Genomic DNA, 72,089 nt, shown 5'->3' with positions numbered 1-72,089 from the left:
ATCCATCCAATGAGCAGACACTTTAAAGGGGGTGGGGAGGGGTGGAGAAACAACCATACTGTCACTTCAAAGCCTTTGTTTTCTAAAGTAAACGCTGCATTAGAGCTAGTTAATAATCCCTGGTTGTCAGCTATTTTGACGGGGATAGTATGTGGAATGTTGCATATAATGACTTCCTTTCCAGAAAATGAGGAGGTTATTTGAAGGAACAAAAGGTATCAGGTGTAATCTTACCCAACCCAGTCAATTTTGCATATGAAAGTGGGGAGAGGCCTTTCAGGAGAAGCCAGCAGAGCCAAAGTCACTTGCCATTCAGGATACAACCTAGGAAGGAACACAGTCTCTCCTGTCACCTCTCTGATATAAACCCCAGTAATGGAACAGGAACCCTTGAAGAAGCCTTATGTGGGAAGCGCTTACATCCAATGGTGGCTGTCCTGGGCTTCATGGAATTTCCAGGTATTTTGATTTCTACATCCATATGAAATGAGATAATTCATACGAAAGCACAGTTTAAACCAGAATGTTTAAATGTAGGTGCCTATTTTCAGTCATTCATTTATTCAACATATAGGCTGTTTTTATTAAACTTTTTAGTTGAGTAAAGAAGTACAGAGCACTGTCTCGCCTCTAAGAAAGCGTGGTGCATTGGGGGAAACAAGACAAGCCACAGGACAGGAGGGCAGGAGGAAGTGAGCCTGGGGCCACTCCAGCAGCTTCATGGTGTGGCTTTTCTCGGATCCAAACTGTCTTACAAGATGACCTTGCAGTTTTATGAGAGGCGCAGTGTCTCTCTCCCTTTTCCCCAACTCCAGTCTCCAGTGTCCCCTGTCGCCAGATCCATCCTCCAGAGCAGCTAGAGTGACCACGTGTTGACGCTTCCATGCAGAATTCTGTAAAGTCTCCCCATTGCCTACAGGATGGAAGGTAAATTGCTTTGTGTGGATTTCAAAGCCTGTATGATCTGGCCCTTGGAATACCCTCCTAAGTTCTGGGCTCCTGGTAACTCTGACTCATCCTCCAAGTCTGGGATCAAGTGTGTTCTCTCCACCTTTGAGGCTGTCCCAGCCCTTCCAAGCATATCTTATTTCTCCATATCTCTCCTCTGTATTTTGTAATTTCCATACACAATGGTAAATAACCTTATTTTTGTATTAAAGGACAGCACTGTCTGAGGGATGCTATCCACTGTTTTGCTACCCAGAAAAGCAGTCTGGAGAAAGGCAGGTTAGATAAATTCCTTTAATATCAGAGTTTTATGTTTGTAGATGTGCATTGGGAATTGCAAAGAGGATATCATATGTCATGATTCTTGAATATATCTGACCAGAGAACCCCTTTTTTATTTTTCCAAGGAGCATCTCTTTTGATTCTAAAGATGCAGAGTACAATTGTTTTCATTAGGTTGTAGGCTCTTTGAGAACTGGTATGTATATTTCATCTTGGAAATCTCTAGTAGTCTCAGTCTGTATTTTTTTTTTTTTTTTTTGCGGTACGCGGGCCTCTCACTGTTGTGGCCTCTCCCGTTGCGGAGCACAGGCTCCGGACGCGCAGGCTCAACGGCCATGGCTCACGGGCCCAGCTGCTCCGCGGCATGTGGGATCTTCCCGGACCGGGGCACGAACCCGCGTCCCCTGCATCGGCAGGCGGACTCTCAACCACTGTGCCACCAGGGAAGCCCAGTCTGTATTTTTTTTTTAATTTATTTTATTGGAGTATAGTTGATTTACAATGTTGTGTTAGTTTCTGGTATACAGCAAAGTGATTCAGTTTTATATATATATATATGGTTATTCCATATGGTTTATCTTAGGTTATTGAATAGGGTTCCCTGTGCTGTATAGCAGGACCTTGTTGTTTATCCATTCTGTATATACCAATTTCCACATGCTAATCCCAAACTCCCAATCCATCCCTCCTCCACCCCCCTCCCATGGCAACGACAAGTCTGTTCTCTATGTCTGTGGTCTTAGTCTATACTGAATGAATAAATTAAAGCTACAGGTGGAAATAGATAAGCATCTCATTGTAATACTGTTATAGTAATTTGCAGAAGTGTTTGGGTTCCTGACAGGTGGCTCTGTACACAGTCATCACATATGCTCACCCCAGCTATTTAATGAACTAGTTTTACCTTCTGGTGGAGACTGAAAGACAAATGTTAGAGAAGAGGATTGAAATGCAAGTGCCCCTGAGAGAAGTAACAACACCATGACTGCAACTCACACGGAAAGAGAAATCTCTATATTCACCTCATTCTTAAACATTGATCTTTTTAAAAATCAGCTTTATTACTAGAAGCAGAAAGAGCATACCATGGGCACCACTTTAGAAAAATAAACTCTAATTATGCCGGAAAGAAAGGTGGGGCAGGAAAAGATGGTCATGTCCCAGGTCTCAGGTGAGTTCCTGGGATGCCGCCGAGTGTGGGTTCTTGGCTTCAGCAGGAAAGAATTCAAGAGCAAGCCACAGTAAAGAGAAAGAAGGTTTATTCAAGGAGATACACACTCCATAGACAGAGTGTGGGCCATCTGGGAAGAAGACAGGCCCCAAGGTATGGGGTTGTCAGTTTTTATAGGGGTGGGTCATGTCATAGGCTAATGAGTGGGAGGAGTATTCCAGCTATTTCAGGAAGGGGCGGGGATTTCCAGGAAGTGGGCCACCGCCCACTTTTTGACCTTTATGGCTGGCCTTGGAACGTGGTGCCCCTGAGTGTGTCATTTATCTGTGCTGATGTGTTACAATGAGCATATCCTAAGACTCAGGGTCTAGTGGAAGTTGACTAGTCCGCCATCTTGGACCTATTTGATTCTAATCAGTTTATGTTCTGTCCTCGGGCTAGATCATTCTTATAAACAGTTGTGCCCTGCCCCCTTCCTGTCTCAGAATGATGCAAGTGTATATTTAGGACAGGATATAAACTGGGATTGGAGCAAATGAAAAGCTTTCAAATCTGTAACAGAAGGGATTATAAAGCCCTCCCTCCATGAATAGTTCAGTATACATTTCATCTTTTAAATTAATGTAAAATTTATATAACATCTATACTTCTGACACCAACCGTAATGTGTGTTCATCAATTCAAATGCTGATGTGTGGGATTTTTTTCCCCACACCACCTAGCAATTTTCCAACTCCAGCTGCGTGTCCTACAATTTAACTCAATTCTGACACTGTCTACACAGAGAGAGCGTCAGGTCCCACAGGTTCAGGGCTCAGTCCCACAAGACTGCTCCCACTTCAGACATCAAAGTCCAGGTTATTACCTGTGCTTCATACCAACCAGCTATAAACCAGAGGTTCCCACAACTCTCTCCTTGGGTTCAATTCATTTGCTAGAGCAGCTCAAAGAACTCAGAGAAACATTTTATTTACTGGATCACCAGTTTATTATAAAAGGTTAGAACTCAGGAACAGCCAGATGGAAGAGATACGTGGGGCAAGGTATGAGGAAAGGGCGTGAAGCAACTATGCCCTCCGAGCACTACATTCTCCCTGAATCTCCATGTATTCACCAACCTGGAAGCTCACCAAACCCCCTTCTTTTGGGTTTTAATGGAGGCTTAGTTACATAGGCATCATTGACTAAATCATTGGCCATTGGTGATAGAATTCAATCTTCATCCCATCTCCCCTCCTTGGAGGCTGGGGAATGGGACTGAAAGTGCCAACCCTCTAATCATAGGACTGGCTCTACTGGCAGCCAGGCCCCATCTTAAGTACTGTCCAAAGGTAACCACCTTAAATTAACTAACGGCACCTTTATTGCTCTCATCACAGGAAAGTCCAGGGGTTTTAGGAGCTCCGTGCCAGGAACAGGGATAAAGACCACGTGTATATTTCTTTTTATAAATCACAATATTGTCAGGGAGGAGGACATTTTTCTCTATCCTTCTAGGTTCTTCTGGCTGGTCTAAGAATTAAAAGGACATGAGATAGAGTAACAGGAGAAAATCAGAGTTTAATAAATTGTATACGAGGGAGACACCCAGGAAAATTGAGTAACTCACCAAAATGGCCCAAGCCCTCATCTTAAATATCTTCAGCTAAAGATAAACGAGGGTGTTGGGGCTACTGGTTTGGGACTTCAAAGGGGATGAAGGCAATTCATATGGAGATAGAAAAGCAAATGTTTGATAAATAAATGTTTGCCGGGCCAGGCAGAGACAATGGGACACAGAGAAGATTTCAACAGACTTTACTGGGTTCTTCTCTGTTTACCACCTGGTTCATACTATAGTTATCTATGGTGATAGCTTCCTTCCTGTAACAGGTTCTCTGCATACATTCTTTTAGGCAGTTATGGGAAGGGTCAAAGGTTTATCCTGAGTCTTTTGGGCCTTGATTTTTTTCAGCCTGAAATAATCCACATGCCAAAGAGACATTTTGGGGTGATGAATTTTGTTTCTCTACACATCGCAGTCTATATATAGTCTACTATATTTTGCTTAACTTCATGTAGATTTTCTCTGTACAAAATTTTGCATAAGGTTATTGAAGTTGAACTCTTTTATTTCTTGCTTTCTCTCTCTTGTTTTTCCGATTGTTTTGCCTCAGATATACTGGGCAGATGCCCTAAACATATGAGAACTTGTCCTTTGGGTGATTCAGCACTTTTTACCTGCACAAAGAATTTCTAAAATTATTCCTGCAGCCAAATTTAAACACAAAGGCAAACAGTTAAAAACAGATTTTAAAAGATGTGAAAACTCTCAGTGATAAAGAGCTATTTGCTACTACAGTGTATTGAATTTAAAGAAAGTCTGCCTTTGTGTTGTACTGTCTTCTCAAAATGAGTTGCAGGAGGGGGACTGTTTGAACACAACTTATTGAGTATGTGATGAACTGAGTGTGAAGATTTGCAGAAGCTGCCAGTAGAGGGCAGCACTTCACCTTTCTCGGCCTCCTTTAGAAGTGGGTCCCAGCAGGCGTGATCCATTTCAATATTCATCACGGAGATGGAAAGAAATGAGTTGGAGGAGTGAGGCCAAGGGGCCCGCCAGGTCAGGAGTAGAACACATCATGTCTTTTCTTCCCTCCTCATCCTGTCCATCATCTTTGCTCTCCCTCCTAGCTGCTCCCAGGGGCTTTGGGTGGAGTGGCGGGACCCAAAGAAACAAGATTCACTGGAAGATATTTCTAGCAGTGATTTGACAACCTTACATTTCACAGCTCTGCAAACAGTCACCTGGAGTCTGGGCTAAAAGACAATGTGGATAAAATTAATGTTTGGCCATTTTCCCTTCTCCATCCCTTTCCAAGACCTCCATGCTCTAAATATCCTACTTCACACAAAATTATCCAGCCAGGGTCCCATGTCTTCTATTTAGTCTGCCATCTCTTGTACCACCAACTGAATGCTAATAACTACTGTGTATAACTGTCATTGCTGATGACTAACGTGTGTGACTGCCACTGCCACTTGGCGGCAATTAGCATTAGCACTTTACAGTTTGCAAATTGCTTTCATACATTCACTCAGCAAATGTACATTGTCCACTTGATCAGCAGCAGATGTTCTGACTGATGCTCAATAGTTGATAAGAGCTCCTTGTGTTCAAGGGAATTTCAGCCCAGTAAAGGACACGCGCACACACACACACACTTGCAATTAGTATAATTAAGAGGAGAGTGAGTGAAGATAGAGGGATTAACTCTGAGTTTTGAGGGATGTCTTTGAAGATGGTCAAGCATGATTTTACAGAAGGAGAAGTGGGTACATTTTCTTCATGTTTTAATGAAAGAGGGTGGAAAGCCTTACAGACTGGGAGAGAAGATTTGCAGAGGAGTAGGGGGTTTGAAACCACACAATTTGGACAAAAATGCAAGCAATTTTATAGCATTACAGTAGTAACAAATGTTGAGGAAAGAAAATTTGAAGGAAAAATTATAAAAGGGTGAAGAACTAATGATAAAGTTCCTGGAGAATTCAGTACCCGAAACAGGATTATTCTTATAATTCTCATTTTACAAATAGGGAAAGTTATCCACCCAGGGCAGAAATTTGCAGAGGAGCTGTTTCTTTATAATTCAAGTTTTGATACCTGAGATCATGTCACAGAAGCCTCGGATGATGGTGGACAGTATTGTAGAGGAAAGCTCTTCCCTGGACAATTACAATTACAAAGAGGAAATTGTTAACCCCGACAAATCTTCAATCGGTAGAATATCTAAGAGCATTCATTTGTTTGTTTTTACGTTTTTTAATTTTGAAAAATTTTCCAGTGACAGAAAAGTTGGAGAGCTAGCACACTTGTATACTTTTAATCACACACACACAAATATATTTTAATCATCGTACTTCCACTCCAAATATTTAAACATGTATGTCCTAAGATCAAGGACATTCTTCTAAACAATCACATGCAAGAAAGAAGTCAATAAATTAGAATAGTTCAATATTACGGTCTCAAATAAAGCCCATTTTCCAACCTCTACAAGTGCCCCAGTACTATGCCCCTCCCCAATCCTGGATCCAACTGAGGATCATATATTACATTTGGTTCTCATAGCTTTTTAAAAATCTCTTTTAATTATGAATTCTTCTCAGTCTCATTGATTCCAAGGTACTGAGGTTTTCAGACTCCAGAACAGAATTTTTTTTTTTCCTTTCAGAAAAACCCTCAGTTTTGATGTGTCTGATTGTTCCTTTGTGATTAGATTTGAGTTAAACATTTTGAGCAAGAAGATGACATGTGGAGGTCTTCTCAGAGGATAACCTGACGCGTGATGTCAGTTTATTTCCTTGCTGGGGGCACGATGCTTGATCACTCGGTAAAGGCTGTTTCTCCACTCAGTGCTCTAAGTACCAGGAGGGAGGGACCATGGAAGCTGCCCTGAGTGTCCACCACAGGATCAAATCAATCAACTAAACATATTATGTGTCTTGTATTTTCTTTAAAAATACATTTAAAAATCTAATTTTGTTTGATCGATTTCTAAATACATTTGGTATTTTCTATTGTGACCATCACAACAATTTTGCAAACCATCATCATTACTCTATGTCTGATGAGAAAACTGAAAAACACAAGGCCAAGTGAACTCTCAAGTTCATGTAGGTGTCAGTGGCAGATGTGGGACTTGAACCCTCTCCAGTCACTCTCCAAGCAGTGTTCTTTCCTGTACTATCAGCTGCAATCTCATGGGTATCCTGTCAATTTTCTATACTGCTTTTCACCACTAGAGGGGGGGAGAGGACCTTCAAAGTTAATATGACTGCATTTATCTGGATTAGAAATCTTTTGACAGTCATTAAGTTCAATGCTGGGCTACCCTTGAATGAATAAAGGAAAGAGAAAGTTGTGTTCCGATCGACTTCCCCTCTTTTTTTTCATTTGCTCATTTTAGATTAAAATAGATTGAATATACATTAACTACAGACATTATTGCATAAGATTAAAGACGAGTATGATTATCAACAAACTACAAAATGAATATATGGCCCACATATAATTTAGGAGATTTTAAGCAAAAATATGCAATTGGTTGTTCTTTTACAACATATATTATCTACCTGTCAGCATAAAACATGGTACATGCACTTATGGAATGGGTGTTAATTATACTACTTTCCATGAATCTGTCCTTTCCCTTTTAGAGATAAGATCAAAAATCATTATGAAATGTGAATTTGGCATTTATTATACTGTGTTTTTTAAAAATTAAAGGTCCCCAAATGAGTCTCGGCAAATTACATCTTCCCTTATCACACATAAGACATCATTTTTAACTCATTTTTAAAATTTTTCACTCCCCTGGAAAAATATGGGGTAAAGCTAATCTTTACACTGACTGGATTATAAAAACAAATGCTCTCTAGAGATATACACGAGAAGCCTACATTCTTAATCACCTGAGGTAACAATAATAATAAAATAGTAATTATTTAGTGGAAAAAAAAAACAGAAAAAAGAAAGTCTTCTCATGTCAACCTGAGAGCAGAATGTACTGGGCAGACATCAGCTTGGTCTATACTTCGAAAATCATTGGGAAGTGCTAAAGTGAATAACATAAAAAATCAAAAGTTTATTCACTTTTAAAGAGTTAAATGAGGAAAATGTAAAATAGCCTTCAGTTCAGTGATAGAAAAGGTATAACGCTAGACTTTAAAGAGAAAAAACAAACTTTAATTTTAGTTCTGTCCCATCATAGTCGAAGTGCAGAGAGTGAAAACATTAATAGACACTATTATTCGAAGATGCCTGATTAAAACCCGTTTTGAGTATCGCCTCAGAAGAGTCGCAGTTGGAGTGACCCTGTGCAGAGGTCAAGGGTGCAGTGATTCACATTCTATGAGGGACCCTTGAAGCAGTCTTCAGATGGAGATCTTTGCTTTGCACATTCTGGCCCGTTAAATTACACCCTCTGCTCTGAACAGTGGACCTAGTATCTGCGGGTCGTCCTCTGCACGGATGTGTAGGTGGGCCATGATGAGTTCCTCTGACCAGACCCGTTTCACACAATTTTGCTGTGGTTCCCTCTCCATGGCCCTAACGATGTACACAAAGGCCAGCAATAAAGGGTAGAGACAATCTGTTTCTCATCTCAACTAAAGAGGCAGGTTTGACTAGAGGAAATGGGTGCATGCTGTCTTGTAAAGTATTTTTATTAGACCTGAGAGTAAAATCCTGGAATGTTTTACCGGGAGAGGTCATGAAATCTTCCCTTTGGAGATTTTAAAACCACAGCCGATTCCCAAGCAGATGAGCGTCTATTGCCACCAGGGGGTACTATTGACTAGTTTATCTCTTCAGAAAAATACAGTTGTTTTTTTTTTTTTTCTCTAAAAAATTCTACTATAGGTTTTTAGCAATCATTTTGGGAGCATCAAATAATAACTCAAAATTTTTTATATGTTTTGGGATGACAGTGATTTGGATTAAAGTCAATTTTCCTAAAATGTATTTGGGCTGGTTATAACCTTTTGTTTTTTCTTTCTTTTTAAGAAAAATAAACATGATTCTTGGATTATTACTTTGAAGCAATAGCAAACTCCACTTTTTCCAGGCACTGATAGGAAATATGGGCACTTGTGAATCAAATTCATGTCATATGCTATGGTCGTGTAACGTTTTTGGTAGCAGGATTCTAGTACCGATGAGCAATTATTAGACATACAGGATAGTCAGAAAGCTCATTCTCCTTTGAGAACTGATATTCGGTGAAACAAGAACAGTTTGGGGCACCAGCAGTCTTAGCTCCTACCCATTCTTCCTTGGCAGGGAGGGTGAAAATGCCAAAGGGATCTTCAGCCATCTCTGTACTCACTACCAACTCTCCTCCTTTTCCCCTTCATCTTGGGCATAATGACAAAGCAAGGCAAGGCTGAGGGAGTCGGGCGAGGCCACAAAGTTTAGGGTCTTAATGTTCCTGAGTTGGGTGCAGTAGCGTTTCAGTAACTGGTTTTCTTGCTCTGAGAGCTGTTGGGCAGAGGGAAGAAGCAAAACTAAATGAAAAACGTCTGTTTCTCCCAGCAAGACTTTGATGAGGGAACGGGTGTCTTGAAGAGAGTGTAACTTGCAGAGAGTTTGGGGCTTTGAATATATATTAAGTTGTGGTGTGTGGATTCGGAGGTTTAAAAAGCATTCTGACATGCCATGTTAAGAAGGGCTATATTTTCTGGTGTTTGCTGATGTAACGCTTTGTGAACTTCACTTAAAAAATAGTCTGAGAGTTTATGAATCCCTCTTAGAAGAATTTATTATCTCTTTATCTAGAAGCGTTGGTGAGGAGTGGGGAAGGTTAGTGCATCTGGAATAGTTGACAAGAAATATTTGAGTCCACGTTTGCCCTTTGGGACTGTTCCAGGTGAATGTGCAGAGGGCAGCCATGAGTGATGGTGCTATAGTGATTCTTGGAGAAACCAGAGATGTGCCTAATGAATCAATGCACAGTGCAGGGTGGACAGCTGCCCTCAGTCTAGAAGCCTCGTCCTATGACCATGAACCCTGACCTGTTATGCTGTGTTGTTTTGTCTCCTTTCACTGTTTGAGACCAGGAAGCCCCTGCGTACTTGCCATTAGTCAACTGAGAAGTGGAACATGTGTTCCATCCCATATCCCGAATCTGATCTCTTTGCAGGTTCTCCCGGGAACAATCTGTTGATAGAAAACTGGAGGTTGTATTTGGTCCCAGTGGAAGTGTCCTGAAGATTAGTTGATGTTTGCCAAGTGCACAGGGGTCACTGAGGTTCAGAGAACTTGAATATGGGGTATAATCTGGAAGTTATACTTCTAATAACATACTGATTTTAGAGTAGATCATGTTTTAGCAAAGTGAGGGACAAAACTTCAGTCTTATTTGTTAATGGGAGAAACATAATGGGATTTATTAATTTCTATAGTAAAATAAATGACTAACAATTACTACCTTCTCAAATCACCCAACGAGACATTTTTTTCCCAATCTGCCTAGATTACGTTAACGTATTTCATTAGTCATTGTTTACAAATGACGAATGAGTTTTCAGTTGCTCCTCTGAAAACTTAGAACAAATTAGTAGATTCCATCTTCAGAGGTCAAGTTCTTTCAGAACTTTTTCTAAAATTTCATGGGAAAGAAGCAATATTTCCTTCAGTTTGTAGTATTTTGTGAAAGAGAGGAAAAATAAAGACCATTTTCTTCTTTCCTGAATATTATATATTTTTGAATTGCATGACAAGATGTGGGATATAAGCTTGAGAGGCTCAGAGGAATCCCAGTCAGAATATTCTAATTTATGGAATGCATCGCTCATGATATAAATGTGCAGATGTGCAGAATCTTTGAGTTTAATCCCGGCTCAGTTATCCCTTGGCAGAGTTTCATGGACAAATTATTTAACCTTTCTGACTCAGGTGCCTTATCTGGAAAATGGTAGCAATTAAGATGAGCTGTAATTATAGTTCTAAAGAATATAGGATAATGGTAATATATGATAAAGTGGACAGCATCATTGGTTTTGTTACCATTGCACAATCCTCAAAGGACAATGAATAAATTATTTTATTTCTACCCCAGCTAAGAGAAAGATATTAAATATATTGTATGAGAAACTTGGCAAGAACGTTCAGGGAAAAAAGTAGCTTAACAAGTATGGACACCATTACAGTTGCTTTCGGAGTGATGTTCTCATTTTTGAGGAATGCTTTAGAAAAACAAGTACTTTATTTCAGGAGAAAAAAAGGTAGGAAAGAAAATATTAAAAACACTGTATATGTTGAAATCCTGGTCCTAGGAAAAAATAACACTAACTAGAAGTGAGATATTTTGCATTAATTATAATATATATGATACAGAGAGAGCCTTGGTATCTTAAAACATTTTCTACAATGTTTACTTAAGTGTTTGATAATTATATTTGCAGGGGAGCAAAATTTGCCACCCCTAATTTTGTCTTTTTGGCAGAAGGATTAATTTAAGCTGATTATTTTTAAGGACCAAAAGACTCAGGATAAACCTTTGGCATTCTTAACTGCCCAAAAGAATGTAGATAGAAGACCTGTTCCACGAAGGGAACTATCACCACAGATAACCATAGTATGAAGTAGTGTGTAGACAGGGAGGAACCTAGCAAAGTCTGTTTGTTAAAATTCCTCTGGTGTCCCATTGTCTCTGCCTGGCCCAGCAAACTTTTATCTACCAAACATTTGTTTTCCATCTCCATGTGAATTGCCTTCATTCCCTTTGAAGTCCTAAATCACTACCCCCTGCATCCTCTTTTGTCTTTCAAAATGTCACCTCTTTTGACATTTAAGGTGAGGGCTTGGGCCATTTTGGTGAGTTACTCAATTTTCCTGTGTCTCTCCCATGTATGCATGTTAGTAAACTTCTGTTTGATTTTTCTCATATTAATCTGTCGCATGTCAGTTTAATTCTTAGACCAGCCAGAAGAACCTAGAGGGTAGAGGAAAATTTCTTCCTCCCTGACATATTGAATTAAGCAATTCTATTTACTATCTAGTATAACTTAAAGCAATACGTTTCAGACACATTTGGTAATACATTGTCATTTGAAGAGTGAAGTTTCTAATGGTTTTAATTTCTTTTTCAAATCTATTTTATTATTGACTTTTATCTTTCTTCTAATTTCAGAGAATGCTTTGTCATGTAGAAAGATGACAGGTTGTAGAATCAATCAACCCTGACTTAAAACTTCTATCCTTCACCACCCAGCTCTGGGACCTCGGTTTCCTCATCTGTAATATAGAGAGGGTCACAACTATTTTAGTGCATTTAAATGGAGACGTGAGATGAGATGATCTGTAAAACAGCTCACACAGTCCTTAATGTGCTGTGATGTTCAGTTTACCTCTTGGCATTTCCTCTTGTCATGTAAATCCCTCCCACACACTCAATGAGTGTTTGGATTCATCAGTACATCTGCTCACAAGTTCCAGTGTTTCAAGTTAGAATGTCATTAGAAACCTCTAAATGTTGTTTTGATGAATTTGACAAAAGAAATCTCTCTCTTTTTAACCAAAGACCTCTCTGGCAGAGAGTAAAAGTTGCTCAAATTTAGAAGTATGGAAAAGTTCTGGTTCTCTAAAGGCCTGCCTCGTAGGAATGTACCAACAGAGGACAAGGGTGTGGAGTTGATCCCGGGGCTATATTACACATAGCAAAGGGGTGCAGTTTATTTCTAAAGTAAATTCTGTACTACTATGAATGCCAAATATGGCATTGCTCCTTTCCTTATTCTATGGGCAATCATGTGCATTTTTCTACAGTTCTAGGGCTCAGTTTTCTCAGAATGTTCATTTTTGTTTTAATTCAAGGCATTGTCTGGTGAGCATACATCTTTAGATGACAGAGCTAGCATCTTACATTTATATAAGTTTATTATAAGGATATTATCTATTTCATTCATCCCACATAGTCAAATTGTAACAGAGACTAGTATTTCTATTGTATAAAATGGAAAGCCGAGACGGTTCATAACTTCCCCAACGACCCTTCCAATGCAATTCTATTTTCTGAAAACTGGAAATGGACTATTGACTGTGAAAAGGCTAGGGTTGGTTTTGTAATTCGGAACCCACACCTTCATTAAAAAAATGTATGTAAAGAAGCTGTCACTTACATTGCATGGCATTTCCATAATTAGATTTGTATCTATCCACAGGAGTCTTTTTAAAGATAGGATGTAGAATGTTGGAAAATATCATTCTAGGACATTCTACTCTAGATCCAGCTATAGCCATATTAAAAAACTAGATGGGACACAAGTTGTCCAAGAGTTGTATACTTCCTCACACTTTGTGTGGCTTTTTACATTTGTGATTGTGTATTAGTTAAGTGAGTAACAGAGCTGCTGTAACAGACACAACCAAAAATTTTAGTGTTTTTCCCTTGAAAAAATGTTTCTTAGTTGCACAGATCCAATATGGATGTTCCTGGTTGATGGCTGTTCCTGATTGTTGGACAGATCTGGGCTCCTCTGAACCCATGACTCTGTCATTCCTAAGAACCTCTGAGCCTTCTGCTGAATCCTCTGTCTCAGGCTGACAGATGGGGAAAAAGAGAGAGTGTCATGTGTGACAGATTTTCCTATGTCTGTCCTGAGAGAGACACACATTCAGAATTCAGTCACAAGGCCCTGTGTAACTTCAAGGGTTTGAATACTCAATACGTAATTATTGTACACAAAAGTGCATAAATCCTGATAGCAGTGATGGTGCAAAAGTGGAGGGGATGATCTCGGAAGTGCCTACAGTCTTCGGACTTCCTGATGACTTACTGCATTCATACAGAAGCAGTGCAACTTTGCAGATTCTGGAGTAAGACCTGGCGATTCTATTCCCAGGTGACCCATCTTGGGGCAAGTGATTTGACTCCTCTGAACCTCAGTTATTTAATCTATGAAATTGCAAGAGAAGAAAAATGAACAGCTATTGGTCACATGCTGTTTTCCTGGAACAGTGATATCTATATAATAGGAAATATTTATATATATATAACCTCATTGCATTCACACAGCCACCCCAAGAACTGAGCCACATGGTATAAGACTTAAAAATGGGGGCTGTGGAGTTAGTTTGCCTGAGTTCAGATTCTATTCCATCCACTTATTTGCTAAGTGATTGGGGCATGTTTCTTACTCTTAGAGCCTCAACTGTTCATCTGTAAAATGGGCATCATACTATCGAACTTATAGATGGATGCAAGGAGTAATTAAATTAGCATATATAGGGGCCTCCCTGGTGGTGCAGTGGTTGAGAGTCGGCCTGCCGATGCAGGGGACGTGGGTTCGTGCCCCGGTCCGGGAAGATCCCACATGCCGCGGAGCAGCTGGGCCCGTGAGCCATGGCCGCTGAGCCTGCGCGTCCGGAGCCTGTGCTCCGCAACGGGAGAGGCCACAACAGTGAGAGGCCCGCGTACCGCAAGGAAAAAAAAAAAACTAGCATATATAAAGCATCTGGAAGAGCACCAGACACATTATGTGTGCTCAGTATAAGTCAGTTGTTAATAATGTGTTTAGCACCCTAATTACCATTAGTACTGCAAAGAAGCCTCCTGCACACGTTGTTTTTTGGACACTGAAAGATGCAAACCATCCAATCAGGTACGGTTTTGAGATTGAGCACTCTTCTTTATGAATCAACTTAGAAAACCATTTATGTTACTTTCATTAGAAAAATGTTAATTAAATGTTGCCTTAAGGATGACATTCCAAGAAATTAAAATTATTAAAATATATTGGTTCTTTATTATTTAATACTAGGGTCCTAAGTATAGCCATGAGAAGTTGCAAGCTCTTTCAGGAGTAATGTGTGAATTATTCTACTAGAATGTAGCAAATGCATTTAGAATTATCTTTATGTTGGCAGGTGCGGGGAGCCATGGGAAGAGCAGTTGAAATAGGGAAGCAGAGATGAAAGTTAACAGTAGGAATTTTTTGGCCATCTCAATTCCATTTGAATCCTTCTGGTAGGAAGGATTCTACAAACTATTACAAAACACCCATATCCTTCTGCTTGTCCTTTGTCTTTCTGATTTTCATTTCCCCCCCATATTTTATTTCTGAGTGGTTTATTGGTCTAAACCAATAAGAGCTGAGAGGAAGAAAGTTTGTCATAGTTTTATGAAAGCATGGACTTGTGAAGTTGTGTCAGTTACTTCTTCAGGCTCTTAGAAACTGGGCCCAGAGCAGCATACCAAAAGGGATTCCTCATATTTTCAAAAGTAGTAGGTATGTCATCTCCTTGGACATCTAGCAGTCTTGACTGAGGGAGTCTTTTTTTCTTTTTTTTTTAAGTTTTTATTTTGTATTGGAGCACAGTTGATTAGCAATGTTGTGTTAGTATCAGGTGTACAACAAAGTGATTCAGTTATACATATACATGTATCTATTCTTTTTCAAATTCTTTTCCCAATTGAGGTTGTTACAGAAATTGAGCAGGGTTGATTTGAATCAGGAATGGTATGCACTGCCACAAGCTGGAGGGAACCAAGGGTTCTAATAAGGGAGTTGTAGGCAATGAGATCATGAAAGCAGGTGTGGCCATAAGGTCCATATGTTTACATGCACCAAGTTATGTAGACTTAATACTGCTGACAATGGAAGCCCTTTGACATTCTAGGGAGATAAATGACATGATGAAAGCAGTTCTCTAGGAACAGAAGTCTTATAGCAGCAGTAATTCCCTCTCCATTCTGCTCTTCCTTGCCACTGTCCCCAGCATATCCCTCTGTTGACTCTCTTTCCTTTCTCTGAAGCCCCCAACTGAAGGGCATTAGTAAGGCAAATGCTATAGTGACTTGTGAATGAGGGTAGCAGAATATGGCCGAGGCACAGGGACAATCCCAGAGTCATTTCCACTGTCAACTAAAAAAAGATATTCAGGGCTTCCCTGGTGGCGCAGTGGTTGAGGGTCCGCCTGCCGATGCAGGGGACGCGGGTTTGTGCCCCAGTCCGGGAAGATCCCACATGCCGCGGAGCGGCTGGGCCCGTGAGCCATGGCCGCTGAGCCTGCGCGTCCGGAGCCTGTGCTCCGCAACGGGAGAGGCCACAACAGTGAGAGGCCCCCGTACGGCAAAAAAAAAAAAGATATTCACAACCTAAGAGTTGAAAGTTATGTTTTATTTGGTGGGACTTCAAGCCCGGGAGGCAGCATCTCAAGTAACCCTGAGAGAACTGCTCCGAGGAGGAGGTGAAGGGGGAAACCAGGTTATATAGGAGTTTTGCAACCATGGGCAGGTAGTCCGAACATCAAAAGATTATTGTTAATTAAGGAAAACCAGACATCTCAAGTTAAGGAATTTAGTCCTTTTCTATGTATGGGGAGATGCAAGAATCTGGGCTCACTGAAATCATTCCTTAGATATGCACCTCAGCTATCTGGGGCCAGTATCCTGTGCTTTCACAGCCTGAGTTTCCTCAGGGCTCACCGGAGGGAGTGGCTGCCATCTGATGGCTGCTGGATGGCAGGTATTCTTTCCTTCCTGAGATCCCTTAGGGCTCACCAGCCCACCATCGGCTGTGGCTGCAATCACCGATGACTGTGACATCCTTTGTTTACCGACATGGCAGAAAATATTCCATTTCTCACCACCAAGGATTTTATTGCTTTAAGTCTTAGCTTTGATTCCACTTCTGAGCATAAGTTGGTCCTTATGTATAGTGGAGGATGATACTGCAACCCATAATTGATTCTTTGAAAGGTAGGAGCTGAGAGGGCCTGGGATGGAAGAGCCATTTTCTAGGTAATAACTTTCAGGCTGAAAGAGCATATATTTTTCACAATTAGAGAAGCTTTTTGAGTATTGATTTAGGAAAGGTATTTTTAAATGAGCTGGCATGCTCAATGGTTATAATATGAATTACCATGAAGGATGTCTTCTTGGGCAGTAAGTAAACAGCGTGGGAAGCAGGCAAGAAGAAATTGAGATGGAGAACATGAATTAGGTAGCAAGGAAGGAACCACTCTATTGAACTCTTGGCTTGGTAGATCATAAGCTACAAGGAAACTGCTTGCTCTTAAGCTGATTTGGGGTTTCTTGTACAAGATGTTCATTTTTTCCTGCCTTTCCATACTCATAACAATTTGGATGAATTTGGCTAAAAGGAAAATGGCCAACTTCTTTTGAGGAAACCCAATTATAATTGGATTAGAGTCCAATTATAAACCCTTGTAATGTTGACCATAAACTAATTAGAGTCCAATTAGTTTATGGTCAACATTACAAGGGTTATTTTGATTACTTGGGGCATAAGTGCTTATTTTGAGTTAGGATGAAAGGCCACAAACTTTAGGTCAACGTGGCTCAGACTTGAAATCACAGAATGAAAGGAAATTTATTTAGATGGTGAAGTAAGGGAGCCGCAGACCCCAACGCCTGCAGCTGCCTAGGAGGCATTGGAAATGAGTACTTTCTCACTTTGATAGAATCAACAGGGCAGAAAATATTTTTCTATCAAATGAAAAGATTTATTCCTAGTGAAATGAAAAATGGCAACTGGCACTTTGCCTCAGCAGTGAATTACATAGAACCAAGTTGAACAGGAAAGACAAGCCTATTTAAAGAGAGGAGAGAAAACTCAGACCCAGCCAACTGTTGTCATGTTTCTCTGATTTTTCAAGAGAAGCCAAATTCTAGGTGCTCTTGTCCTGGCCCTCTCCTTTCCCCCCTCTGTTTCTCTCTCTCTCTTCCTATATCATCTAATGATTTTTTTTCACATTGGTTCAAAAATTTTAAATATTGTGCATTTTAGACAACATACACCTGTGAGCCTGGTGCAACCCTGCATTTCACAGTTTGTGCCCTCTGTTCCTTTCTAACCTGAGGCCAAGAGAAGTGAAGTGATTTGCCAGAGCTAGTAAATAGCAAAGCTGGCTTCTGAAGGGAAGTATTATGATCCACAGCTTGTTTCTCATTCTATAACACAGTTAAGCTCCTATTGGGCAATGCATTCTAGTGGAGAAAAAATATATTTTATGTACTTTCTCAGCTCTATTCCAAGATCTGAAAATGATTATTAGCTCTACCAGCGATTTGTAAAGCCTTTTCCTTGAGAATTAGCTTATTCTGCTTGTCTCTGAACCTCCCTCTCTTTTGCTAGATAAAACAAATGTTTATTGAGATGTGACTCTCCCTAATTTATCTGTAGTCAAGTCCATGTGCACTATTAAAAACCAATATTTTGTAATGGAATTAAACTTGAAATTAAATTAATGCTAATGTAAGTGATTAAGAGAATATTCTTAGTGAAAAACATCAATACACTTGTTATAATTGAATTTTATCTTGTAATACCGTTTGTTCTTTGAGGGAATGTCTTTTTAAGGCATTCTACTTAGTTCTTGCACATTTAAAAACATAAATTAATTCTGAAACCTGCTCAGAGGTTTTTTTTTCTTTAATACAAACAATTAGTTTATCAATTAACGGCTGAAATTGTAGTCATTATTAGGTTTAATTGCTAAGGAATATGTTGTGCCTTCTTAATTGGGAAGAAATGTATCACAATTTTTCTGTAGTTTTTTTACTTTCCAAGAGTAAAGAATTCATAATCATAAAATAGTAAAAAGGCTAATTAAGTTATATGTATGTATATATGTATATCTATGTCTATGTCTGTATTTATATCTATAGCTATATTTGAAGATTATACATTGCCCTGCCTGAAGACATAGACATAATATTTTTGATATTTGGACGTAAATCAACTTTCCTCTGAAAAGCCTCATCTTGCATTTTGATATAGGAATGTCATGTATCATATCACATATCAGTTATGCTTATGTTAGATGTCCTTCACAACTTTATGCAGATTTTAATGCAGCAACACTTTAAGGCAATTTCAGACCCTTGAGAACTATATCATAAATCAACTCTTTCTCATGCAGTATTATCATTATTTCTCAAAGCTATTGCATTTTTCTGTATCCTTACACAGATGAATCTACTTATTATACCTGTATACATGCTCTGTATACATATATAGAGATGCACATACCATGTCACTCACACCTGGATGGATGGTGCATTATTGGATAGATAGTTTTTTCTTTGTTTTTGATCATAGTCTTTCACCAGAGAACATACGCTAAATCACATACAATTGCCAATTTGCATTTTGCGTTTGTTCACAAGAGATACCAAGTTAACATCCTATTTTAGCAACTTGCTTTGCATTTAGTTGTCATCTTGTAATATAAAAATGTGATCATTTTAAGGGTTTAAAACCTTCATTTTTCTAGAAGTTGAAATTTTATTCTCCTCTAAAATTCTGCGGCAGTGAAAATTTTATAAAATTATGGTTTGATGCAATTAGCATCTTCTTTCGTGGTGGTATGAAAGCCATCCCTGGTCTTTTTCCTTCATGCAGCCTTTCTTGGGCTTTTTATCCTAATGCCACACATTGAATCAGCCAACACTCCTGTGCAACTCAGTCAAGAGGCACTAAGATCTCACTATACTTGTGAATATACTTGAAGATGCTTAAATATGTGTAGAAGGACAATGATATTGTTTGCTGCCATGAAACTGAGGAAAAGGTGCTTATTGAAATGAACTTGAATTGAATTGTGGTTGGTGAAGTAAAATGAAAAATATCTTCAGAGGGACTCCTTTGGTGAAGGACCCAGAGCAGGTAACGTATCCTCAACACACAATTATATGGAAATAGCAATACAACCAGTGAGTAAGTAGTTTGAAAGTGAGATGAGATGGAGGTATTCTTATATAGCAAGAAAAGAACCATTGTTCTTTTTTTTTTTTTAATTTTTTGGGGCGTGCCATGCAGCTTGCAGGATCTTAGTTCCCCGACCAGGGATTGACCTGCACTCCTGACAATGAACGCGTGGAGTCCTAACCACTGGACCATCAGGGAATCCCCCCATTGTTCTTATTGTTATTGGAGTTTATATTATTCACCACTCGGACACATCTCCGATCACGATGCTCCATCCTTTAGATGTTTTAGTAATAACTTCTTTAAGAAGGAAGCCAGGAGGGAGGTAAAGTGAAGACAGAGAGCTACCTTTGCAATTTAACCGTGGGATATTAAATATAACCAAGTGAAAATACTCTGGGGACTAACGAATATATTCTTGTGGATTAGAGGCAAGGAATCTGAGCTATGGATAGAGGGTCTAACCTGGGGAAGGAGATGATCGTGTTCTGCTCTATTAATAATTCCCTTTCACACCCAGTATGGAATCAGACTCTAGAGACTGCTAAGTGATCTTTAACCTCTTCTGAACTTGATTTTTTCATCTGTAATATGGTGATCACAGGGCTATTGTGAGGCTAAAATGAAATGAAGCAGGCTGAGTGTTCACACAGTGCCTTGCCCACTGAGAGGAGATGCTATAGGGTTATCATGCCCGTGATCTTGATAATAGCAGAGTATGGTGTGATGACAATAATGACAAATATAACAAATAACAAGGTCAAAGTTTCATCCCTCCCCCAAAGTTTTGATACTTTATAAATCCTCTAATCTTTCAATCTTTCAGCAGCAAACTTTACCACCTTCATTTGACCCAGCACACTGTCCCATATTATTGGCTATGTGAAGTGAATATGTGAAAAGTACCTTAACAATTGTGTGTGTGTGTGTGTTTCCAGTGTGGGCCACTTTAATCAGAATTAGCTGTGAGACAATCCAGTGTAATGATAAGGGCACAGACTCTAGCGCTTGGTATATTTTGTCTTGAATTCCAATTCTAGTTCTGCCTTCTATTAGCAATATGATACTACACATATTAGTTAACCTTTTCAAGCCGCAATTTATCATCTAACAAATAGCAATAAGACATGCTTATATAGTTATTAAGCTCTAAAGAAATTGATACATGCTAAGTGCCAGTCGGGTGTCTGGAACATGGTTTACATATAATAAATAATGGTTGCTGTTATTATTACATTGTTGATGTTCTTATGATTATTACTTAGATCATGACAATCCTTCATTCCAAAGTCACTTGAGCAAAGGTGAATGTAGCTTGCTAACTTATTTTAGAACTTTTATAAAATCATTCAAGGGTGTTTTGAGATCATTCCTTGAGATCAATCAAGAATCTCAAGATATGAGACTTTATTAACTTTAGCCTACTATTTTTTCTTCAGTGACATTGTAGACACATATATTCTTTCCGCAAAACTCTTACAATTTTGGTTTTTGAAACCTATAGCTTTCAATAATTTAATCATACTTGTCTGATATACACATATATGCACAAATATACATACAAATACATACATATACACACAAATGTATGATCCATACTTTTTTTTTTTTTTTTTTTTTTTGCGGTTTTTGGGCCTCTCACTGTTGTGGCCTCTCCCACTGCGGAGCACAGGCTCCGGACACGCAGGCTCAGCGGCCACGGCTCACGGTTCCAGCCGCTCTGCGGCACGTGGGATCTTCCCAGACCGGGGCACGAACCGGTGTCCCCTGCATTGGCAGGCGGACTCTCAACCACTGCACCACCAGGGAAGCCCTGATCCATACTTTTATACACACATACATACATGTTTCTGACTATATATGAATTGTATGTATGTATATGTATTCATGTGCACGTGTGTATGTGCCTATGGTCAGCTCCCAGACAGCTTCAAAACAGACTTAGATTTTCTTTTAATGAAATGTAATGATTCTTTTAAACATAATTGTTAAATATTTTCCAAAATGAAACACTTTAGAAGACTTTGATATAATATATTGCAACCTGGAAAACGATATTTGTCCAATATATGCATCATTTGAAGCTGGAGAATGAAACAGTATTTTTTTTTGTAAAAGACTGTTTGTGTGTATATATATGTGTATTCATATAGATTTATGTTTCAAGAAGATAATGATTATGCCAGGGTAATCTGAAGAGGAGAAGTAAAAGTTTTTCACTTAGACATCATTTTCCTTAAGGTAGAACTGATATACATATTCTAATGATTGACAGTTTTATACCAGCTACTACCTCATAAAATGAAATTAAAGTACAGAATTACTTACAGAATTTGAAATATGGCTTAACCACTATGATTGATAAATATGTGCTTGAACAATTGATTAGATATGTGAAATAAATAAAAGTAGATTCTCACCTCATGAAAAATTAAAAAGTAAAATTTGTCCTTTTATTGTTTTACCTTTTGTCTCATTTTTCTTATTAAATATATTTTTCTCTTCCTAAGCAATGTACTTTTAGCAACAAAGAAGAGTGTAAACAAATGAAGTAAAAGGTGAATTCATGAATACAATAAAACCATAAACTCTGAAAAACATAAAGAGCTATATTTGTAGGTTACCAAAAAGTCAGGAAATTTAAAGAACAGAAAAATGGAGAAATTTTGAAAAAGTTAACTGCTTTTACTACATAAAAATTAGAAACACCTGTTAGTAATAACGTACATGACTAAAGTGTCAAACATTGGAAAGTAATAATATAAATAATGCATAAATACCCTAAATTTTAAAATATATAAATTAGTAAGTAAAACTACCCCTTTATTAGAAAAAAAGAATAAACTAAGGCTATGTGTCAACTCTTCTGTTTTTAAACATCTGTGAAATATCGAAACTCATTCGACTTTCTATTAATGAAAGTAAATTTTGAAATCAAAGGGTTCTTTTAGACATATAAAATGCAGACAAATTTCTTGCTTGTTTGTTTGCTTGTTTCTTTTGGTAACACAACTCAGTGCTAATAAAGATGTGGTGTAAGTCCCATACTGCTATGGGAATGGAAAATAGGTTAACTTTTCTGGAAGACAAATAGGCTGTGTCTGTATCAAGAGCCTTAAAATGTTTTGACCCTTTGACTTGAGAATTACTGTTTGAGTGGCTTCCTGAAGAAAAAAAAAATCATAAAATATTGAAACATTATTTACAGCATGTAAGAAATGAAAGCCAATCAAATGTGAGCAATTATAAAATGACTAAATAAAGATATTCATAATGAATAATTTGTTTTTATTATCATGTCTTGAGAAAAGTATTTAAGACTCTAATAATGAGAAAAATTTGAGGATATAATAATGCTGTATAATCCCAAGTTTAAAAAAGGGTATTTTATACATACTTAAGATATCACAGTATATATATATATGATTTATGTGAGGAATTTACTACATTTTTTGTATGGTGGTATCACAGATAATTTTTACTTATGATGTTATTACCCATATTTTGTATAATAGGTATATTTTACTTTTTTTTTTTTTTTTTTTTTTTCTGTGTGCGGGGCCCTCCCTCTTTTTGTCTCTCCCTTCGCGGAGCACAGGCTCCGGACGCGCAGGCCCAGCGGCCATGGCTCAGGGGTCCAGCCGCGAATCTTCCCGGACCGGGGCACGAACCCGCATCCCCTGCATTGGCAGGCGGACTCTCAACCACTGCGCCACCAGGGAAGCCCTATTTTACTTTTATAATCAGAAAAATGTAGTGAAAAAGTTTACCTCTCAAACTAGTCACTTTGAAATATTATTTCAATGAAGCTTTAACTATTTAAAACATTGTGGGACTTCCGTGGGAGTACTAACTCAGGATTCTAGGGCTACAAAAATGGTGTAAACAAGATCTGTGCTTTTCAGAAGTTCAGAATCTTGTGCAAAACTTGTAATAAACACATGCATTCATAGCATGGTGTAAGAGGTTGCTGATTTCAGTAATGAATGAATGAGTAGATGGTACTCCAGAAATAAGCAAGCATGGCTGTCAGAGTCATAGAGGATCTCACAATGGATTCTTGCTGCATTTAGCTCAACTTTAAAAGCGTAAGTGGGATTTCACAGAAAAGATGAGGCCACAGGGAGGAAGAGAGTTCCAGAATGAGGAAACAGCTTGAGCTAAAAATGGGAGCAAGTAGTGTGCCTGTGGTCCCAGTTGAGTTTTGAGTAGTCAGTTATGACTGGCGTATGAAGTAAACGGCTGGGTAGAAAATATTAGCCAGAAAAGACAACATTGAAGCTGACTGTGATGGGCCTGGAGCATTAACTATGTTCTTTAGGTTAAAAAGGGAACCGTTGAGTTAATACGATTTTGTGGAGGCTTCTCAGGGAGCTCTTGGGCAGAAGTGTGGATGGTGGATGAGAAGTAGCCAATAAATGGAACCTTAGAGGCAATCTTAATAGTCCAGGGACTGGACCAGGAAAATGACTCTGGAAATGTAAAAGATGGTGACAGATTTGAAAAACATTTATGGAATAGCATTAACTGCCTTTTGGGGCATTTGAATGCAGTTGCCTGAGACCCACCTTACCTGGAACCTAGACTCAGAATCTCTAAGTATAATGCCTAAGAATTGATTTTAGCAAATTCCCAAGGGGAGATGGCCACATACTCAAGTTTAGGGAGCATCAGTCTGTCACTTAACCTGAGCCAAAGAGTCAAGGATTCTGAGACCCCAGAACTCAAATCCTTGAGACCCCAAGGATTCAAACACCCTAGAGTGTTTTCAGCCGTAGAACACCCAGATTATGGCTCACATGGCAGGGAGGGCAGAGTTTAACGTTAGATGTCTTCTGTGGCTCAAAAATCCCAGGAAGGGCTTCCCTGGTGGCGCAGTGGTTGAGAGTCTGCCTGCCGATGCAGGGGACATAGGTTCGTGCCCGGGTCCGGGAAGATCCCACATGCCACGGAGCGGCTGGGCCCGTGAGCCATGGCCGCTGAGCCTGCGCGTCCGGAGCCTGTGCTCCGCAAACGGGAGAGGCCACAACAGTGAGAGGCCCATGTACCAAAAAAAAAAAAAAAAAAATCCCAGGAAATATACTCTTTAACCTTGTACAATTTGGGATATTATTGGATTCAACTGAGCCAAAGTGAAATCAAATTATTCAATAAATCAAAGATTTCCAAAGCCCCTTTCCTGAAGACACTGAGAGAGCATTGCTCTTCTAGTTATCCATTTGTTTATTCATTCGTTCCTTGCATGAGTATTTATGACACATTTCCTTGTGCTAAAGGATAAGGGTGTAAGTATTAACCATAGAGCCCCTCCTTATCTTCAAAGAACTCACAGTTTACTAGGGATAGAGGAGCCTATATTTTTATGTCCACCATGAAGTAGATGCTAAATCATTACATGCAATTCTCCCAGCAAACCTGAGGTCTTATTATTTTCATATTACAGATAAAGAACCAAGGTCTCAGGAAGATTATATGACTTGTCCCAGACCTCACAACTAATAAGTGGTAAAACCAGGCCATGATATCCATTTTATCCACCTTATTCTGTCCCCTAAGAAGGAAATCAAACGTGCACACAAAAATAGGATTATTGTTATTACAGACGGATGTGCAGTGTACTGGCAGAACTTGGAAACAGCTATAATTGCCACTGTTGAGCAGAGTAGTTCAGACCAGCCTCTGTCCTTGAAAGTGACTTGTGACCTGGGTCTTGATTATAGGACATCACTCTAAAACTGAAGAGTTAGGTGTTTTCCTCATTTTGCAGGCAGAGAAAAATGAGCAATCTATATTCACTTGAAACTCTACTTATAGCCATGCAATTGTAAGGTGTATTAACTTATAATTTTAATCTTTATGATGAGTGATTTTTACATAATTGATCATATAAACAAGCACAGATACCTAAAAACAAATATATGGCTTAAAATACCAACATGTGATGTTTCTTATAGTTGATCAGAGATTGTATACTGAGCCAGATCTTCAGATCTAGAAAAATAAGGATGAGGGCTGTATACCCATGATGTCTCATTCAAAAGCAGCTCTGAAATCAAGACGTGGTTCTCATTTTAATAATATATCTATATCTCAAAGCTAAATTTAGACCACCTGAAATAAACACTGCAGTTTCAGTACATACCTCAGGTGTATATCTGCCTAATAATTCTTTCACAAAACATAGGTTCTAAATCAACACTGCTGATAAATGAGGGGGGATTACAAAGGAATAATTAAAAAAAAACAATCAATAGATCAGAGTTAAAGATGAAAAAAACATAGGCAAAAACTATGAAAAATGCTAAAGTTATCCCAAGGATGCAATTATTTCAAATACTGTCATAAAAGTTTAAAAGCTAGGAACATTTCAGACATAATATATAATTCTCATAATATCTCAAACAAGAAAACCAGATAAGTAGCTTGTACAACATCACCAAAGTGAGATTAAAAGCCAGGATCTTTTCCAGGCCCATGGAACTGATAAGTCCCTGCTTTTTTCGTTTTGTCAACTTATGTTATCTTTTTTTAAAAAAATATTGCACATTTATATTATCTTTTTTTTGTTTTGCACACTTACATTATGTAGTTTTTAACTTTTGATATTTCACACTTTTCTGTTGAATTAGCTTCATTCCGGCCTTCATGAAAAAAGAAAACAATTCATTTAGTGTGGAAGCATCTTCCTGACCTTGAATTTGTAATTTTCAAAGTAGAATAAATGGTATTTATGTCATTGTAAAGTCACATGGATTATTTGACTGTACCTTTTAATATTTACCATAGAAAATACTGTGATGTTGGGTCACCTCTATATGCTTTCAATTATTTTACACAAATACATAGAAAGAGAGAGGTAGATGCATACATAGATACGTAGAGTATGTCTTCCTCATTCAAAGCAAAAGACATTTTTTTCTTATAATGTATAATGATCAAGGAACATGGATTTGAGCACTTGTTATTTGATAACTAAGTAAAAAAAAATTAGTGAATTTGCTGACAAGTGCAGATAATTATAACCCTTCCATCTCTGTGTTATGTCAATTTCAAAAGGTTTATTGAGGGCTTATGTCGTTGCCTATGCTATGCAAAGCTGACCTTTTCTTTCCAAAATATAGTTGGAAAAAAAGAAAAGAAATATAATTCACTAACATTATTTTTTAAAAAGTTCTCGAAGCAACTTTTATATTGAAGTTGAATCAACACTGTGACCTAGCACAGACACGCAAATAGCCACTGCAGGGTTATTAAAAGAAAAGGTTGACCTTATATTGAATCTCTTATTTAGAGGATTTAAACCAGATTATCCACTTTATTTCTTTAATTCCAACATGCCTCTTCTTTCTTATGATGATGAAATTGTAAAAATGTGCCCAAATAATTTCTCTAAACTAATTGTCAGAGCTGATTTAAAATCTAAAAGTCTCATCCTTTATGATTCATCTAATGGGCCAAACTTGATATGAAAAATATTGTAAGTATACATGAATCGATGCTCTTGATTTTGTTTTATAGCCTTTTTTTTATAGTCCTAATATTGATATTACCCTTTTGGGTCTTCTATCAGGCATTTTTTATTTTAAGGGTTAATTGCCTATTTACCTAGAAAGTTAGCAACCTTTTTCTTTAAAGGGCCAGACAATAACTAGTTTAGGCTTTACAGGCCATGTGGTATCTGTCCCAATGACTGAACTCTACTTGATAGCGTGAAAGCAGCTGTAGTTAATCCACGGACACATGGGCATGTCTGTATGCCAGGTAAAACTTTATATATGCTGACATGTGAATTTCATATAATTTTCACCTGTCATGGCATATTCTTCTTTTGTTTATTTTTCAACTATTTAAAAGCTTAAAACAAAAATTCTTGTTTATGGGCTGTACTAAAACAGGCAATGGACTTTATTTGAGAAGTGTATTATAGTTTGCCAACCCCTGTCCGTTTTCCTGAAGATATATGTAAACAAGGCATGGTGCTTACGTGTTTATTCTTTATGTACATTTTGTTAGTAAAGGATCAATCTCTTTACCCACTAAATGAGAGAGGAAGAACGTTTTCTATGAGAGCAGTAACACCTCTGTCTGACCTGTGACTCCTAAGGACAGGGACAGCAGAGGTGAAAGTGACTTGCTTCCTCCTGTAATTCCTGAAGATGTTGCTCGCCTTTCTCAAATCACACCAGCTGGCCTTCACACCTGCTCTTCCTTGATGCCCCACTAATGCTATCCGTGCTCTCCTGGAGACATTTTCTTCAGGGCAAAGGGAAAGTTCAGAGAACTTTGGTAACTCTAGCTTTCTTTTCAGCCAGACTAAAGCTTGTACTCCTCACACTGGAAATGATGATTTCTTTTTTTTTTTAATTAATTTTTATTGGAGTGTGGCTGATTTACAATGTTGTGTTACTTTCTGCTGTACAGCAAAATGATTCAGTTATACATATACATCTATCCACTCTTTTTAAGATTCTTTTCCCATGTAGGTCATTACAGAGTTGGAAATGATGATTTCTCATAAAATGGGCTACCCAGGTGGCAGAAATTGGGACAGAGAGAGCAACGTGCAACTGATAGATATTTTTTTCCCCAAAAGCTTCTGAAAATTAGTATTGGTATTGTGTCTATGGTTTAAGAAATTAAAGTTGATCCTCAAATCTTCAGGCTCACAGCTAAACTTAATTCCAAAGCCAGTATCACACCTGCTAAAAATCTTTGATGAATTTTTTTTTTACGTGCTTACTCATGAGGCATCAAAATCAAAATCAATAGGGATAGGCATGCTTGTATCAGTTTTATTCTCGTATCATTTTTAATATTGAAATTCTCCATGTGCTTATTGCAGAGTATTCTTTTCTCTTATGGTTTACATACTTTGAAAAATTGAATACTTTAAATAAACATTATGGAGATTTATTTATTATTGGACTATTCTTTTGTTTCTTGGATGAAGTGTACTCAATATCAGGAAGTACTTTGATTATTTTTTAGAGAAAGTAATTATTGAAGTGAATTATGACTCCTCATTTATGTTATTCCTGATGCATTGAAAGCTCCATAGATAAGGTCATGAACGATGTATGGGACTTTACGTTTTTTCAGTTCCAAATATGCATACTATATATAAAGTATATTCAAGTGTACATACTATGTATATATGAATTATGTACCTATATATACATATGTACTGTATATAGGAAGTACATACAAGTTCAGAGAGATACATGACTTTTCAAGGTCACACAACAATCAAGAGCCCAATCAAGTCATCTAACTCTTCCTTTATACCATGTTGCTTCCATCTAAAGAATGAAAGATACAGTTACTTATTCTTTGGAAAGAATATGGTCCCATCACGTTATTTTTAAAGATATATATATTTTTGAATTTTAGAGTAGTTTTAAATTTACAGAAAAACTGCAAAGAATACACACAGTGTTCCTGTATACCCCACACCCAGTTTCCTCTATTGTTAATATCTTACATTATAATGGTGTTTTTGTCACGACTAATGAATCACTATCGATACATTATTATTAAAACCCATACCTTATTTGAATTTCCTTAGTTTTTATCAATCAGTTTCAGGATTTCTTCCAGTGTACCACATTAATTAATTTCAGTCATCATGTCTCCTTGACCTTCTCTAGACTGTGACGGTTTCTCAGACTTTCCTTATTTTGTATGACCTTGCCAGTTTTGAGGATTACTGGACTGTTATTTGTTGTTTTTTTTTTTTTTTTTGTGGTACGCGGGCCTCTCACTGCCGTGGCCTCTCCCGTTGCGGAGCACAGGCTCCGGACGCTCAGGCTCAGCGGCCATGGCTCACGCGCCCAGCCGCTCCGCGGCACGTGGGATCCTCCCGGACCGGGGCACGAACCCGTGTCCCATGTATCGGCAGGCGGACTCTCAACCACGGTGCCACCAGGGAAGCCCTGGACTGGTATTTTGTACAATGGCTCTCAGTTTGGGTTTATCTGGTGTTTTTCTCATGGTTAGGCTAAGTTATGGTTTGGAGGAGGAAAACCACAGAGGTAAAGTGCCCTTCTTATCACATCATATCAAAGGTGCGTACTGTCAACGTCACTTATTACTGCTGATCACCAGGTGTGGCGCAGGTAGTGTCTGACAGGTTTCTTCATGTAAAGTTCCTCTCCTCCTCCTTTCTAGAGTGTACTCTTTGGAAAGAAGTCCTGTGTGTAGCCTACACTTAAGGAATGGTGATTTATGTTTCACCTCCTTGCGGAGGAGCTTCACTTCATTTTTATCTCCATGAAATTAGCCAAGAATATTGCCTCCACTGAACCTTGTTAATAGGAGAATCTTGTCCGAGATATATAAGTGTGTTCATATTAATCGAACAATTATCTTCCAATGCATACTTAACTTGCTTGTGTATTTTTTCTTTCCTTCATGGTTCATGCAATAAATGCATATGGATTAAAGATGAGAAACAGGACACTTGATTAAATAACTAAACTGGAAGAGTTTATTTACTGGGCTTAGTTTCAAATTAGTTGTAAATTGACTCACAGAGTTCTTTCAACTACAGGGTGAAGTGGAATGGAATTTTACAGCTAAATTTAAACTAGATATGAAGAATCTGATGATAAACAAAAAATGGGAAAGTCTAGATATCTTTTATGGGTAGTAGTCTTAACACACTTCCTATAATGGCTAAACATGCTGTTTGTTATGTGTGAAATAATGAATTAAAGCATAACATCTTACTATCAGAATGAAATAATTTTTGACACATTTTAGGGGGGAGGGATTTGGCTATGTCAATAGGCATGGAAGTAACACTGAGTTTATTTTGGGGAATTAAAAACAATGTGTACCCTCCAGAAAGAAATATTCAAAAACATGCGTTATTTAAAAGTAAATATGAAAAGCAGACTTATCTTCCCCAAAATGAATCTCATTCTCCCTTCATTCATATCATTGTAACATAATAATAATTTGGGGGCGGGGTATTTTAAATGAGAAGAAAAGTTTGATAGCAGATTTTACATGAGAAGATTCTACAGCAGACTTGACAGACTTGTTAAACTTTTTAAAATTAAAAAATTAATTTTCTATCTTCTAACAACCTGTATTTGAATTCTCTTAGAATACCTCACCCTCTTTCACATATTGGGCAATGCTTTCTCATGGAATTTTTACTGACTATATAATTGACCCCCAAAAGAAGATAGTTCAACATTGCAGTCAGTCTGATAAACAAGGTTGATTTTCTTCTACTAATATTTTGAACCATTATGTCTCAATCAAGGGGATATATAACTATTCTAAAATGAAAATGTAAAGACTGTGAAAAACCATATCTCTTTCTTCTTAAATTCCTATTCCTTAGATTTTTAAAGAATGTATTTTTTCTTAATAAATTGACATATATAGCATAAACTAGTAATTGACTGAAAACACATACTTATTCTAGACAATGTAATGCATTTATGAACTGTAATGACAACTATGAAATAAAATGTAATATAATGAAATATATTGGTGATACTGTTGTCAGAGTAATCCAGGAAAATTATTATTTTGCCGTTACATATACTGATTCACACCCTAAAAATATTAAAGGAAATTAAGTAATCAGTGATTTAATGTTTGTGTGGACCATGACAATATTGAAGTGATGCTGTAAATATCTTACCTTAAAGAAGACTGGAGGTTTTGCGATTTCCTTGAGATGTGTAAAATCCAGTGAGATTTTACTAAGGAGAAAATTATCGTGAGAGTTTTCTGAGATGCAACAAAAACTGTTGTTCAATGACAGTGGCTTCAATTCATTCCTAAAACATTTACTGAAAGCTAAATGACTCTGTTCTGTATGTTGGGGCTACTGTGTTGGATGCGATTTGGGGCCGGCCCTCTGGGAATTCTGTGTTATAAATTCCATTTATAACAGTTTATAGTCACTCAATAAATTTTGCTTGTCTTTCCACCAAAATAGAGTTATTGTATTTTTATTGCTTAGATTATCATGTTAGAAAATACTATAAATCTTTTGAAAAATTTTCAAGCTACTTTGGCAATCTGCTGTTAGGACAAAACTCTGTTGGTTGTTGTCCTAGAACTTCACTTAAAAAGTGAACAGCCATGGCCAGGGCCTGGGCTAGGGGCTAGAGGACACCAAAAGGTGTCAAACACAGCCCATCCTTTCAAGAAACTTTGTGTCAAGTTAAGCTCATTACATACAAGATATTTATCTAAGAGTATAATCTTCTGGAATCTAAGTCCAAGTCATTGATTTTGATTTATTTGATAAACAATTTTTATTCACTCATAAAGCTGTAAATATATTTGCATTTTTGAGTAGCATCTGGAAATGGTGGTACATACAATAATAACTCTTATTATAATTTCTATATAATATTCAGGAGATGGAGTTTGCTGTAGTAGCAAGATGATTTACTTTGGAGTCAGGCAGATCTGAGTTTGATATAGACCTGTATCACAGCCAATAACCTATGACTCTGATCTAGTTCCTTAAACTTTCTGGGACTCAGCTTTCTCACTTGTAGTGTGTAGCTAAATCCTAACTTTCAGTGTGGCTGGGAGGATTTAACATAACATATACAGAGTTCTTCGCACATGCTTGGCAAAGAGCAGGTATGGAAAACCGCTGCTGGGTATTTGTCAGTGTTAGAATAATAATTCTTGGGCAATGTTTCACTGTTTTAAAAATGACTTCACCTTCATTATCCAATCTAATTTTTATACTAACTTCTGAAATTAAGATATTATCCATTCAGTTATTCATGTAAAGAAACCAAGAAATGGAAGTGACCAGTGGAAATCTGACACATCCCGAATTTGAATCTTTGATTTCTAGCTCAAGATCCTGCCCTCTCCATAAAGAATTAAGAATTGTGAGAATTCAGTTTTGCCTTGTTCACACCAAAGCCTACCTGTTTGGTTTGGACAAGGTATGTAAATTCTTGAAGTCTTAGCTTCCTCACCTGTACATTGAAGGCATTGTACTGATATATCTTCCCAATCCTTTCCAGTTTTGCACGCACTATGAGAGTCAGTAGAGTGTAGTTGTTAAGATACAGGTGTTGGAGATAAACTCTTAGATTCAGATCCTGACTCTGCCATTTGTTGGCTCTGTAAGCTTAGGCAAATTACTAAATCTCGTCAAGTCTCATTTTACTCGTCGTTATGGGTTAATAAATAGTACTTACTTCAGGGCATCATCTTTGTGAGGAATAAACGCATTAAACTATGCAAAATACGAAGAAAGGAATCTGGTATAGAATAAGTGTTATACATATAAGGTTTTGCTGATTATTTCCTAAAATTGTGCCGTCAAATTTAGTGACTCCAAGTGAGCCATTTGAACTCTTCAAGTCAGAGTAGATTTGCTTAAACAATTAAGTGAAAACATCACCATCCTGGATTCTTGGCCCAATCACACTACTGTTCTTGTGACACTGACTCAACTCGCTAGCTCTGTTCTAAAGAACAGTTATTGGTGGACATAGCCACATACACCTGGGAGCAGTGGTTACCTGTCCAGAAATAGATGTATGTGTATCAATATATAGTCAGCACTGAATCTTCTCCTGGTACCCAACTGAACTGATGAATCTATTTCTTTGAAGTTCTGGAACTATTCGGGATCTGGGTCAGTATGATTGCAGAAGCCAACGATTCTAATTAGACATTTGCTGAAGCACCAAAAAGTATAGCAAAACTGCTTTGCAAAATAATTATTTAAGCATGTAAATTCCAAGCATTAGATGCAAATTAAAACTCATTTTGGTAGAAGAATAATTAAAAGTCTTAATTCTATATGTTATTTGTAGACAAACGCAAGTTTTATTTTACTAATAAAATTGTTCATTAAAATCTTTAAGACATATCACATTCATATTAGATCTCACTGAAAAGTAATTCTAATAATTGAACTTAGACATATTGAGATGCATACGATGATGGAGTCAACATAAAAGTAATAGCTAAATTTTTGACAAATTGCTTAAAAATTTTTTAAAAAGGTTTTATTTCCATAGTATGGACTTTTAGAACATATTGGTAAACTATTCTTCCCTAAATTATTGTTTAATAATATTACAATATTTAATAATTTAAGTACAAATTTTATTTAGTTTCCATGCTTTAATTTTGCTTTGTAAGAATTTCAAAAATATAGAAACAGCTGACATTTTTTGAAACAACTACTAGCACAGTGGAAAAAAAACCTGCTTTCATTCCATTTTTTTTTTTTTCTGTATTCACTCTTTTTTGCTAGGTGGCATGCATGCAGTGGTTTCATGGAGACCATACAATGCTTGAGATGATTGAGAAAAAACGTTGCTTGTGCAAGGAAATAAAAGCTAGACAGAAAACGGAAAAGGGCCTTTGCAAACAGGATAGCATGCCTATCCTACCCAGCTGGAAGAAGAATGCGGGTACAAAGAAGTACAGCCCTCCACCCTATTCTAAACAGCAAACGGTATTCTGGGACACTGCCATATGACTGTGTGCAGGATGGCGTGAGCTCCACATTATTTAGCACGAAGAGGGAGGTCGACTCGGTCATGTGATAAGTAACTGTTACATATCGTCTCAGTCAAAATGGAATGCCAGTGGTTCCCTGGAAAACCCATGGGAAGCTGTGCCTATTCGTGGCTAGTTCAAGATAAAATCCATATTTCCTTGCATTTAAGGCACACTTATTTATCATGGATTATTTTGAATCCAGAAGATATTAAGATGTAAATATTTTACTAGTTTATGGATGACACCTGAAATAATACACATTATACGTATATAAATGATAGAAATATCAAGAGTTTTACTATATGATACAATTTCTGTATTAACTGGTTTGTTATCTCTTTTATATGTCCCTTGATGCCTTTGATTATTAATTTTTGCATTTAAAATGTTTCTTTCTGCCCACCTTTGGTTTCTGTACACGAGCTCACAGATAGGTTATGTTCAATCACACAATATATGATCTGGTGCTAGCAATGTAGAAGTTGAATATCATATTCGTTAGGAACATCTGTTGCTTTGTACGTTTTTAAGGGTTTGACAGGAAATGAATGCCAATGTGATGCTGAATTTGGGCGTCCACATTACATCAACACCAATATTTTTGCTACATTGGCTTTATAAGAATTTCTCTCCAGTATCATCTTGTTTATACTAAGCAATGGTTAGTCAGACTCCAGAGAAAGTTAATAGGATATATTTGGACATCCCAGCAGAAAACATTTCCTTCAGAAATGACTTTAGGGACACATGTCCTTGTATCATTGATTTGATTGGAGGAGACCAGGGTTCACTGTGATAATGGAAGGAACAAGGAATCAAAGGTTAAACAGCACAACTGCTTTCAAGAGGGTGGGACCAGTGGCATTAGAGCCACTGCTACTATTTTTGAGTAACTTTTCATGTGTATGTTTGTTTCCCCTAGAAAATGACCAATATACATTCAACCAGATGAGTTTACATGTTTTAGTATACTAAAATGCCAATCTTTCTCAAAATTTAGGTTCACAAATGGAGTAGTATTTCATGTTAATTTTTCAAATTAGTTATTACCATATTTTGGGGGTGTAATCTTCTGTGCAAGTTCATCATACCCATTCTTACTGATGATGACACCATGACCAAAGAATTATGACCAATTGTTTATTTTATTTTGTTTCAAGGAAGAAACAGGAAATGCAGGGGATGGGAGATGGGGTGGATTCAATTTTATGCGGTGGTAAAATTTAAGTTAAATAAATCATATATATCTTTCAAGAGTAACTTGTTAGTTGACTATAAATATCCCCACGGATGAATAAAAAGGAAACTATCACATATATTTTGTATATTTAAATTACTATTTATGCTTCCTAAAATGGACAGTATGTGATTCTTCTTTAACAATCAATTTAGTATTATATTTCTGAGAGAAAAGGTACGTGTTTGAAGTTATTGTCATCGTGGTTTTCCTTGTAAGGGTTTTGACAGCAATAGTACAATGCTGCTCAATATAACCAAATATAACAGGAGGTAGGGAATTTTTGTAATCTATATTGCTAAGGAGCTAGTAATGCTTTAGCAGTAATAGTTTCTTTCGAGCCTTTGAAATGTTATAAAATAATTTTTTAATATTTTATAATTAATGTATATTTTGATGTCCTACTAGAATTCTGAAAGAATAAGGAAAATAAGGTAAGTGGGAGCATGTATCTCTGTTATGTGTGCCTGTGTACACGTGAATGAGTACTCAGTGGGGGAACTGTGTACACTAAATGCTTACTGAAGTTTTAGTTTTGCTTGTATCACCGAGGTGGTAAAAAAAAAAAAAAAGAGCAGAGTCACAAGTACAGGAAATCACGGAGAGATCTTAAGTAGCTTAAATAAATCCTGCTGCCATGTTTCACCAGTTATAGATTATGTTTCAAATCCAACCATCAATGGAGTACAAATCTAGGAGTGATGAAAATGTGTTAAGGTAAAATCATAATTGAAATAAAATGCGTTTATGAGCCAAGTTGTTATCCTGATTTAAGTTATTATGACCACATATGCTCAAGCCAATGAATCAGATATATATGTCATCAATTCTCAGCATCTTTATGATGATCTTGATATATATATATATATATATATATATATATATATCTCAGACTCAATATGATAATGATTAGATAATTCCCTTGAAATTTATATTTTGGTAATAAATGCAAGTGTGTTTCTCAAATGCCAATCTTTCCCATATCTATCTGAATTAGACAAAAGATATTTTTTAGTGCTGGCCACTTGTCAAGAAGGAAACAGAGTTACTAAAATGATTTGTGTTGGATTCAGCCATTTCCATTTGTTCTGCCAAACTCATACTGCTGCCAGGTTTCATACACTCCTTTTCCAAGCAAGTTATTTTCTGAGAAGGTAACCTGTTTGAAAATCTGACCTTAGGCAACCATTTCCACTTATTTTCTCCAAATCTTGCTTTCCATGGGAATTAATGGAAAGATCTGATATTTGACTCAAGAAATGATATTCTATACCTATAAGACCGTCCATTGTGGTTTAGTCTATGTGGCAATAGCCATTCTATGATTAATTTCCTTTTTGTGTAGCATTTCTTTATGTGGAGAAAAAAGAGGTCATTAGGACAGAGAGAAAAATAAAGTTACTCTCTAGTGGCAACTAATTAGGACACTTCATCCTATAAATTTGGTCAGATGATCAAAAGTTCCACCTGCACCCAGAACACTGTGGAATGATAAAGCTCATAATTTTTTAGCAGTGTCAAAGAACAAATCATATCATTGCATGGTTATCAAGTTGAAAGAGCTCAGACCTATAAAAATTATCTTTTCACAGCCAATTTTATAGAAACAGAATTTTATTGGCTGACAGCAAGATGCTTTTATATGTGAAAACTTCTTAGAAGAGACACAATTGTTTTAGAATTGATAGAAGGGAAAAAGCAAATCCTGCTTTTCTGTCTCAGAGCCAGCATCTTCTGAGGTATAACAGGAGTTCTCTATATAAATGTTGCCAAACTTTCACTTGTGTTTATGGAGTGGAAGCAAGTTTGGAGTGGAAAGTGATTGATTTGTGTAAAGGTTAATGTCACCCATAAAAAATAGTCGTGAAAGTGAAACAAAACAAAACATTAAGAGGTTAAAATGTGTAGTTAAGGATACACACACTCACATACATGGTAATTAAATGGATACAAGCAGATACAACTTCACTTTTCAAAACAGTGACATCGGGACTTCAGAGACCCCAAGGTTCCACATAGTTTTCTTTGAATGCTTCCGGAGAGTAGAGAAACATTTTTCTTACTACCTTTTCCTTAGGCCTCACCCTTATATCCAAGGTAGTTTGACTCTTAAGAGCAAGTTGGGTGATCAAATTAATAAAACTAAATGACCCTATTGTTTCATTGTTTTAATTAAATAAGACATCAGAACAATGCACATACAATGCAATTTCAATATTACTTATATGTTAAGGTGAATCGCTTGCCTCAAATACAAAAGAACTTGTAAGCTAATCATGGCTACCTATAAAATGAAGGAAAAATTCCTGTGATTTAAGTAGCAGGTAATCTGAGATGAGAGAGAATTCACCCTTGCAAAGAAGTAGAAGTAGAATAGAATAGCAATTCACAATTCATTGTGTCCCAGACTTAAACTGAAGTGAAAGAAAAATAATACCTATGTACTTAAGATTAACTGGCTAAATCTTCCTTATAAGGGAAAATAGATATCTAACTCTAGAATGTGAACAATTTGTTTTTAATCCATTATTCATTTAACAGTTCATTATTGAGCAACTTATATATCAGCTATTTTAAAACATTTCTGAAGCATTTGGCATTAAGCCTTCAAAAAGATGTGGTCCCTGCCTTCAAAGAGCTTTATTATGCAATCATTAATATTTTCAAAACAAAGCTTTTAGGCAGATATACAGTATCACATACGTTTGACATCTCTTATGTGTTTATATATGGTACTCTTTTTTTCAGATCAAGTGTATAGTCAAAATAAAATGCTAAACATATTAAAGTTGATGTCTAAGTATAAAATATGTTTATGTGTAAGCCTCTATATGTACACATAGGATATGTACTGCTGTCTATATAAATCAGTAAAAGGATAACAAGTTTTTCCATGTTGGACTTTGAACATTGTGGCTTGGGGTTTGGATTGATTTAAAACCCTTTGATATTTGGGTCAATTACACTGTAGCAAAATGTGTATAATCTGGGAAAAATGTCTCATAATATTTCCCTTTAAATGTTACAAAGGTTCAAATTTAAGGGAAAACATCTTTACAGAAGTATCGTTGGATCTATCTCAACTAAACCTGTATGAAATCCTTTTGAAGTTTTCAATTGTTCCCAAATATGACTGGGTTTGCCCACCCTCAAAGCATCTACATTTACACATGTATACACCTACATACAGTATACATACTGTATATAATATATATGAAAATGTTTAGTATGCACTTCTTTTGTTTGAAACTCCTTCAGTTAACATTTATAGTGTAGCAATTTGTGCAAAGTGCACTGTGATTATAAAAAACAAAGCACAGTAAAGTCACAGGTCTTGTTATCTTGCACTAAAAACGTGTTCACGTATTTAGCAATTGTATGTTTACTTTCTTGTTCTTTTCAAGAAATTGAAACAAATAGCTATTGAGAAAATGATATCAAATAATATGTTTTTTAGTGGTAATGGCACTACATTTTTAAAAGACAGGGTTTTTAAAAGAAACCATTTAACATCCATTCCAACATCACGTTTACTGTATTTAAAAATCTGAATGTCATATTGCATTTTTTATTACTCATTAAAAATGTCAGGTATGTGCCTGAAAAGTTGTGCAAATGAGCATTAGATAACAGATTTCTCTACTAATGTGTTGTTAGCCATTTCTATATACATAATAATATAAACACTGATGTTTTAATTTCTTTTAATTTTTGTACTTGATTTTTTCAGGTAACATGTAATTATAAATGTACTTTGATACTCCTGAAGTAACCAGATATTGTTTTAAAACAAATTGTTTTCTTTAGTGCATTGGCAATATTTTGCAATACTTTTGTGCTTATTTATTTGTGCTCCCGTGTAATTATAATAAAAGCAATAGTTTAAATTAGTTGACTTTGTCGTTGCTGGTATTTATTCATCAAGAAACAAGATGGGTAACATCTCCTTTAAAGAAAAGTGCGCACATTTTTCCACGTTTCCATTTGCCTATGAGATTGTACGTATGGTGGAAGATTGGTGGCTGTGAGTAGTTTGAAGACCTAGATTTTACAACTTAGTTATGTGACCCTCAATCGTCCTCAATCACCACTCGGCTTCTGCTTCAAATAGGTGATCCACTAAGTAAGAGGAAACTTGACATTTTTCTTTTGTATGCACCTAATTCCAATTAAATGACTCAGTGTGTATCTAAAGTGTGCTGGAGGCATTAAAGAAAAAAAAAATCCAGCAATCCTAGACTGGTGTACATAGACAAGATATTTATTATTTCTACTTCTAGAATTAATCTGGTTTAACTAGGGAGCAAGTCAGTATGCTAATGTTTACTGGGGCCTTGGTAACTAAAATGTCATTGGACACCTGAAATATACAAGACAAGGTTCTGGATCTCAGAAAGCTTAACAAAAAAAGTGCTTTTGTGGGACTTCCCTGGTGGTCCAGCCGTTAAGAATTTGCCTTCTAGTGCAGGGGTTGCGGGTTTGATCCCTGATCAGGGAGCTAAGATCCCACATGCCTTGTGGCCAAAAAACCAAAACATAAAACAGAAGCAATATTGTAACAAATTCAATAAAAACTTTAAAAATGGTCCACATCAAAAATAAAAGTGCATTTGTAATAAAGCAACCCCCTTTAATAGTTTCTAATGGCAACTTTATCAGCCACTTACATCTTCTCCCATATGTCCAGTTTCAGTGTAATTTGTTATACTTTCATAATTCCTCACAAATTCTTTTCATGTTCATTCTTTATTTTTAAGTTTTTTTTTTGATGTGGGCCATTTTTTTCAAAGTCTTTATTGAATTTTTTACAATATTGCTTCTGTTTTATGTTTTTGGCCACGAGGCACATGGGATCTTAGCTCCCTGACCAGGGATCGAACCTGCGCCCCCTGCATTGGAAGGCGAAGTCTTAACCACTGGACCACCAGGGAAGTCCCTCACGTTCATTCTTAAAAGGAATCCAATTCATTCCTACTCTTTAGTTCCACTTCTCCAGCTACTCAAATGCTGTGTGCACCCTATACCTCTTGGTTGAACAAGAAATAACTAATCATACTTTCCATTATCAACACTTTAACTTCCATACATCTCAGTTCATGACAAGAGGTGCCCCATATTCTAAAATGTCTCTTCTCTTCTCCCAGCTCTCACTAAGACGCATTGTTTCCAGTGCTCTCACAGTCTAATTAATTACGTTAATGCTAAGATGTGAATGACTGACAAAACAAAGTCCATCCTCCTATGGCTATTTGCATTGAAGAAAATTCTTAGTAACATGCACCAGGGACTATCTATTACTAGCATGTCGGGCAATGTGACAAACTGGGAGGTTAGAAGAGAAGTTTATAGAAAACTTTGCACATTATCACCTCAAATCGCATCCTCTAGAGCAGTGGTTCTCAAACTTTGTTGCACAGAAGAATCATGTGGGCTATTTCTAAAAACTCCCACTGTCCATAAAGCATCTGGGGGTAGTACACAGGTTTCAGTAGTTTCTAAAACGCCCCAATCATTCCAATACGTGGCCAAAACTGAGAATTAGAGCAGTGCTTCTTAAACTTTAATGTGTGTGCTTATCACCTGGGGATCTTGTGAACCTTTAGTAGAGTCTGAGATTGGCATCTCCAGCAGGATCCCAGGAAATGCTGATGCTGCCTGCCTGTAGACCATCCATTGAGAAACAACTACTAGGCAACTTCCTTCTCTGCCTATTTTTAGGGAGCCTTTGATACCATACGCTAGAGCACTGCTGCTCACAGTGTGCTTCACAGATAGACAGCACCATGCTGGGACTTGTTAGAAATGCAAAATCTTGGGCTCCATCCGAGATGTATCTTTGGAGCTGAGACTCATGAATCTCGGTTCTGAGACTCATAGATCTGCTTTAGCAAGCTATCCAGATGATTCTTATGCCCAGTGAAGTTTCAGAAGCATTGCCCTGGACCAGTGTGGTTTCAACAATGGCAGCACATTACATTCATCTCAGGAGATTTTTGTTTACTACTGATACCTGGGCTTTACTCCCACAGATTCTGGTTTTATCAGCCTGGGGTCAGGCTGGACAACTTTTCCTTCTCTTCCTCCCCTTTATCCTTTCTTCTTCCTTTCCCAGAACTTCCCAGGTGATTAGAATAGGAAGCCGGTACTGAGAAAGCTATATTAAAGAATCAACTCTGTCCCACACACTGGAAATTTTGTCACATTTCCCAGAAACAGCATTTTATCCACAGGACCAAATACAAAGTTTGGTCATGTCATACCTCTCCTCATCAAAGTTAGTTATAAGTACCTTATGGCAAAGAGTGCTGCAGGAAGAAAGTTCCAGTTTGGGGTTCAATCATTTCCCTATGACTGGGTGCCTATCTGCCATCTGAGGAAATCAATGGTCTATGAGGTCACGGTTACATTATTTTAAAAAACTATTCTGAATATTGCCTAGAAATTAGTGTCCAGGTGCTACTCAGAATCTTCATTTTTGATAATAGTTTCGGAGTCTATCAGATTTCCTCCCAGTTGGCAGTGGTGCACACCCCTCAAGCATCCACTCCCACCCCCCAACACACACACAAACACACGTGCTTGAGTCTCCATTACAATGTCATTTGACTTATAACAGTTATTTCTTTGGGAGTTTGTCTTCTATACTATATGGCAAGTTCCAGAAAGGGGAGCTAGGTTTGCTTGTTGTAAATCTTTATTCCCCAGAGTGCTTGGCCCATTGCTCTGCACATGAAAGTACTGAATAATATGCATTGAGTCCATTTATGTGTTTATTTAACCAATATTCATTAAAGTCCTCCTATATACCAAGCGCTGTTCTAGACAGTAACAGGACAAAGTCCGTGCACTTGTAAAGTTTAAATTCTAGTCGATTTATGTTTTCCTTTGATGTTGTATCCTCTACTTCCTCTCTTTCATTAGATAAAATAAAAATTGTATGAGATATTGTGAAATTTTGTAATTTCTGGCCCAAGATTGCTCTAGATACATGTGAGTATTATTTATATAGCTATATATTTATATCTATCCACCTACACATTTATTTAAACCCCACCTTGTTATAAAACAAATTAAAGCAGTTTATAGTAATGCATAAAATACAGAAAGATATATATTAGAAATGTATGACAACTGTAAGAGGAAAAACAACAGATTAGGGTATGATATTAAAACCAGCCATAAATGATTTTAGTTCACAAAATGCATACAATGATACCGCATGTAATTACGAGCTATAAGTTCATAATTCATCATAAGAGCAACACCAATAATAATATAATAATAATAATGACTATTACAATTATTGCTTACTCTGTGCCAGATACTGAACTCTTTTTTAATCTATTTTACTTAATTTCTACCTTAACTCTACTATTATCTTCATTTTCTAGATAAAGCTGTTGAAGTTTATAGAACTTGCACAAAATTATACAGATGGTATTTATAGATTCTGGAAATTGAGGCTAAGCTTATCTGATTCTAAAACAAAACCAATGCAACACAGTCTTTCATTTAAATTAGTGTCAGTTTGCTATTCACCATTTACAGAGATTTAAACACGTTTTGAACACTACACTATACACTATTTATGTAGCCTAAATGGAACTAATCCATCTAACTTCGATTTACTTATTTAACACCAAAGAGGCAGTATTTTCCCCTACAGCAGAACAAAGTTCACAGTTACAGCTCAGTGAAGAGGACTACAGGTTTTCTTTGCCATCACTGATCATTTCTTATCAATCTTTTAACTGGTTGCAAGGAAGGTCAAATGAGTTCACTAAGGTCAAACAGTAAATTGGCTTTTAAATGGATTTTGCCTGTCCATTTTCCTTAGGGTAACTACTGCCGCACTATGTTAAATTTTTTGATATTTTTCAGCTATGTTAAGTTTTTGATATGTTTCAAAGTGTCTTCTCTGCTACGTTCAACAAAAGGCTTATTGGCTTAAGGAGGTACTTTGTTTTAGGGAATGCATCCATCCAAATTTTGTTACTTTTTCTTCAGGGAAGACACTGGATGATATTTAAAATGGAGGGGATGGTAAGAAAGAATAATAGGGTCATACCTGGTATTAAATTAAAATCTACCATCACACTGGACACTGACACATGAATACTCTATTCTTCAGCAACATTTCCTCACAAAGACCCTTGAAATGTGCTAGGATAGAAAAAATGACACTGGGATAGAAAAAAGAAAAATGTTTGTTATTATTGTAGTTATATAGCTAAGAAGCTTTTGTACATTTAAAGTGTAAAACTAACATATTAAAGTACTTGACTTCTTTCACTGAATAAGTAATTCCTTCTTTTTTTTGGCCCTGCTGCACGGCATGCGAGATCTTAGTTCCCCCGACCAGGAATTGAACCCGTGACCGCTGCAGTGGAAGTGCTGAGTCTTAACCACTGGACTGCCAGGGAAGTCCTGAATAAATAACTTTTGAATGCTTCGGTGCCAGTCATTATTACCAATGAAGGGAATATGGTCCTGAATAAAAGACAACTTTACTCCTCTTAGAGTTTACACGATGGATATGATTACTAGTCTTATGAAGTTGACAGCACCAAGTTGGCCCCCTTGTTCGGACCTCAAGGATTACAAGGTGTGGTGTGGAGTGATATTCAGATGTGGCAAAATTCAGAGCGGCTGAAAGGCGGCTGCTCTGAGACGGTAGGATTATACTGTCTCTACTGGAGGAGGCTTTCTTGCCTCACTCTCCTCCTTCCCTTGGGGTTTGAGACCTCTGTGTCAGAGATCACACATATAGGCATATTGATTCCTTGTTAAACATACATTTAACAAGACAAACCACTGAGACCACCTTGGAGATGACTAGACACCTCTGCTTATAATTATGTCAAAGTGGGTTGCTTGCTTGAGGATCCTCTAGACTTTATCTGAGCCTAGCATCCAAATGTGTCTCCCACCCTAGAAGAGTCTTGATTTCTCATAGCTTACAATGTTAATTACCATTGTCTAGTTTCCAAACTGTTCCACTTGGTTGCAGAAATCCACCAGCCTCAGTATCAACCTACAAGTCCCTGCCCCCTCCCAGACCCCAGCGTCATACATCAACAGTCTCAAATTCGAATGACTCTATTCCTTGTGTAAGAGAGACAAGCCTCTATCTTCAAGTATTGAATCAGTCAATCATTAAGGTAGGGCTTGAAAAAAATGGAGGATGAAGGGGATGGTAGACTTCAACATAAACTTGGACATGAGGATAAGGAGTTTGCCAGGGAAAAACACAAGAGTAGGGATATAATAAATTTTAAAAATAAGATTAGTAGTGTTATTCAGTTTTGGAAAAAGTGCAATTCATCCCAAACATGGCTAGGTAGGAATTTTTAAGAAGTTTACCTCATTTTTACTTGAATGTGTGGCTTTCTTTCACATTTATATCAGGATTATGCAGAAGACACCATTGGGAAACTCGATCAGAGCTGTTTAGAAAGGCAAACAAGAAAGTCAGTCAAGGCATAAAAATGAATAAAGTCAGTACAGAGAAGCTAGGAAAGGGTAAGGCCAAAAATTATTGACCTCAATATTTTCTGATGACTCCTCATAACTTTTGCTTTCTGCTTTATAGATGTATTGTTTATTAAATCTAAAGATGTGAGGTGAGATTTAAACAGTGTATTCTTAGTTATGCAAAGACCTGGAGGAGTGTTTCAGGTCATTGTAAAGACTCTGAGATAGAATGATTTTGAGGTTTTGAGGAACCCTACTGGCCACAATTATAGTAATGAGGGAGAGGTTGGGGCCAGATATGTAGGTGCTGTGGCGTTTATACACCAGGCAAAGTATCAAGCATATCACTTGCATTATCTAAGAATCGAAGGCATAAGTGCAGGTTAAGAAGGATAGAAAAGGATATTCATGACCCCTCCCTGAATTCATCAGCCCACCTCTCATTAATAAATGTGTGCAGAAAACCAAGAATCATCAAACATTTGATGAAAACAAGCAACAAATAAGAGAAAATCCAACAGAAGAGGTAAGTAAAGTACAAATAGATTATTAACAAATTATATTTAGATTGATCACCAGAGGTAGGTTTAATGTGAAACTAATGACATAAATTTTATGGCCACACCCACATATAAAAGCCACTCTAAAATGCTGGGAGAAGCCCTAGCAATGTGTTCACATGGTCATATGACTGTGTAAAATTTGCAAAAGTGGATTTTTTGACTATGATCAATCAGTTTTCTACTTTAATTTACCTTCCATCCTACTTCTTGATTTCGGGGTCACTGGAATGGCTGTGGGAATTTTTGAGATCTGGCCAAGAAGAGGTTGGGTTGGATATACAATGACTTTAGGCTTAGTGGGACATTTCCACGTAAATCACAGAATTCATAATTTTGTAAATTTTTTTCTTAAAGAACATCCTTCCCCAATTCATATAAGCTTCAGTTCTTACAAAATTTGGAACTGCACTGATTTTCACAGATATTTATAGACATTGAAAGGAATATCTTTTCCATAAAACTAAAACAGCTATGATAATAATCTAGAAATCAGAAAAAAATAACAATCACAAAGTATGAAGTACTTCAGCTCCCTGACCTCCCCTCACCTTTTCAAACCAAAAAATAAATAAAATATATAATAAACAATAAACAGTATATAGTTAAGAGCTTAGAGACACTTGATCAACCATTTCAGAGAATTATGATTGAGATTTCTAGGAAGATCTTAGATCTAAAGGCTACATGTTATATTTACCACCAAAATGGTCTCATATCCTGGATATGCTCATATCCTTTAGAATACGATTATTGTAATATTTATGAGAACTGATAAGGTTAAACTATTTAGATATTTTTTTTAATTCAGGTATAGTTGATTTACAATGTTGTGTTACTTTCAGGGGTACAGCAAAGTGATTGTTATATATAATATATATTTATATATATAATATAATCTATAATGGAAAAGAATCTGAAAAATAATATATATAATATCTACTTTCTCAGATTCTTTTCTATTATAGGTTATAACAAGATATTGAATATGTCAAAAGTTCTCTGTGCTATACATTAGGTCTTTGTGTTTTTTTTTAACATCTTTATTGGAATATAATTGCTTTACATTGTTGTGTTAGTTGCTGATGTATAACAAAGTGAAACAGCTATACATATACATATATCCCCATATCACCTCCCAATTGCATCTCCCTCCCACCCTCCTTATCCCACCCCTCTAGGTGGTCAAAAAGCACCGAGCTGATCTCCCTGGGCTGTGTAGCTGCTTCCCATTAGCTATCTATTTTAATTTGGTAGTGTATATATTTCAATACCACTCCCTCACTTTGTCCCATCTTACACTACCCCCTCCCCATGTCCTTAAGTCCACTCTCTACATCTGCGTCTTTATTCCTGTCCTGCCCCTAGGTTCTTCAGAACCATTTTTTTTTTTATAATCCATATATATGTGTTAGCATATGGTATTTGTTTTTCTTTTTCTGACTTACTTCACACTGTATGACAGATTCTAGGTCCATCCACCGCACTACAAATAACTCAATTTCATTTCTTTTTATGGCTGAGTAATATTCCAGTTATATAAGTGCCACATCTTCTTTATCTATTCATCTGTCAATGGACACTTAGGTTGCTTCCATGTCCTGGCTATTGTAAATAGTGCTACAATGAACATTGTGGTACATGACTCTTTTTGAATTATGGTCTTCTTAGGATATATGCCCAGTAGTGGGAAGGCTGGGTCATATGGTAGTTGTATTTTAGGTTTTTAAGGAACCTCCAAACTGTTCTCCATAGTGGCTGTATCAATTTACATTCCCACCAATAGTGCAAGAGGCTTCCCTTTTCTCCACACCCTTTCCAGCATTTATTGTTTGTAGATTTTTTGATAATGGCCATTCTGACTGGTGTGAGGTGATACCTCATTGTAGTTTTGATTTGCACTTCTCTAATGATTAGTGATGTTGAGCATCCTTTCATGTGTTTGTTGGCCATCTGTATATCTTCTTTGGAGAAATGCCTATTTAGGTCTTCTGCCCATTTTTGGATTGGGTTGTTTGTTTTTCTGATACTGAATTGCATGAGCTGCTTGTATATTTTGGAGACTAATGCGTTGTCAGTTGCTTCACTTGCAAATATTTTCTCCCATTCTGAGGGCTGTCTTTTTGTCTTGTTTATGGTTTCGTTTTCTATGCAAAAGCTTTTAAGTTTCATTAGGTCCCATGTGTTTATTTTTGTTTTTATTTCCATTTCTCTAGGAGACAGTTCAAAAAGGATCTTGCTGTGATTTTATGTCATAGAGTGTTCTGCTTATGTTTTCCTCTAAGAGTTTGATAGTGTCTGGCCTTACATTTAGGTCTTTAATCCATTTTGAGTTTATTTTTGTGTATTGTGCTAGGGAGTGTTCTAATTTCATTCTTTTACATGTAGCTGTCCAGTTTTCCCAGCACCACTTATTGAAGAGGCTGTCTTTTCTCCATTGTATATTCTTGCCTCCTTTAATCAAAGAAAAGGTGACCATATGTGCATGCCTTTATCTCTGGGCTGTCTATACTGTTCCATTGATCTATCTTTCTCTTTTTGTGCCAGTACCATGCTGTCTTGATTACTGTAGCTTTATAGTATAGTCTGAAGTCCGGGAGCCTGATTCCTCCAGCTCCGTTTTTCTTTCCCAAGATTGCTTTGGTTATCCCGGGTCTTTTGTGTTTCCATAAAAATTGTGAAATTTTTTGTTCTAGTTCTGTGAAAAATGCCACTGGTAGTTTGATAAGGATTACATTGAATCTGTTGATTGCTTTGGGTAGTAGAGTCATTTTCACAATGTTGATTCCTCCAATCCAAGAACATGGTATATCTCTCCATCTGTTTGTATCACCTTTAATTTCTTTCATCAGTGTCTTATAGTTTTCTACATACAGGTCCTTTGTCTCCTTAGGTAGGCTTGTTGCTGGTATTTTATTCTTTTTGTTGCAGTGGTAAATGGGAGTGTTTCCTTAATTTCTCTCTCAGATTTTTCATTATTATCGTATAAAAATGCAAGAGATTTCTGTGCATTAATTTTGTATCCTTCTACTTTACCAAATTCATTGATTAGCTCTAGTAGTTTTCTGGTTGCATCTTTAGGATTCTTTCTGTATAGTATCATGTCACCTGCAAACAGTGACAGTTTTACTTCTTCTTTTCAATTTGGATTCCTTTTATTTCTTCTTCATTGCTGATTGCTGTGGCTAAAACTTCCAAAAATATGTTGAATAATAGTGGTGAGAGTGGGCAACCTTGTCTTGTTCCTGAACTTAGAGGAAATGTTTTCAGTTTTTCACCATAAAGAACGATGTTTGCTGTGGGTTTGTCATATATGGCCTTTATTATGTTGAGGTATGTTCCCTCTATGCCTACTTTCTGGAGGGTTTTTATCATAAATCGGTGTTGAATTTTGTTGAAAGCTTTTTCTGTATCCATTGAGATGATCATATGGTTTTTCTCCTTCTATTTGTTAATATGATGTATCACATTGATTGATTTGCATATAGTGAAGAATCCTTGCATTCCTGGGATAAATCTCACTTGATCATGGTGTATGATCCTTCTAATGTGCTGTTGGATTCTGTTTCCTAGTATTTTGTTGAGGATTTTTGCATCTATGTTCATCAGTGATATTGGCCTGGAGTTTTCTTTTTTTGTAACATCTTTGTCTGCTTTTGGTATCAGAGTGATGGTGGCCTCGTAGAATGAGTTTGGGAGTGTTCCTCTCTCTACTATATTTTGGAAGAGTTTGAGACAGATAGGTGTTAGCTCTTCTCTAAATGTTTGATAGAATTCGCCTATGAAGCTATCTGGTTCTGGACTTTTGTTTGTTGGAAGATTTGTAATCACAGCTTCAGTTTCAGTGCTTGTGATTGGTCTGTTTATATTTTCTATTTCTTTCTGGTTCAGTCTTGGAAGGTTATGCTCTTCTAAGAATTGGTCCATGTCTTCAAGGTTGTCCATTTTATTGGCATATAGTTGCTTGTAGTAATCGCACATGATCCTTTGTATTTGTGCAGTGTCAGCTGTTACTTCTCCTTTTTCATTTCTTATTCTGTTGATCTGAGTCTTCTCCCTTTTTTACCTTGATGAGTCTGGCTAATGGTTTATCAATTTTGTTTATGTTCTCAAAGAATCAGCTTTTAGTGTTATTGATCTTTGCTATTGTTTCCTTCATTTCTTTTTCATTTATTTCTGATCCAATCTTTATGATTTCTTTCCTTCTGCTAACTTTGGTTTTTTTTGTTCTTCTTTCTCTAATTGCTTTAGGTGTAAGGTTAAGTTGTTTATTTGAGATTTTTCTTGTGTCTTGAGTTAGGATTGTATTGCTGTAAATTTCCCTTTTAGAACTGCTTTTGCTGCATCCCATAGGTTTTGGGTTGTCGTGTTTTCATTGTGATTTGTTTCTAGGTATTTTTTGATTTCCTCTTTGATTTCTTCAGTGATCTCTCAGATATTTACTAGTGTATTGTTTAGCTTCCATGTGTTTGTATTTTTTACAGTTTTATTCATGTAATTGATATCTAGTCTTATAGTATTATGGTTGGAAAAGATACTTGATACGATTTCAATTTTCTTAAATTTACCAAGGCTTGATTTGTGACCCAAGATATGATCTATCCTGGAGGATGTTCCATGAGCACTTGAGAAGAAAGTGTATTCTGTTGTTTTTGGATGGAATGTCCTATAAATACCAATCAAGTCCATCTTGTTTAATGTGTCATGTAAAACTCATGTTTCCTTGTTTATTTTCATTTTGGATGATCTGATCATTGGTAAAAGTGGGGTGTTAAAGTCCCCTATTATGATTGTTACTGTCAATTTCCCCTTTTATGGCTGTTAGCTTTTGCCTCATGTATTGAGGTGCTTCTATGATGGGTGCATAAATATTTACAATGTTATATCTTCTTCTTGGATTGATCCCTTGATCATTTTGTAGTGTCCTTCTTTGTCTCTTGTAATAGTCTTATTTTAAAGTCTATTTTGTCTAATATTAGAACTGTTACTCAAGATATCTTTTGATCGCCATTTTCATGGAATATATTTTTCCATCTCCTTACTTTCATTTTGTATGCATCCCTAGGTCTGAAGTGGGTCTCCTGTATCTAGCGTGTATATGGGTCTTGTTTTTGTATCCATTCAGCCAGTCTATGTCTTTTGGTTGGTGCCTTTAATCCATTTACATTTAAGGTAATTATTGATATGTAAGTTCCTATTAGCATTTTCTTACATGTTTTGTGTTTGTTTTTGTAAATCTTTTCTTTCTCTTGTGTTTCCTGCCTAGAGAAGTTCCTTTAGCATTTGTTGTGATGCTGGTTTGGTGGTGTTGAATTTTCTTAACTTTTGCTCATCTATAAAGCTTTTAATTTCTCCATCAAATCTGAATGAGATACTTGCTGGGTAGAGTAATCTTGGTTGTAGGTGTTTCGCTTTCATTACTTTAAATATGTCCTGCCACTCCCTTCTTGCTTGCAGCGTTTCTGCTGAACGATCAGCTGTTAACCTTATGGGGATTCCCTTGTATGTCATTTGTTACTTTTCCTTTGCTGCTTTTAATATTTTTTCTTTGTATGTAATTTTTGATAGTTTGATTAATATGTATCTTGGTGTGTTTCTCCTTGGATTTATCCTGTATGGGACTCTCTGCACTTCCTGAACTTAATTGACTATTTCCTTCCTGTGTTAGGGAAGTTTTCAACTATAATCTCTTCAAATATTTTCTCAGACCCTTTCTTTTTCTCTTCTTCTGGGACCCCTATAATTTGAATGTTGGTGCGTTTAATGTTGTCCTAGAGGTCTCTGAGACTGTCTTTAATTCTTTTCATTCTTTTTTTTTTATTCTGCTTTGTGGTAGTTTTTTCTACTCTTTTATCTTCCAGGTCACTTCTCTGTTCTTCTGCTTCAGTTATTCTGCTTTTGATTCCTTCTAGAGAATTTTTTATTTCATTTACTGTGTTGTTCATCATTGTTTGTTTGCTCTTTAGTTCCTCTAGGTCCTTGTTAAATGTTTCTTGTATTTTCTCCACTCTATTTCCAAGATTTTGGATCATTTTTACTATCATTACTCTGAATTCTTTTTCAGGTAGACTGCCTATTTCCTCTTCATTTGTTTGGTCTGGTGGGTTTTTACCTTGCTCCTTCATCTGCTGCATATTTCTCTGTCTTCCCATTTTGCTGAACTTACTGTGTTTGGGGTCTCCTTTTCTCAGGGTGCAGGTGTGTAGTTCCTGTTGTTTTTGGTGCCTGCCCCCAGTGGGCAAGGTTGATTCAGTGAGTTGTGTAGGCCTCCTGGTAGAGGGGACTCATGCCTGTGTTCTGGTGGGTGGGTCTGAATCTTGTCTTTCTGATGGGCAGGGCTGTGTCTGGTGGTGTGTTTTGGTGTGTCTGTGAACTTGTGTCTGTGAACTTGGTGTGTCTGTGAAGTATGATTTGGGGCAGCCTCTCTGCTAATGGGTTGGGTTGTGTTCCTGTCTTGCTAGTTGTTTGGTATGGGATGTCCAGCACTGGAGCTTGCTGGATGTTGAATGGAGCTGGGTTTTAGTGTTGAGACAGAGATCTCTGGGAGACCTCTTGCTGATTGATATTACGTGGGGCTGGGCGGTCTCTGATGGTCCAATGTCGTAAACTTGGCTCTCCCACCTGAGAAGCTCAGACCTGACCCCAAGCCAGAGCACTAAGACCCTGTCAGCCACATGGCTCCGAAGAAAAGGCAGAAAAAAAAGAAAGAAAAAATAAATAAATTAAAAAATTAGTAAAATTTAAAAAATTTAAATTATTAAAATAAAAAAAAATTAAAAGTAATGATTTAGAAAAAAGGAAGAGAGCAACCAAACCAATAAACAAATCCACCAATGATAACAAGTGCTAAAAACTATACTAAGAGAAACATTAAAATCAGAAATAAATCAGTTGCAGACCACAATCCCCAGTTCTACATTTGCTCCCAACATCCACTGCCTCAATTTGGGAATGATTCGTTGTCTCTTCAGGTATTCCACAGACGCAGGGTACATCAAATTGACTATGGGGATTTAATCCGCTGCTCCTGAGGCTGCTGGGAGAAACTGCATCGGCAGGAGGACTCTCAACCACCGCGCCAGCAGGGAAGCCCTAGCAGTCTTTTAATATTGATGACAACAAAACATTTGAAACTGGTGATAGACTTTTTCAGCCAAAATTAAATTGGTCAATTTTGGTGCCACTTATTTGTTATAAATAGCTTAATAAATTCTGAATATATTTTATGAGAATACTCAATCTCTTACTGTTAAAAGAAAACACTTATTTGAAATTCATTAATCTCTCTGATTTCATTCCTCCCAGTTTTATTATTGCTTGTTAATATTAGCTGAAATTAAATTGAATATATTTGATGTTTTAAAAAATTGAACACATGTGGAAGAGTTGGTCTTGAGGTAGGATAATATTCAGTTCATAGCAACCATTCTAACCTGCTCTAACAAACATAACTGGTTTGGGAATTAAAGACTTCCATAGGACAATGAAATGATGAAGGGACTGCATATGTATTGTCTCCGTTATTTTACAGAAAAATAAAGCTGGTTTCTTTCATTATACATTGTAAATTGTTACAAAAGATCAAAATGAACAAATAAATATATAATAAATTCTAGTAGAGCTTGTATCCTGGAGAAAATGAAGCTCTGTGATGGTACAAAGAACTGTATGATTATTGCTTATTCTTACAAAATAACTGAATGTACATACTTTATTATTTATAACTTTTAAATACAGAAGGTGAAAATTCCTTTTCTTTGAGGCATATTATGATTTTCTGAACTATCAGCCAGTATAATGATACTAATGTAAAACATAAAGCTTATTCCCTGTTGTAATGTTTCCCTCCTTTTGAGGGATATCCAATAGCTTCTTGGCCTCTCTCTCATTTGCCTTACTTACTCCCCCCCAGAGAAGGAGAAATGACGTATGATTTTTAGTTTGGGACTAAAACCTGACTCACATGCCTTTCACGTCGAGGCATGCATTCTGATCTGCTACTACTTGAAGCTCATTGAATGTGGCAGCAGATGTTTGGCTTTAATGATATATTGTCATTTCGTGTCTCACGACTTTGAAAACAGGCATATCATTAAAGGTAAATTAAAGTTTAATTCATATTTGATGTAGTAAATCTTTTCTTCTCTGCTTCACAAACCTTATTTCTTCTTAAAAAAGATAATTGATTGGAAACACACTTGTGTGTATTCTAGATCAGGTAGCAGGGAATTGTACGTAAATATGTGGATCTAAGAGTTCTATTGGAAAAAATAACACTGAAAAAGGGGGCACATTGGGTCCATGTGTCTACAGAGCAGGGATGGGCTGGTGCTGGGTAGGCTGTTTGCACACAAAGCTGATCCTTTCCCATATATTCCTCTCTCTTCCCCTCCCTCTTGTCTTTCTCTAGCCCCATTTTATTCAGTGGGGTTAATAGCCTGATGCCTGTTTGAACTTTCTGTTTCAGACACTTTGTTGGTTTTCCTTCATGATGATGTGCATTCTTAGGGTGAATAAACACCATCACCACTGACTCATTTCATGGAACTTGTTTTTATAATGACCGACCATTCTCAAGAACAGAATTCACTCATTAGCAAGCTGAGTGCCAATAACGTAAATATATCACTTCTTTCCAAATGTTCATAGGTTCAGGTCCTCCAGAAGCAGATGCTGAGATACATCTGCTTGGGGTGCAAGGTGTTTGTTAGAGATCCACAAATGTGAAGGGAAGAGGAAAGAGGCAGAATTGGGTGGAGAACAAAACTGAACACTGATGGCCAACCTGGCAAGGCAACCTGGAGGGAGCCCTGGAGCCTGGATGATCCCATGTTGGGACAAAATGGCCTGACCTTTACTCCCACCAGTTCACTCAGCAGTAGCAGTGGAGGCAGGTCCTCAGAGGGTAACTAGATGGAGATGTCTGCTCCCCACACCCCCTGCAATAAGGCTGAAGTCCTTCATTATGGAGGCCGGGCAGTGTATCATTGGCTCTACCACACAAATTAATCTAAAATTCAATACCCTTGGGACTTCCCTGGTGGTCCACTGGGTAAGACTCCGTGATTCCACTGCAGGGGGCATAAGTTCAATCCCTGATCGGGGAGCTAAGATCCCGCATGCTGTGCAGCCAAATAAATAAATAAATAATAAAATAAAATTCAATACCCAACCAAATTTTGTATCCAACTTGAAGAGCTGACTCTAAGTTCATCTGGGGTAAAGGAAAATGTGTGAGAATAGGCAGTAAGATTTTGAAAATGAACAATAGGGGAGAATTTGCCCTACCGGATTTCAAAATATAGTGTGAAAGCACAGTAATGAAAATAGTGTCAATTGGAGGAAAGGATATAAGAGAGGAGAGCAAAATGACAGAATAGTGGCCAGGAATAGAGTCAAGTGTGTATGGGGAATAAACCTACAATGAATGTGGCGTGTGGAGACAAAAACAAGGTTATCCAACAAATCACGTGGGCAGACTTGTTCATTCCTTTGAACAAAAGATATATTTCAGTCACTATACCATTCACAGAAATAAATTCTAGTTGGATTTACAAGTTAAAAGTAAAACAACCCCCAAAACTGTAATGACATTTTGTAAATTTTATGTTATAATACAACATAATTCATTTTGTAATGCTTTGCTGAGTAGAGAAAAGCTTCTTAAGACCAACTTCTATATCTACCAAGAAGACAAAATTTGCTCTATGAAAGTGAAAGCTCTATGTAATAAGAGACACCAAAAATAAAATTAAGGCCAAAGATAGACTAGCAGAAAACATTTGCAACACATACAGCATACTCAGCGTAAGGATGTCTAACACATAAGAGGCCCTAAAAATCTGTATGAAAAAGCAAAGGAACAGAAACATGGATGAAGGTTATTGACAGGCAATCAGAGTAGAAACAAATCGCTAATATACATAAAATATAGTCAAATCAATAATCAGAAAATGCAAATTAAACAACACTGGTAGATATTTTTAACTCATCAGAGCCTTCACAAATTAAATGATTGATAAGTCATATCCAATATTGACTACAGTATGAGCCAATGTGTTCTCATGAGTAATTCTAATAGTATATATTGTGACTGCTTTTTTTTTATAGGACAATTTTGGCAATATCTATCAAAACTGACTCCACATAAAATCTGCCCTGGGTACCAAAATGTAAGATACAAATGTAAGAGTGTCTATTGCCATTATTTTATATACACGAACAGTTGGAAGCCACAATACCAATTCCATTATTAGGGAGATGATTGAATTAGAAATCGTACATGGATAATATTTGTATGAGTCAAGAAAGGCTGGAGTCTGCGGGAGTAACACGCCATTCCAGAATCTCATTAGCTTAAAACACAAGGGCATTTCTTGCCCACACATGGCCCTCTCAGGTCAGCTGGGGGCTCTGTCCTGTTTTCTCCTCACCCAGGATCCAGCCAGATGGTTTGGATACCAATCTGGAGTGTTATACTGTGACCTAGCTTTCTCCTAAAAATGATCCACGTCTCTCCCACTCACATTTTATTCACAGGGTGGCACCCAACCTCAAGGACACTGCAAACTATATTGTGCCTATAAAGAATATTAGAGGGCTTCCCTGGTGGCGCAGTGGTTGAGAGTCCACCTGCCGATGCAGGGGACACGGGTTCGTGCCCCGGTCCGGGAAGATCCCACATGCCGCGGAGCGGCTGGGCCCGTGAGCCATGGCCGCTGAGCCTGCGCATCCGGAGCCTGTGCTCTGCAACGGGAGAGGCCACAACAGTGAGAGGCCCGTGTACCGCAAAAAAAAAAAAAAAAAAAAAGAAAGAATATTAGAAACTACTGAGCTACCACAAAATGGAATAAAATATAATACAACTAGAAAGAATGAGGCAGATAAGTATATTCATATGCTAATTCAAAAGCCATCCACCTCTGCAGTATATTTAAATGCAATTGCCATTTTGAAAACATATATTTGTATATGTGCATATGTATTCATGGAAATAGACAAAGTTTTGAAATTACAAACCACTGAAAAGAGGAAATGGCACATTTGTTGGTCAAGAACAGTGAAAGGTACTTTTATTTTTACTTTATATACTGCAATATATTTTTCAAAATGTAATTGTAGGAATGAACCAATACATTATTTGCTTGATTTAAAAATAAAAGTGCCACAAGTTCTTGAACGTTCTCCCACTTTTTCAGATGCGAAAAAAAAATCAAGATGTGAACTGGAATAATAAACAATTACTGTCTACGTCTTGTATGTCCCAAGAAATATTTGTGTGGGTTGGTGAAGATGCCGAGGTTTTATTAGCTGTTCCCAGATGAAAGAGTCATTTATGTTTTGTTTTATCAGACCAAACTATATTTGACTAGCAAACTTTAGTCTCTTCCTTGTGGCCCACCTCTTCTTAAGACAAAAGAGTTATTTAGGGAAAAAAGTTGTGTCTGATTTCCCTTAATAATCATCATTTTCTACACACACACACACACACACACACACAGCCACACACACACACACACAAAGTTGTTAACTGTCCTGAGCTAATTTGGTGGCCTTTCTCAATTATTAGGTTGTTTCAACAGGCATTAGTAACTTCCTCTATTTAGAGGCAAGTGAAAGCCCCTTGCCCACAGGTTGCTGTTAGGTGACCTGTTAAGTCTCTAGAATTTGCCACACTTGGTAAGTGGACCCAAATACAGTTGTGTAATCGACTTGTATTCAGTTCCACAAGCTCACTGAAGGCTCGGCTCTGAAGAGCAGCTTGCAGGAAAGGTTGGCAAGAGTGAAGTGACACAATATTCAAGGCCAGGTGTCAGCTACTCGCAATCAGCTCGGATGACACAATCCTGTAAAAATGATTAGACATAAGGCTACACACAAAAGTGTTTCCTAAGCTTAGGGCTTCCTGGAAAGCTTGGTCTCCTGGGCTTGCTGGATTCTGAGACCAAGGTCCTGCAAGGGTGGAGTTGCTGGGTAATGATCACACCTTAAACGTGACTCTCTTCACCAATGAAAGAATGTTTCTAAAATCCATTCTGCTAAACTAACAGCCTTCTCATGGGATTAGAGATAAAGCTGGTTGATGTACTGTCATGGCCACCTTTGTAATGCGGGCTTCAGCTTAGAGTCTGTGTCATCACCTTGTTGTGGACTGTGCACACTTTACTGAGGAAAATCAAGTATTTACTAATCATTATGGGGATGCAGATTTAAACAAACACAAACAAAGATACAACTGCCTGTGCCAAAGTGTTTGAAAGTAAATTACCTACAGTACAACCACTGGCATGTCCAGGGTGTGGTGGCAGAGATGACATAAGCAAGCAATAAGAAAGGTGTGTGTATTACCTGTAGCTAATTTATAAATAACAATTTAATCAACTAATCGACCTACTTTTTATTATCACCATGTGTTTGGGGTGGTGGGAGCTGATGATGTCTGTGATAAACTATTTGTTTCCTGAGAAAGTATTTTGTTGTTCTAAGTTCTAAACCATCCATGTAGTTATTTTTGATTATTAGCAGTATATACGTAAACATCAAATTAGCCACTATTGTTACTTTTAATAAACACTATATTTTACATGGGAGTTAATTCCGAGAGCCTCTGATTATACAGCTCCCAACCCACATAGACACAGCTACAGATGATTCTCTTGAGAATAAATTTATAGTGGTTCAGTATTGTTGGAGTTTTCTTTGGGCACAGTTTGTATCTTCAGCCCTATGTTACTACCTACTCCTGCATTTAAATGGTTGATCCAACATAAATAATTCTTGCACAGTGATTGTAAAGATGCAGAAATAGAAGTTACTTCAGTTTGTCATCCAAGGCCAAATGGCAAATGGAATTTATATTGTATTTGGAAGGTAACACAGTAAAACAGCCTGGACTGTAAGGACACATATTTTGTACAATATTTGGTTTAATAAGGACAAATTTTAATTAGCACATAAAATGTTTTACTGAATGTAAATAATCTATTACGTTCCTAGGAATAAAATTTATATGACTTTTACATACATTAACATCAAATTAATCTTGTAATAACCTATAATGAGAAAGAATAAAAAAAGAAAATAGATACATACATATATATGTATAACTGAATCACTTTTCTGTATACCTGAAACTAACACAATATTGTAAATCAACTATACTTCAATAAACATATATATATAATTAAAAATTTACTCTTCTTTAATAGTTAGGTCTTTTTGTTCCTAAAGACAAATAAAATGTTACAACAGTAGTATGATTTAGTAATTGCCCAAACTGTACTTTTTTGCTTACATAAGGAAAAATTTAGCCTACCTTTCATTATAAATACAGTAAGTCCCCTACATACGAACCTTCAAGTTGAGAACTTTCAAAGATGGGAATGTGCCTTTGCATGTCCAATCACATAAGTTAGTTCATGTGTCTGGTGCACATTGTCACATGCATGTATCCTCTACAAGTGATTGTGCTTTTGTGTACTGTACTGTACAGTACTATACAGAGTACAGTATCTTTATTTTAAGCCTAGGATGTCAGGAAGCAAGCGTAAAACCAGTGGTGATGTAGCTGGTACTACTGTACTTTTCAAGGTACTATACTGTAAGATTAAAAATGTTTTCTTTATTTTTTGTGTTTGTTTGTTTATGTATTATTTGTGTGACAAGTATTATAAACCTATCACAGGTTTATAATAACTACCTAGCCGATTGTGTTAGTTGGGTACCTAGGCTAAATTTGTTGGACTTACAAACAGCAACTGGACTTATGAACGCACTCTCAGAATGGAACTTGTTCGTATGAAGGGGACTTACTGTAGAGTATATTTCATTAATATTAACTAATAAAGTTAATGAAAAACTATTTATACAGCTTACATAGAAGAGTCCCCTGAAGATCAATGTTCAAACTGCTAGTTAGATATAAAAACTACTGAATAAATAGTTGTGCTTTTTTGCTTTATACTGAAAAATCACTTTATTTTGTTTTACATTACTTTTACTAACATAATTATGCGTGCAAATTTCAATAAGAGAGACATTTTATTGTCTACACTACTTCTCTGGATATTATTTTTATTAGTTTAATTTCATAATTATTACTGAAAGCAATGTTTTCCTATAGAGGAAGGGGTATTAAAAAGGAAGATGCTGGTGTTCTAGTTGGAAAGCTGTCAGCACAAGGAATTCTCTCTTATTTATGGGGATGGATGGGGGTCAGACTTTTTGCTTGATTCAGAACTTCAACAGATCGGATGAGATCCACCAACTTGGGGAGGGCAATCTGCTTTACTCAGTCTACTTTTTCAGATGTTAATGACATGCAGAAACACCTTCACAGATAGACATACTCAGAACAATGTTTGATCAAATATCTATCTGGGCATCCCATGGCCCAGTCAAGTTGACACATAAAATTAACCATCATAGTAACCTCATAATACAACAAACTTGCTTCTGGAAGATTTTCTAGATGTTAACCTTCTGAAAACTATATTGTGGAACTTTATAAATAAGCCAGTCTTACCTTCTCAAAAATGTACTTCAAATGTATTTTTAGGAAATATATTTTTATGTTATGACAAATCTGTAAGCTCTGAGTTTCATTTATCTCGTTCTCTGTGCAGTGATTAACCTGATTCTTAAATAAATTGTGAAAAGCTTCAAGAACCTTTATTTGAAATTCCTGTGGGTGGCATTAAGCACTAAGGATGTTAATTGATTCCTTAAATTTTCATTTAAGTCAGGATAGTTTTATCTACAGGCTACCTAGTTATCAACGCATTTTTATCAAAATATATCTGACTTCTTACTAAATTTTATTTTCATTTTTAGAGAATAAATGATCTTTAATGATTTTTCTTTGCAAGCTTCTACTTCATATAAGTTGTACTAAGAAACTTTGCTCATCGTCTAGTTAACTTTTTATTCTTTATTATAGCTGAAATGTGAAAACCTCTCAAAATATAATTCGAAGGGGGATTCCCTGGTGGCGCAGTGGTTGAGGGTCTGCCTGCCGATGCGGGGGACGCGGGTCCGTGCCCCGGTCCGGGAGGATCCCACATGCCGCGGAGCGGCTGGGCCCGTGGGCCATGGCCGCTGAGCCTGCGCGTCCGGAGCCTGCGCTCTGCAGCGGGAGAGGCCACAGAAGTGAGAGGCCCGCGTACTGAGAAAAAAAAATAAAAATATATATATATATATATATATATAATTCGAAGTAAATTCTAAGTGGTATATTGCAAACAGAAAGCACTTTCACAGTAAAAATTGTCAGAATTTTTTATAGATATACTTAGTTAAAAATCAGCAAGGTAATAATTTTATGGTACTTAATATTTTCAATGGAATTACATTTATTAAACCTGATTAGTAGTCATTGGACCCATGAAGCTTGAAACAAAGTGATATCAGACTCATCAATCAAAGCATTAAAAGGTTAGAGCGTTTGCAAGATTACGTAGCCAGCACACTTCCTGTATGTAGATCTTAATGATTCCAGATTGTAAGAATCTTTCATTTAAAAATCCTTCAGGATTTCTTAAGGATTCCAGGAAGGGCTATTGTATGGCAGTGTGTAGCAATAATAAAATATGTTCTTGATATTTTTAAACATAAAACTGAGGTGCTTCAAAGATTCATCTTTGTCTTCACTTCAAAAATTTATGAAATACCTGCTAATAAGTACTTTGTTGTTTCTAGAAGATTCTTTAAACTTTAATGAGAACTGTTAGAACATCAATTTAAATATAACCACACCTCATACTTAACGCATTTAAATGCTCTTCCAATGATAGAAGAGAGCAAATGGGAAAAGAATATTAAAATGTCTGATATTTGCAGGCCACCTGAAGGTTGAACATTAACCTGAATGGTCTTTAAAAGCCACTAGAGAACAGGATTTAGAAGCTCCTGGAAGCCAGCTTCCTTGGTGGCAGAAATGCTCCCTCCTCTGAATCCTTTAGAAGCTTTTTTCTTTAGCAGATCCCTGTGGATCTGAAAGTCATGGCCTAAACCCAAAGGGACTTCAGATGAATTCCCCAGAATATGTGGGAGACCTGAAGTTAGAATTCATAGACATGGGTATCTTTAACTGTTTTTCTCTCCAAACATCTTGAGATGAGGTTGAAATTCAAAATAATTTTATTTCTGGAACTGAACCTGGAAGATGTATCAGTTCAAGTTAGATACAATTTTGAAAATATTTTTGATTGTCCAGTTTTACTTTAGGAAATGTGTAGGTCTAATATTTGATAGAACTCACAGGTAAAGACTAGTCCATGTAACTATTTTCCATCTTGAGTTTGAATTGAGATTCAGACATTCCTGGAGTGTGGTGTCTGGATCATCAGGAAGTCATCTGAAGAGTCAGTTGTCATATAAGTTTGGTCTAAAGGATATTCTACACACAGTGTAGGATTCAAAGAGAAAAGCAAAGGGAAATAAAAGAAGCTACTTATTGAAATACTGGCCTGAACGAAAGATTGGGAAGAATTGTTGAGAATGGGTTTTTCTAGCTGTAAAGGAGATAAAAATGGTTTGGGCTGCGGAGAAAAGGTGAAAGTTCAGAAAAAAAAAATGGCATACATTAAATCACTGATATTGGTCACTGATAATAGGCCTTCTGCTCTCCACTCTCCCCTGAAGTCAAATTCCTGAGTGGCAGTGGGGAGGGAGCATTAGGATAGATTCCCATAAAGTTTGGGTGACTCAAAAACAGAAGAGGTTTTTATAGCATTTCTATCTAAATCCCTTAGAATCTGGCAAGCTTCACAGAGTCCCTCATGCATGACCCAGGAATAGAAGAGGATGATGGAGGTGTGAAGGTATTTCAAGACTGACCTCTACAGCACTGCCAAGTTTTCCCAACCACAGAGTGGAGCGGGAAAAGGGCTGACTGCTGTCAATACCCATGATGGGAGACCACCTGATGAGGACTTGGGAGGAGGGCCAGACAGGGCCATGCTATCTCAGCTGATGTCAGCATGGGCAGAAGTGGATAAAGGACCAGTGTACCTCCTCCCTCTCATGCTTTGACCATCTTGAGCCCCCAGAATCTTAGTGTTTCTTTGAAAAAGGAGTGAGAGGGGAAACCCAAATTGCTAGAGAAAGTCATGAAGCAACTGCTATTTCTCTGAATGAGAAGTTTGAAAAATCGTAGAATGATATTGAGGCACATAGTTTGAAGAGAGAGGGTAGGGGAAGAGAAAGGGAGGGAGGGAGGAAGGGAGACAAGAGAGAGGAACAAAAGAAGGAAGGAAAGGAATAGAAAAGAACAGGAAAATAAAACAAATAAATAGACAATTGGAAATGATAAAACTAACATGTACCAAAAGTCATAGTTTACATAGAAGTAAATTAAAATGTGGGATGACTTGGTACAGTAAAATAAAATCAACTTGCCCTTGATATTATGAACATTTCTTCCAGCTTTCACAGAGGTCCCAACATTAAATTTCTGAGATGAGAATGTAATTCTAATGCAGTATTTGAAGCAATAATACTACCTTGACCATCATACTAATATAGCTATTTATATGCACTAAATCTCTAGAGTTAGTCTATGGACAAAGCATGGCCAACTTGGTCGTGGGTACAAAACAGAGTGTAAAAGATGATAACGTTAATTACTTAAAAAGGAAAAATTTCACTGGCAAGGTGGGAGATGCAGGAGTGAGGGAAATGTGGAGAATGGGTGTAAAGGAAGGGTACAGGTAGTGACAACTTCATCTTAAGAAATGGGGACAGGTCAAAGGACACCCTAAAAATCCTATAGAATAAGAAATAGGGATATACATATATTACTAATGTTATAAAGTGTCCATATAAAAATGAACAACAATAATACCACAATCAAACACTGGGACTAGCAATGGGGAATGGGGGTCTAGTACATTTCAGCTAAATAATCATCTATCACAGTGGGGACAAAATGGGCATTGTTTTTATTAAAGAATATTATTAATAAGCATATTATCTAAGGTGAAGAGGAGAAACACCATAAGACTTACAAACAATCAAACTTAAAAGGGATCTGCAGAGGATGAGATTAGGAGAGAAAGAAGGAGGATTCCCAAACTTCAGCATAATTCTTCTGTGCCATTGGGTGTCACTGTGAGCAAGAATTACTACAATAGAGATTCAACACTAACAATAGTGCCATTTAGTGAAGTGGTTAAATCCATGGATGTTGGCATACCTGGATTTTAAATCTAGCAGTCATTATTAGTGGCTCAGGGGCTTGAGAAGTTTTCTTTAGCCTCTGTTAGCTTCTTCATCTGTAAAATGGGGGAGAAATTGTAGCTTCTTCCAAAGATTATTGCAGTGATTTAACCTCTGGGTTTAATCTCTGAAAATTAAACTGTGCACAGTATTTAGACACATAGTAAATACTATGTGACTATTAGGTTTTACTGCCTAGTACTTCAGACCCTTAACAAATTTATGTTTGCCTATAAAATGGTGACTCCTAAATACACATGGTGAGGCTATATTTAGGCTTTTAATCTACATGTTGATGGAGATGTACACTCTCTTCCAGATGGGTTACTTCCTCTTCATCCCACAGCCTCAGTGGGTGCCTGGTTGAGACTATCATCTCTCACAGGGCCCATGTAGAAGCCTCCTTGGCTTCTTTTTCCCCCAAAACTTCCAGTCCTCTAACTCATCCTTCACACTTGCTCCAGAAGATCTTTCTAACCCAGTTAGACCCCTCTTCTCCATAAAAGTCTTCAGGGCTTCCCAATGCCTGAAGACAGTTTCCACTTCTTGGCAAAGAGACCAGTCGACCAATCTATTGTGTCCTCTAATTAACATCTTGTGAGCAAGCCATGCTAAGCTTTTGTACTCACTGAAACAATCTATTGAGATACTTTCTGTAGGAATTGGGCCTCATCCAATATAGATAGCAGGATTTCAACACATGTTTACTGAATGAATGAATGAATGAGATTATAAAACCATAATAACTCTGTTGTTGAGTCCAGAAATAGTATTTCTTCTATTCGTAAACATCTAAAAATTATATAATCTTTTTCTATGCCATATAAATCCAATATGATGAGAAAATAAAAACCAATTTTTTCCAGTATGTTTGAGGCTCTGATTAGAATAGAGTTATACCCACAATTGATTCTAAATACATATTTGTTGAACGAGGTAATGCATGGATGGCTAAAAGGATGAATGAATTAAAATGTATTCATTCTGAGTTAAAGAACTCCTATTAAACACAGTTAATTGAATTTAACTGCCAGCTGTCTTTGAGTTTTCTCATTTTAGAATTACAAACTTCAATTTAATTTAACTAGTATAGATAAATTAAACTTAATAAAACTAGTTAAACTTCAATTTAACTAGTATAGTTAAATGTCTAGGTATTCTTAAAATAGGTGATATGTAAATGCAAAATCAAAGTCAAAACTCAGGTATTCAATGTTTTTATCTATTGTAATTCACAGTGTAAAAGCTTCTTCTCTATTAAAAGCATTCACCTCCAAATATTAGTCTCCTTTTCAGCCTTTATTTGTTCTTGCTACGATAATGATACAGAAGATCCCAGCTCACCAGGAGTTGTAAAGGGTCTTAGTCACATCACCTGTGAGCATGGATGCTGTGAAGGCAGATTTTCCAAAGCGGAGTGGACCAAGGCCCAGACAGCTCGAAGCAGGTGTGCGATTAATGCGCGATGGTTAATGGTAATGGCTGGGATCCAAGAGCAGCAAGAGGACTAGGGGAGAAACTGTGGGAAGATCTGACTGTACGTGCAAGGCAGGTAAGAAAAGGCCTTGGGCTTCTCTGGTGGCGCAGTGGTTGAGAGTCCACCTGCCGATGCATGGAACACGGGTTCGTGCCCCGGTCCGGGAGGATCCCACATGCCGCGGAGCGGCTGGGCCCGTGAGCCATGGCCGCTGAGCCTGCGCGTCCGGAGCCTGTGTTCTGCAATGGGAGAGGCCACAGCAGTGAGAGGCCCGAGTACCGCAAGAAAAAAAAAAAAAAAAAAGGCCTCAATAAATTGTTTGTGCTGTAATTACTGCAGCTTGCAAATGTTTTTAATACCAAGACCAACTAAGAGAAATGGACCAGAGCTTGGTGGATATGAACGAGCTTTCTATTCTGGGTTTCTTTTATTCCCCTTAGCCCTTTCAATATTAAAACCATTTTGGCGGTAAATCACTGAGGACTAGAGGTGCACATCTGTTGCTTTCTCTTTGAGTCTGGGGGTGTTGGGAGCCTCTGAATGGAGTTGGCATGATGAAAAACAGCTTGGTCTTCAGGTAAGCAAATGAGTTCATGTCATTTCAATTATACAATTTATGTTTCCCATTTAGTTATAAGAAGATGCTATAAAAATCTAACTGCCTAGAGGCAGAAAACGGTGACAAATCTTATTCTTATTCCTTATGCCACTTCTCAGATTTTGACAGTGGAGGCTCAGATATAATTACCAAGTCAAATAAACAAAATGCAGAAAAGGGAGTGTTTCAATCAGTAAGTGGTAACCAATAGAAGCAATTAATGAATGAGTCCGATCATGAAGTCAAGAAAGAACTTAAAATTTATTTCTTGTTTCCAGGTGGAGATGATAGTTAAAATAATTGGTCTATGCCTGGACAGGACCATGGTTTTATGTGTACTTTAAAGAAGGTCTTTGAATTTGTTCAGACCTTAGCAATTGTGTCACTGGTTCTACAAGATAAAACAGCCCAAGATTTCTGTAGGTCTCTCTGGGATTCTGGCTGATTTTGTCTTTAGCCTTAATAACCAAGTCATAGCTATACTTTGCATTCATTGCAGAAATCACATTAAAAAATCATATGTAGAAAACAAATTTATGGTTACCAATGGGAAGGGGGGAGGGATATATTGGGAGATTGGGATTGACATATGCACAATACTATATATAAAATAGATAACTAATAAGAACCTATTGTATAGCACAGGGAACTCTACTCAATACTCTGTAATGACCTATATGGGAAAAGAATCTAAAAAAGAGTGGCTATATGTATATGTATAACTGATTCACTTTGCTGTACAAACTGTGTAGAAACTAACACAACATTGTAAATCAACTATACTACAATAAAAATTAATTATAAAAAATCATATATTTTCATTTATGATTCTCTATTCCCTTTCCTCCTTAGGAGACTTCAGCTTCATGATGAAAGGGCCACATCTGTTCTGTCTGCTGTAATCTACCAGTTCATAGCACATGCTTGACATGACTGGTACTTAATGGCGTTGAATGGGCGTTGAATAAAAAAGGCATTGAATTTGAAGGCTGACAAAACAAGTCATTAGAAGGTAGAATAAGTGTTAATCATTGGAGACAGCAAAAAAAAGAAAAAGATTTTGGCAAAGCTCAAGCAAAATCTAGCTAAAGTTTTCTGAAAATGGAATAAGATTTTCTGTGAGCTGTTGAGTTCCCTTTCATCTAATAAAAACTGTATTGGCTTGTGGTAACAATCAAGAAGCAATACTCAGTGCATGCAGTCTTTATGATATAACCTCCCACTGTTACTTGTGCTTTTCCGAATCGCTGAGTCTTCTCTTGGTTTCTCAGCCCACTTGCATTTCCCACTGTGTCCTTCCTGATGCTATACATTTCTCTCTTTTTAAAATTTATTTATTTTATTTTTATTTATTTTTGGATATGTTGGGTCTTTGTTGCTGCACGCGGACTTTCTCTAGTTGCAGCGAGCGGGGGCTACTCTTCGTTGCGGTGTGCGGGCTTCTTACTGCGGTGGCTTCACTTGTTGTGGAGAACGGGCTTTAGAGTGCAGGCTCAGTAGTTGTGACTCCCAGGCTCAGTAGTTGTGGCTCACGGGCTTAGTTGCTCCGCAGCATGTGAGATCTTCCCAGACCAGGGTTTGAACCCGTGTCCCCTGCATTGACAGGCGGATTCTTAACCACTGCACCACCAGGGAAGCCCTATACATTTCTTTAGACAGGACATTCTTTTGCTCTGGAAGCCTTCTCTCCTCTTTGCAGGTAATCTCATTACTATTCTCTAAATTTTAAAGGTAAAGCTCTTGAATACCTACTCAGTGCTTGTGATCTCACTCTCTCTTTCCAATCCATTCCCTTTGGTAACTATCTCACTGAATTTTGTTTATGTCTGCATTTTTGTTTTCCGAAGACCATGAGTCTACTGAAGTCAGAGATCATTTTTAATATCTCATCAAATCCCCAGCATCTAGGGTAGACCTGATGCTTATCAGGGTATCAATAAATCCTGGTAGGATGAATGGATAAATGAATCCTGGCATAAGCTTTAAAAATTACCTGGGATGGATAATTTTATGTGTCAATTTAAGTGCATCACAAGATGCCCAGATATCTACATTAATCTGGGTGGTTTGGGATGAGTTTATCATTTAAACTGGTACATTAAGTAAAGCAGATTACCCTCTGTAGTGTGGGTGGGCCTCATCTAATCAATTAAGACCCAAATAGAATAAAAGGTCTAACCCTCCCTCAAGTAAGACAGAATTCTTCCTATCTGAGTACATCAGCTTTTCCTGTCTTCAAACTGGAACTGAAACAAGCTTACCAACTGCAAATCTTAGGACTTGTCAGCCTCCAAAATCACGAGTCAATTCCTTAGGATAAATATCTCTCTCCCTATCTATCTATCTGTCTATCTATCATCTATCTATCTATCTATCTATCTATCTATCTATCTATCTATCTTTTACATCCTATTGGTTCTGTTTCTTTGGAGAATGTGGATTAATATGCCACTTGTTAGTCAAAACAAAATAAACTGGGACCTTTTTCTCTTTACCTTTCTGTCTCTTGATATTTTCTTTTCTGTTATAGGATATAGTGATCTAGGTGACTGAGATTTTAAGATAAATATCTTTGATTTACTAGTATTATTTTCTTTTCCCTTGCATACCTGGATCATTTTCTAGCTCTTCCTTACTTCTAATAACAAGTTTGAAGTATTTTTTAAACTAAAAACAGACAAATGCAGAGAAAGAGCAGTATCTTTTACTTCTGAACTTGACACAAATTTCTCAACAATGAAAACCAATATTTAATAATATTTCTTCATATAAGTATATAACCTATTGCCCTCTCAATTATTTTTCATCGAATCAAATTTATTGCTTAGTATGAGCTTTGGAGATTTGAGAGGTTAGCTCTGTATTTCCAGTGGTCAGTCATTATTAAAGGATTTTGTAAAACTTTAAATATTTTATATGAGCTAGAAAACAGGTTTGTGTTCGTATAAAAAAGTAATGTCTGTTGATAGGCAAAAAGGGAAACTGGTACATATAGAATTAAAATATTAAGGATGTTAAGGCCAATATTCTGAGGAACAAAAGTACAGTAAAGCTAGAGTTATTTAGAATCCAGTTTTTGGCAGCATAGAGGAAATTCCCTGATAATTATACATGGCATTAATGATTATGATGATGACTGAAAATAAAAAACAAATATAGCCTTTAAAAACTAAGCCACAATTAAGGCTGCTAATTGCCCTTAAGTTGCTATGGATTAGCAAATTAGCCAGACAGAAATAAACTAAGTAAAGTATTATTGCTATGGACGCTGTTTGAAGCTTAACATTGGCAGGAGAGAGGTCTTTCAAAAATACTAGTAAGATCATGTCATTCTATGGCTTAAAACTCACCAATAGCTTCTTGCCTTTTCACAAAATCCAATTTCCTTTTTTAATCCATAAATCCCTATGTGCCCTGACCATTGTCCATCTGTTTCTGATCACTAAGATTCAGTCTTAGTGATTCTATTTCTGTTAAGTTTAATTCGTCTTCAGTGCCTTTGTGTTTGCTGTTTCCTCTTCTTCAAATGCTTTTCAGCAACTGTTGTTTGTGCTCCTCTTTCAGATCTGAGCTCATAAGTCACCTCCATGGCCTTCTCAGAATCTCATTTGATATACGGTCCTTCCTTTCTGCTCCAAGTAACACTCTATATATCACTGTGTTTGTTTTCTTAAATGCACTTGTCAGAAACCTTTATTTATTTTTCTGATAATCCATATTAGAATTCAAACTCCATGGGTACCAGGACCTGTCAGTTTTGTTCACTCTCACATTCTCAACTCCTAGGAAACTACCTGACACAGAGTAAGAGTGAGCTTGCGTGAACAAGTGAGTCATATGTAAATTGTAATGTTCTCAAGGCCTTCCAGAAAAATCCTTAAAGCTAGTATTTGAGAATCAAAGCAGAGTAAGTGGGTGATCAACTTTGTTTTTCCTTTTACCCTAATACCACCACCGAATTTCACTCAGGGAATTCTCCCTTTGACCTCCCTTCCAATGTTTTAAATTGGGCTTCTGTTTCTTAATTTATTAATTTGAAAATTATGTGAGGATGGATTATATAGACACTTTGCTCTGATCATGGATTCATGATCTCATCCAGAAAAACCTTCATCCCACAATAAAGCAGCTGATTTATCATAGGACTGGATTGAGTAACTTTAATATAATATAGTAGCTGATATTCACCAAAGTATGCAATAAACATAATCCAATGTATTGCATATTTAAATATTTAAGTAGAATTTGATAAATGGGCATGGGCTAATGACATAAATTAGGAAAAAGATTTAGTGTCAGGGCTAAGTTATTAGAAAGTTCACAAATAAATTTGTTTTACAAAGAGACTGGGAAAAAAATTACTACTACCATGGACTAGAAGTTTCATTTTTCACATAAATAACTTAGTTGTGCTGAGATTTGTAGGTTGTCAGAACAAAGACATTGTCTGTAGACACTTGGGAACAAATGCTTCCTTGAAGTCACCCACATTTCATAATGTTATTTACACTTGACTCTTAGTACATCAAAGATTTAAATCATACCCCAGAAACCACATGAGGCAATTGTGGCAAAAAGCCAGTTTCAGGTATGCTTTTGGCAGATTTTCAAGGGAATCATGAACATCTCAGGATACCCTGGCTTCAGGTGGAGAATCAATGTTGCTTGAAGAGAACTTGAAGTTGCCAGAACTTTCCTTATCAACAACGGATCTGTATCACGGTGACATTTTAGGAGCACTGAAAAAACTTTCCCTGCCATGACACTATAAAAATCAAACTTAGTTTATAAAGAAAAGAAACATTCATTAATTTATACTAAGAAAAATAACCCAAAATACATAGAACTGGCATTTTTTTCTTCAATATATATTTATTGAATAATTAGTAGGTCCTGGAGGAGATAGCTGGAATGTTAATAGTATGCCGTTTTTTGAGCTACTCACAACTTAGCAGATGGGATAAATACATCCACTTGCAATTATTTTACAATGTGTGTATTTACTGAGGCATGAATAGTGTAGAACACTGAATTCAACTTGAGAGAAAATGTGAAATAACTATTCCTGTCAGCTGAGTCTTAAAAGACGAGTAGGGTTTAGCAGTTCGGATCATAGTGGAGAAACACAGGGCATTCCATACAAAGGGATACGCGAGTAAAGGTACAGATAATGGCATGGAACACTGTGGAGTTCAGGCCATATTGACAGCCATGAAAGTATCAAGCAGCAGGTGTCAGAGGCAGATATAGACCATGATATGAAAAACATTTTAAAGACACCTTAGGATTCTTGAATATTTTGAAAACTGTATCACCCTTTTTATGTGTCCTTGACAGTATAGAATGGCATATCTCACCATTCCCTCCCCGCCAGAAAGATACTCTATGTATCTTTCACACATAGAGTACCAAAGGATGCATAGAATGGGTTTTCAGCCGTGGACTAGATAAGAGTTTTCTGTAGCAGGGAGTCAGGAATATCTCAGGGATCTTCTTCAGCTTTCCTCATCCACTGCTTGGATCCTGAGTCAGGCCCTAATTTCCTGCCCTCCAGCACTGACTTCAAAATGGTCTCTCTCTTCTATGGGGTCCTCTCTTCACCGTCGCTATCTCTTCCCTGACCTGAGATGTTCTACACCCTGCAACTGTGAATCTCTGCAAGGAGAAGAGTTATAGAAAAACCAGTTTACTAATTTTCTTCCATTTCAAGCAACTTTTATCTAGCCAAGAGTGACTGATCCTTAGAAAAAGTATGAAACATTTTGTTAAAAGACTATTTCTCCTTTTCCTGTTATACTGCTAGAGGCAACATAAAATGACCCTTCCATAACCTGGACACTGCTGTGGTGAAGCCAGGGAGAGAAGTGTGTGTGTACCTTGCCCGCGGAGCATTTGACTGGGTGTGAGAGAAACAAGCCTTTCAGGCCATACAAGCCATTGAAGGGCTGAAGCAGAGAAAAGATGTAGGTTTGTTATTTTTATTTTTTGATAGCTTTTTGGCAGCACATGGATGATGGATTAAGGAAGACGACCTTGGAGTCTGGGAAAATCAGTTGCAACAATTTTCAACACGGCCAAAGAGCCTCCTTTGGGAAGGGGGGTGAACTGTGAGAATATCCAGAGGATGAGCGCGGCTGTAGGGAGCGCGGTTAGTTTACTTATTGTTTTCGTTACATAAACTATGTAAGATTAACCTGGACAAGCTTTCACTGAGTTTTGGTGATGCACATTATGGGAAGGGAGCAGTAGAAGTTACATGGTTAGAAAGATCTTCAAAAAGTTGATTGTGGAGGCTGTAGGGCATGAAGATGGGGAGATACAGAAGGCATTTGGATATACCATTCCCAGGTTTGAGAACAGAAAGCCCTGGCTTAAAGGTAAACGGCCAGTAGTTT

Source organism: Aethalodelphis obliquidens, unplaced genomic scaffold (genome assembly GCF_003676395.1).
Source record: "Aethalodelphis obliquidens isolate GAN/ISIS:26980383/991018 unplaced genomic scaffold, ASM367639v1 scaffold2, whole genome shotgun sequence".
NCBI classification, from domain to species: domain Eukaryota; kingdom Metazoa; phylum Chordata; class Mammalia; order Artiodactyla; family Delphinidae; genus Aethalodelphis; species Aethalodelphis obliquidens.
Note: the sequence above shows the minus strand (reverse complement) of the source record.